The sequence below is a fragment of the Anarhichas minor genome, unplaced genomic scaffold, assembly GCF_050575085.1.
Source record: "Anarhichas minor isolate MPS153535 unplaced genomic scaffold, ASM5057508v1 ptg000026l, whole genome shotgun sequence".
In the NCBI taxonomy this organism is placed as follows: Eukaryota; Metazoa; Chordata; class Actinopteri; order Perciformes; family Anarhichadidae; genus Anarhichas; species Anarhichas minor.
In genome coordinates, this window is record NW_027466472.1 from 5,398,656 (window position 1) to 5,470,512 (window position 71,857).

Consider the following 71,857-nt stretch of genomic DNA (forward strand, 5'->3'; position numbering starts at 1 on the left):
ATACAGAAATCCGTACTCAAGTAATACCACAATGTTCAAAAGTCCTCAACGCAAAATCCTCTCACCAAAAATGAGAAATGAATAAATTAGTGATCCATTAATGCACTGCAGTTGTTTGTTTTTCCTTGTTTTTGTTTTTTTGTGCTGTCGTTTCTCTTTCTGGATGTTTTCATGCGGAGGAGGAGGAGGGATGCTCTTGATTCAGATTTTCAGTGGCACACAATGAAGACATAACCAGCGTTACCAGCTGATGAAAGTCATTTAGATCATAACTCCCTACACCCATGGGCTGTCGTTCCTCTACAATGCAGCTCGTTGTGTTCAAGATATTGCGGCACTGAACACGAACTGTGCGCACCGAGGAGATGAAAAAGCTATTAGATATTTCACGGAGGTAAATGAAAACCCCTGGTACTACAGGGGACTGTGGAGATGATTCCCTCTGACATCGTACTAACTTGTGTTCAGCAGAGCTTTTGCCTTCGCTGGTTATTTGAAGACTGAGTTATCATTTGCAGTAAACTATAGTGTATATCAGCTTTTGCTATTAATTGTTGAAAGAATTCGACTTGTTTTGTTCTTTTCCGATCCGTTTCATCTTGTGCGACAGTCGTGTCGTACATAATTGGTGTTCTTTAAACACCGACTGAAGATAAGGATGGCGGCTTTCACAAATCGTCAAATTGAATTCATCAAAGCATCTTTTTGTGCTTTTTTTTTGGTGGTATTCTTATTTATCACACAGCACAGACGCTCATATAATGGCAGACAGGGAACATCTGTTACGGATATAATTATCTAGGCTTGTTTCCTGATATATTACTATCAGTGTCAGTGCCAAGCAGACAGCAGTAGGTGTGTCGGTTGTGACAACTGTTTCCTTCATGAGATTACTCTTTAATGTCGAGCATTAAAAATACATACACATAAACAACATAAGTAACTGTCACTATACTGCTAATGCAGTTATGAGTTACAGATAGCACAGGCAGGTATTAATAGATTGCTATGTAAATTGTGTCAATAACATTGAATAAATCTTAATAATAAATATACTGTTTATAGCCCAATTGAATCATTTTCTTATTTTGACTCTCTTGTTTTTGTTGTACTCTATTATTGCTCACTATTGGGCATATTACACTCAGCAGATGAAGCTGCCTCACATGTTCTTCATAATGCTTTTATTTACCTATGAGATCACGACAGAATACTACCGAAATAGGGAAACAAATTTAAATAAATGAAGAAACTGATTTTCTTTTATTCAGTCTTCCTTATGGAGTGACATTTATCACAATCAACATGCGTGTCTCATTCGTCCTTGGTCACAGTATATCCTTGTCTGGCCTAGTGATATCATCTGTTTCCTTGTGTGTGTGTGTGTGTGTGTGTGTGTGTGTGTGTCAGTGGTAGGTGATGCCACAGGCCTGAAACCACTCCAAGATACGGTTGAACGGCCAACTTCTGCCCTAGGGCTGTCTCTTCAACTAAAACAGCCATCCTTATATAAAGTCCATTATATATTCCGGCACAGAATATGTAATGGACTTTTTATAAACAGGTTTCATAAAATCCCAGCAAATCTGTCATTCAACCAGAAAGGTGTATTAGCTGCAAGCATTCAGATTAAAAGGCCTAAACTGCACTGCCCTTTAAAATACAGCATATATTTAGAACCATTAACCACATACAATAATCTCCATGCATAGAGAGGCACACAGTCTGTCTTTAATGGGAACACATTCATGTTTTTATTGAGTAAAAGACTGAATACAGCTGGTGTTAACGGTTTCTCCCTGTATGTACATCCAGAACAGTGCAGCAGATCTTTCTCAGTGCGCCTGCATGCTCCACTCCGTCTCTATAGCAACCCGCCTTAGTTACGCAGTCTCCCCTGCTCACCTGTGAGATGCCCGACTGGGCCTTAATCAACCGCTCAGATATGATAAGGCATGTTAGTTCATCAGCAGTTTAGCCATGTGCCTACAGTGTAAAAAAATGACTAGAATACTGTCTGGAACAGATATATTACTAAGATTCATCGTGGTGGGACAAGATGTTTGCACATGTTTATTCTGCAATAAATACTGAGTATATATATATATTTTATAGAACACAATGTCAAATGTACAGGGATATGATTAAAGTGTGAAACCTACAGTGTGCACATACTGTATCTGGATTAAGAAAGAGTAAATATTTTAGAAGTAGAGAGAAAACTGTTTGTGTGTGTGTGTGTGTGTGTGTGTGTGTGTGTGTGTGTGTGTGTGGGCGTAAGTGAGCGCGAAGCTGCTGAACTTAAAGGGGTTGTGCGTGGATTACATATCATGTGTTCTTCTTCTTCTCGTCTTTCTCATATACAAACCATACACCAGAGAATATGTACAACTTCCTTGCCCTGCATGTCTGTATCCAGGAGTTTAAAGCGTCCAGTATCAAAACACATCATATGTCGTATGTCATATTTCAATATATAATATATCGTATAATATTCAGTTTGTATATATTTTTTGTTTTTCTCAAGAGTATAAAACACAGCTGAAGATGGCGATAGAGGATAGGTAGCGCTTATGACGTCAGGATCTCGAGCGAGCTCACGCGACGGTTACATGGAGTCAAAGTCATGGTCGTTGGGCTCGATGACTTCGGGGGTCATGACCCTGCCCATGAAGAGGATGGACCCTGAGGAAAGGGGGGGCAGATAGAAAGTCAGACCACAACACACATACTGCATATCAGAGGCACATTTACGTGCACAGAGACGCACATACCTGTCCTCCGGTTTCTGATGACAAAGAAGAACGGGTGATCAGCCATGACCTGTGGATACAGCACCAGAGTCCTGGTCAGAGCAATCATACCTGAGAGAGAGAGAGAGAGCGAGAGCGAGAGAGAGAGAGAGAGAGAGAGAAGTTATTTTCTGACAGACGGGGGCAGTGTTTAGTGATCCTGATGTTGCCGTAGAGGCCCATTCATACTAAGAAAATGCAATGTGTGGTAATGTTACTGATGAGGGCGATTATGACGAAGAACATAATCTACCTGACCCGACGGCTCCTTCGGCCCCCTCCTCTGTCACATCCAGGTAAGCCTTCTGCACAGCCTTCCCAATGTACAGGTCCTTACCATCTGTTACACACACACACACACACACACACACACACACACACACACACACACACACACACACACACACACACACACACACACACACACACACACACACACACACACACACACACACACACACACACACACACACACACACACACACACACACACACACACACACACACACACAGATCATCACTATATATACCAGAGCATCACATCGTTCAGTCCCACTGGGTGCCGTCCGCTCAGACAGAAAATCCTTACGAGTTGATTGAGAACTTTTCTTACCTACCTACCTTCCAGATATAGACCATGTCCTCTGAGTACATGCTGATCTAGTACAAGATGTTCTAAAGTCCAATACAGCCTGCAGATTGTGTTTCACAATATAATTCTAGCTCCACCTGACCAGTAAGAACAAACTGTTCACCAGCAAGGAGGGTCTGTTCATTAAGAGCTATTTTGCTTTAATCCTATAAAGCTACTCGTATCCTCACTTACCTTTAACATTATTTTAATTAATAGTTTTACTTCAGATAAAATATGTATGTCTCTCTACTGCTCTGCCTCTGCAGCATGTATACGTCTGTCTCTCTCTCTCTCTCTCTGGATCTATTTTTACCGGATGATGTGACAGCTCTGACCTGCCCACTCGGTGCCAGTTACCTTGGTTACCTGAGAAAGTACCTGAGGCAACTTCACCGCAGCCAAGAAGCAGAAATGGAATCAACTTCTCATGCTGAACCCTTCTAGGAGTTTATTTCTCCTTTCAATTGTGCCTCTATGTGTTTTATATAATAATCTATGTGTTTGTGTGTTGTGGCGGTACCGATTCTCCAGATTTAAGCTGATCGGGAAGAAGCCATAATACAGAACTATTTACTGGGAGAAAGAGATCTCACAAGTGTTTTCACAATAATGAAAAAAAGCCTCTTCGATCATAAGGAGCTGTGTATAAAGAAGGTTTCTTGTTCTTTAAGATTCCCTCCAGCTAGGTTTCAGAACGCTCAAAATCTGAGAAGTTAAAATGCCTCGAGAGTTCAGCTCTCCATCTTTCTTAAGCCCTAAAGAAAGAGCGCTGATCATAGTTAGGAGCCAGTCCCCACACCTTGCACAACAGGTGATCTCAATAACCCTTCACTTAACAGCAAGTACCAAAGAATGAAGGACCGCAGTGTGGTTTTTCATACAGTGTGGTGTTACCTGTCATGGCGGAGAGATCAGCGTCGTTGGTGAAGATGTTCTTTATTCCTAGCTCCTGCAGAGTGGTCCTCAGGTCGATCTTCTGCTCCACTTTGAACCTGAACAGAGGTTCAAAGAATCAGATTAATTGGACGGACATAAAATCATATTGAGCATTTTCTTGTATTTTGCCACGGTGGCATTAGTTAAAATATAAAAAGTCGTCATCACACTGCATGCATGCCTACAGTGCTTGTATATCCGTCACTGTGTTTAAAAGGAAAAAGTGAGCGTGTAAGATTTCATAAAATAACATTTCTACATACGCATTGTAACTAGCCAAATGTAAAAATACATGATGTCTTCCTCACATATTTGCAGTGCGGGTAGACAGTTACTCTAATGTTTGTAGTATACCCTAATATAAAAAGAACTGCCATTTTCCGTCATCATTAATAAAGCAATCATAGAGTTCCAATGATGGAGGATGCAATTTAATTGGAGAAAAAAAAAAAATATTGCCGTCGTTATTATGGCCCCTTCCTCTGACTAAATTGAAAACGGCAATTACTGCAGGGACATTCTCTAGGAGCTTTGTATTCTGGGAAATGTAATGTATCAACCACAACAACAAGATGTCATTGTAGTGTAGGTAGTTGATGCACAAGTAACCAAGGCATCTTGAGGTAAATTGGGTACAAAAACAAAAACGTGTGACGCACAGTGATGTCACAAACGGAAGACATTGTGTCACTTCACACCTGGGGAGGTAGACTTCCACCTTCTGCCGTTTGACATTGTTAGCCCACTCCTCCAGCAGTGGCGCTTTGATGATGGGCTCCAGGGAAGCCAGTGGCACCTCCTGCCGAGGCAGAACGATCATCATGGACATGTCCTCCCCCTCATAGGGCATCTCCAACACCTGGTACACGCCGCCAGCTTCCTGTGTGCCATCGCTGAACTCACCTGGTGGGGAGGAAACATGCGCAAATGCAAACGTTAAAAGACACCACAAACACACACACGTATTGGTGCTTCATACAATGGGTTTGTGAACCTCGTTGAAGGAGGAGCAGGGCACATTGATCCACTGTATTGATCCCATCGCGTGTGGTCATTTCCCTGATGCACTAATTAAAAACCACTGACGCTTCAATGAAAGGCTTTAGCTTCACTTGGTGCGGAAATGGATTGTATACATTCTGTGTGTAGAAAGCAGGAAAGGATCTTGTGCCCTTTTTTTACACAATCATGCACTTAACTGTCTTCAGGCATGAAATAAAACCCAGTAAACCAATCTGGGATCTCGGGGGAAAAAAACACATCCTTGCATATACTGTATATATACACACACACACACATGTCCACAGAGAAACACATGTGATTACGCACATGAACATCTGTAAGTGCTGATATCTTCTCACAGATACGCTACAAAGGCTGAGAGAGTGACATCTTCAGTCTTGAGGCGGATCGTTAGGAGACATGTCCCTTGTATCTAATTAAACAAAGCCCATCAAAAAAAAAAAGATCTCATCAAGATGAGCCAACAAACGTTTACTTGAATTAAGAGAGACAGTATTTCTTAGTCAGGATGAGATAATCCTTTTGCACTCAAAACAAGTCCAACTAGATCTTAACTCTAAATATAAGCGTACTTACTTACTTAGGTATTTGCAGTGCGAGATGGAGATTACAGAGCAATTAACCAGACGTTATATCAATTTTGGCACATTATTTCTTTTCTTTTGAAGCTGCTTTAAAAGGGAAAATTACAACAAAAAGACGTATCATCTTTCATCAACCAACATGGAGCATTCTGTGTAGCGGCTGCTAATGCAGAGTGAGGCATCGTTGCAGCAGAGAGCGGGGTGTGGCGTCCCAAAACATTTTACTTAACCAAGATGATTGTGCTTCAAAATGAGAATGCAAAATCAGACTTCTCCCCGAGGACCTGTCCCTGTTCTGCAGCGCGCGCACACACACACACACACACACACACACACACACACACACACACACACACACACACACACACACACACACACACACACAGACAGATCTCCTTGATCCTGGGTGTGTGAGAATGTGTGCACCCTGTGAAAGTAGATGTATGCAAGTGCAATCTCACTACACACATACAGACTGCACCAAAATAACTCAAACGGGCCAACTTTAGTAGCAGTGCAGTAAGAAGCATGATGTAACCGTCTTTGGCAGTACGTCAAACAAAAAAAACAAAAAATGACTAGATGCAGAAAAGACAGACTGGAGTCATTCAGATGTATTATAGCCAACCTGCAGGACTCCAGTACAAACTGGTCTTACACCTCACAGTGCTGGCACAACACCAAATACACCAAAGACTGCCAAGTATAAAAGTGCTCCCAACTCAAAGCAGCCAGATTGTGACTTTCATTATATAACCTTGAAAGTGTTTGAGGGATAGAAAACTTCAACAGCATTTTTAAGACAGCACTTACTCAGACAGTAAACCCAGACAGTGTACAATTCATGTGTTAGCTACATCATAATAACCCCAAATCAACAACGCATTAAAAAACACATTTAAATAATTAATTTAGCCAAAATTGCAAATATTCCTGCATTTCAAATGTGAGGATTTTCTGCTTTTTTAATAGAGTAAACAACAATTAGTTGCAGCCCTATGTAAAAGAATACAATAAGTTATTGTTTCAGTCCTTTGACCCATTGAAAGAATGTTTTTCTTCCATTTAAAACAAAGCTGTGTGTCCCAGCGTGCATGCCGTTTGTAGAAAATTGAATGATCAAATATTAAAAATGGAAAGAAGCAAAAGGTCTTTTCAGCAAGATTTTGGAAATTCACAGTGACTACTCTAAAATGACTCCAAATGATTGAAAATCAGCATAACATTGGACAAAAAGATGTCCTGTCCTAAATCTAATTAGAAGCAGATATTAATAAAAAAAATCCCAGATGACACAAGTGTGTGTGAAGTGGCAGAAAAACCAAAATAAATACAAAAGGAAACAAAAGGAAACGCAGCATTGTTTGTTTTTCCGACTGTCAGAGTAGATTTAGCAAAACCTAATGTATCACTACATAAGTTGCCACAGACTGTCACAGTATCGCTAATATTGTATGACATGAACAAAATAGCCTACAAAATGTACTAAATCAAACAGATGTACCAGGAGGAGTTTGTGCCAGTGAAGATTTCAGCAGCAGAGCTCACTGAGCAGAAAAGAGGAGTCTTTCCTGGGAATAACGCTCAAAATATGAATATTTCAGATCTAAGATTAACATTTTAAATAACCTCAGGAAAAACGAAATTCAAGGGCTTCAGAAAAAGAGCCACAAGTGCAATTCTCTAGACGGACACACACACACACACACACACACACACACACACACACACACACACACACACGCACACACGCACACACACACACACACACACACACACACACACACACACACACAGGAAAACACAGTTCATCCCTACCATAGTAGAAGTCTCCCTGTTGGTACATCATGAGCGTCTGGACTTCAGAGCCGTCGTCTCTGCTGAAGGAGAAGGTTCTGGTGTTCTCTGGCCTGAACTGGTTTCTCCAGGAGCCCCTGAAGTAGACGGCGTTCACCAGGGTCAGGCGGGTCACGCTGTTGAAGTCCTCCGCTGAAAGCAGCTCACGGATCTTACCTGGGAGGAGGGGTGATTAGTGCAGTGCGTCAGGAGCCATATTAGTTTTTATTTGGCCATACGGTGCCTGCAGCTAATGAAGTCGTGCACAAGGATAAAGATGGAGATCTGTGCAACTGAGGGTTGGAAATGTATTCAATAAATTTGGATTTTGTATTATATTTCCCTTTCTTCCTCCCTCCCCCTCCAACTCACTCTCAGTGTGATTTTCCACCCAGTTGTTGATCTGCTCGGCCACTGCCGCCGATTCGCTGAAGTCGACCGTTTCCACATCGGCCCGGAAGTACTTCCGCATCAGGTGCAGAAACTCGGGGTTAAAGGTGACGCCTTCCTGCAGGAAAAGGCTGTTGGCAAATCTGATCACGTAGTGGGTGTCATCGTCCGACAGCGCCGCTGTCAGGTTGTGGAGCAAAGAGAACTCCACGCCTGGAGAACAGAGGGAGGCACACACATTCATAATGTAGCTGTATCTAAAGAGCACAGGGCTGTGGAAAAGATAGAAAAGCGATAGAAATACAAATCTTATCTTATGCATATGAAGTTCAAATATAGGCCCATATTGGGAACATTTAAACCATCTAAACTCGCAGTACTTCTGTCAGAGTGGGAATTGAATCTTCGTGGAATATAGTATGCATCTATCATTTTAATTCACATTTCACAGAGCAGCTTTTTTCATGTCATTCAGCTTTCTGTTTCCGTTTTAAGGGTGAAGGGAACTCATGGTCATTAAAACAACGTATACATTTTGCAATATGAAACAAACCTTGGAAAACAGTAATAGGCGTAAAAACTTATAAGATGGAAATGACAACTGGCTGTTTACTGTTTGAGCACATTACTAACTGCTATCCTATCTGCCACTTGGTTACTTTTCTGAAAATGAAACAGTGCAGTGTCTATTTATGTACGTGTGGGGGCGTGCACATGTACAGCGGGTTTGTGTGTATGTTGAATGAGATAGTTTATTATATAATATTTAAGGGGTGTGCTAGTTATTTAGTATTGCATTTCTTAGAGTTGAGGGGAGATATGACTTTTACAATGGGTCAAGCGCCCAAAAACACTGCATCCTACACTTACCATAAAGCAACTGGCTAGCATCTTCCATTAGAAAGAGTAAAACGAACGAGTAAACTGAGCTCATGTGCCTTTAATCAAATAAGCAACATCAACGTGTCTCTCACCTGGCAGCAGGTGGCTGAATCCCACAGCCTGCCGTATCTCCTCCAGTGAAGCCCCCCTGGCCCCCAGCTCCACCATCCCCAGGGCCACAGCCACGCTCAGCGGGGAGAAAATGATGTTGTCCTGATCCCCCGCCGCCTGCAGCCGGTGGTACAGTCTGACCGAGAACTCTGCTGTAGTGTCCTCCGGAATGTCCGCCGCCCGGCAACCGTAGCGCGACAACAGGATGGCGAGGAGGAGGAACGGTGAGAAAACTTCCAGTATCAACATCGCAGCACAGACCTCGGATAGCTAGAGTCAAGAGGGACGTATTGGAGTGGAAGGAGTTGGATGGAAAGAAACAAGAGGAGAGATTTAATGGGCAGCCAAAAAAGGTGGGGAAGGAAGGGAAACAGATGAGGACGGAGGGAAGACGAGATGAAAGAGAGAAAATGATTTGGGCAGGGATGGAGCCAAAAAGTGGGGAGAGGAGGATTGCAGAGGGGATAGAGAGGGGAAGGCAGAGAGAAGAGGATTGCAGAGAGGAGGCAGGAGGAGAGAGAGAGAGAGAGATACAGGGATAGAAGATTATTGTGTGAGGGAGAAAAGGAGATGAAGGACAAGAGGATTTTGGAAGGGATGGAGAAAAACATGAAAGTAGAGAGAGCAGGGATGTGGGGAGAGAGAGAGAGAGAGAGAGAGAGAGAGAGAGAGAGAGAGAGACAGGAAACATCTGTCAGTCAAACATTCTGCCAGTTTAAACAGTGACCTCAAAAGAGGACCGCATTCATGAAAAAACAATTTCTACTTGTTCGCACAGGTGTACTTACAAATGCAAAGAGGACTCTATATTTGTGATAAAGACCGTGTTAAATACTGGAAATAGTAGATAAATAGATAGTGCTGAAAAATGAAAAGAGAGGGGTAAAAGGAGAGAGATTAAAGAGAAAAAAGAAAATCGTTACGGATTAAAATGAATTCAGATGAAAGGGCAGTGGGTCAGGGAAGAGGTAGAACGGAAAGGACAGAGGGGGAAAAAGGGCAGAAGCAGTTGTGCACAGAAATAACAGAGAGAAGGAGATGGAGAGAGAAAGAGAGAGAGGGAGGAGAGGCTGTGAGATAGTTGATAAACAACAAGAATGTGCGGTAACTACAAGTGTACTGCTGACTGCAGTCACCACTGCTGTTCAGACTACATCTGCTAAATGAGCTCATACATATTTTATGACCATTCTTATCATCTTGAGTTAAATAAGCTTCCTTCCTGCAAAATCGGCTCTCGCTCTCTGTGTGCGTTTGAGCCTTTGAATGTGAATGGGCGAGTTCCTGTCCGCACAGAATGACTGATGAGGAAGCGGCCTTTACCTCCCTCCTGCATCCTCCATCCTCCATCCTTCCCCTCATCTCTCCTTCTCTCTGTCCCTCTCATCCACACGTTATCTATCGTCACCAACTCCCTCCTATACCTCTCACTGCTCTACTTATATACCCTTTTCAGTCTCTTTAACCCTCCCTTGCTTTATACAATACAATGACAAGGAATGTACACACACTGCACCATCTCTCTGGTGCTGCTGTTGCCAGGCAACATTGTTTGCTGCTGCCCAAAGGATAAAAAAAAAAAAAAAAGTCAGAGTCAATAATATGTATAGCCTAGCATAAAGAGAGAGCGAGAGAGAGAGAGAGAGATACTGAGAGATGGCGCTAAGTGTGAACCAAAACATGGACATTTGTTGTGTTGTTTGTCTCCCCGCTGTGCTGTTGTCATTATACAGTTTGTATAAAGGATTCAATTGGGCCGGAATCTGCTGGCTGCTTCTGTATGTGCAGTGTGTGTGTGTGTGTGTGTGTGTGTGTGTGTGTGTGTGTGTGTGTGTGTGGGGGGGACTGTGGTCACAATGTACCTGAGTGTCAACAACAACAATGTGCCGCAGCCACAGAGAGTTAGTGACCCATCCTGTTGTGTACTGTCCTTTCCATTGCTGTGCTGTGGCATGTGACAAACAACGCTCCCCTCCAAAATGAAGCCGGTCCAGTCTGAGGGGATGCAGTAATGTCAAATCCATTAAAAAGGATTAGTCTGGTGATATTCAACGTTTTTCCTCATTGTCAACGAATGAAAAGACCAAAACCCAACAATGAACTGATCCTCGTGTGATCCTGTGTCTATGTAGCCAAAGCGTATTCCTCTGTGTCATAGACCCCAAAAACGAACTATCAAAATACATCCACACATCCAAACCCACGAACACGGGCACTGTAGTTTCTTTTGATTCAATCTCACACAAACCACCCTCCTGTTGTAAATACTACAAATACTACTACGACGGCAGCCAATCTGTGCACTCATATTTTTTCAAAACTACAGTTTTAAACTTTTTAAACTTTTCAAGGAAAAGGCGTTTGGTTTTTGTCATTGCTAGTTCTGGTCTTCTGTGATTTGTTTGCAATAACACAAATATAGACTACTGCCATAGCCTTGTCCTTAAAGCAACACATACCGAGTGAGTGGCCGGAGCCGGACAGCCCTGGCTTCATTTTACAATGACATGCATCTAGGTCGTAAGATTTGAGGTTACATCCCTCGTTCTCCTGCAATAAACACGCATCGCCACACGTCACTTCCACTTTATGTCCTTCCAAAACCGACAGTCAGCCTTTCATCTCGTTTGCGCTCCATCTATACGTCTTCGGACAGACTGCTTTTGACAAGAACGGCATTGACCAAACTGCCAGCTGGATTTGCATCCAGTTGAGTCAGCAAACGGAAATCCATTTATTTTCACTGGGAGAGGAGTCACATGACACTTTGCTGTTCATGTACCCAAAGAGGTGAACAATTTTGCGCCACACTGTATAAATACAATATGGTGGCCTCTGACATAATCCAAAAAAAGATTAGGCTGGTTATCTTCTCATCTTATTGTCCAAACACTGTCTAAATAGTCCCCAACAAATCCACTATTTCAGCTTGTTTGAGTAACGTCTGCTGAAAACTGCAGTGTTTACGAAATGATTACATTTCAAAACAACAACAGCAGCAATACATTTGTGAGTTGTTAAACATGTTACAGCTTCATGTCGGTTGAAATGGAGCTCGGCTTAGAGACAGCGTGGGCCAGTCAAGAAGTGCTGAGACTGATGCATTATTGATGTTGGTTCTTTTCAGGGGATTTGTTGACATATAGAGTAACACCTGCCTAATTGTTCAACGTGTCCTTTCATTGTGTTAAAAAAGAGAATTAGAGTAGGAAAAAATTTGATGAAGTCCTTCGATAGAAATATTTAATTTAATTTGATCATATATTAAGTTAGATATGAGTCATTCCATAGCAGGGCGGCCCATCAACGGTGCAGAAGCTGTGGTTTAAAGCCTTGGGAACAGCCTTGATGCATTAATGATGCAGAACTTGCAACAGATTTTAGCAACAACATTTTTTTTTTATGACACCCGAAGGCACAACCCTGGTGTTTGACAAGCAGTTGATAAACTGTTAGCGACTCACGTGTGTTCACCTGCTCTCACATGTCGTGCGTCACTGAAGACAGAGCGAGAGCGGTCCAGAGAGAGTGTGAGAGGGAGAGGCTGAGGGGAAGGAGGTGGGGGGGGCTGGCAGAGATGTAAATGGAGGTAATGTTCCTGACCTTCCCGAGCTGTGGGAGCTGAACTTCTCTGAGACAGACAGCCCTGCTTTCTGTAAGGAAAGACCCAGCCATGCAGTTAAGCCAGGGAAAGTAGTGTGGAGCATCATTGTGTGTGCAACTGTGTGTGTGTCTGTGTGCGAGTGTGCACGTGTGAGTGGTTAATAACACCATGGGTGGCTGGCTATTACTTGTAACGGTGACACCGTTCTGACCTTTTTGAGTTGTGGCACGTTGTCTGCAAGAGGATCCCACACATTGGCGGTTTGGCCATCGATGACTAAGAGCCCAACTTTGGCTCCAGTCTGCTCAGGGGGGGTTCCCAGCACGCCTCGCAGGTAAGCAGGGAAACCCAACACCCAGCTATAAAACGTTCTCTCGTGACTAAAAGGAAAATCTCTCATGGTTTAAATTGCAAGAGTTTAATCCTGACAACTTGATTAATTCCGTGCAATTAAACTCACTGGCCTTTGAAAAAAGCAGCCTCTAATCTCTCCGTGTAATCCTAATTCTCAGGTAGAATAGATCGTCAGTTGACATTTCCACAATTAAAACGTGACGTCACCCAAATCCACAGCATGCACGTTAATCCTTACTGCCATTTAAACCCAACACCTTGAGACGCCACGCTTCGGAGGCCGGGGGAATTTATTAAACATGGACATCCTCATTCACGCTTCAAATCCACACACACACACACACACACATTGAAGTACACATTTCCACACACACTTCCAAGCCAAGGTTACCAAAGCAACTGCAAGTGATGGACATTTTTCGTTTTGCCAAGCTGACAGAGAGTATTTCTACCCTTTAAACATATCTTCCTCCTTCCATATAGGCAGATAAACTATCTTTCCTTTTTTTTCACACACTACTCAGCATTTCCTTTCTAACCCCTCTCTTTGCAAGAACTTTTCACACCAGCTCCAGTTCTGTCACTCAGTTGCACTCTCTGACATTGTCTGGTACAGGTACACACACACACACACACACACACACACACACACACACACACACACACACACACACACACACACACACACACACACACACACACACACACACACACACACACACACACACACACACACACACACACACACACACACACACACACACACATTCTGCAAAAACAAGGCGAGCTCCTGCTCTTCTTCTTCTTCCCTCTGGAAGGGATCACAATGGAGCTGCAGCAAAGTCCCCAAACAGTATCTTTCCCCCCTTTAACCCACTTCTCTGCTCCAGCTCAAATCTCTGCACACTGGTTCACTTAGGCTCTAAGTACACTTCCAAACTGTCGAAGCTCAAAGGCCCTTTGATAAATTCTGTAGAAAATGCTGGCCTTTCAATCTGGGAACGATCTGCAGAGAATGACGTCTGTGATTATCTCTGTTCACGAAAAAACCTTGAATTTCTGCGATGGACACTCTGGCACGATTTTCACCATGAAGATGTCGAACTTATAAAAGGGCTTTTATTTCAGTTCAGAGAGAATGTAGTCTGATTATCGTTCACGAGTTTCAAGTTTTCCTTGGAGGCGCCAGAGCGGCCGTGTTCTACATATTGTTCTGGTTTTGAACTGAGATGAATGCAAGAAGGCTCATGGACGCTCACACTAAAAATGATTAAACCTACATCATTAATCTCCAATCACACACACACAAGTCTCAGAATGTCTCACTTTTCCCCCAGTTTGATTAGACACCAATCTCCCACCTATTTGCTCACCCGCTGATGTGAAGACTCCCCAGGCGGGGCAGAAGATTTACACACACGTGACGCAGAAATAAAGCCCACCACTGGGTAGAGTCTTTAACTCCATTACAGTGTCGGAGAGAGGAAGCATTAAACCCCTGTGGCCGGCTGGGGACTTCCATTACTGTGTCCAATAAAGTGAATACAATTCATCAATCAAGATGTCCATTCTGCCCTCGCCCCTTATTTGCACCTACTGTAGCAAGTCTATCTCATCTGGAGAGAAAAAATAAGAAGAAGAGTGCAACAGTTTTGTTTGTATTAACCCTGTTGTGTAGCGGTAATAGATGAGACAATCTATTACAGTACCCGCAAAAGGTAGAATCTCAAAATCCTGAAGAATGACCAGAATTTAAATGTTTCATCTATTTATATGCAAATATTAATTATTAAGGGTATTGACAGAAAAAGATCCACCACTGTGCCATTTTAAAGGTAAGTTAACAACCACTTCAACATCATTTTGTAGAGGTTACAATGTGTTACATGAATGTTCATCATTTAATACAAAACCCTCTCAGTATGCAACCACTCCCCCCCCCCCCCCCCCCCCAAAGCAGCAATTACTACCAGCATGTTCACTCAGGTGTTTCATGTCTTTTTTTTATTCATAATTCAAATATAAAATGCAATGTGTCCGGGAATAAACTTCATTGAATTACTTTTTAATTAAACCATAAATCCTAGGATAAAATGTAACTGCAGTTTCATGAGCAAATAAGCCTGAAGATCAAAACAACATTAAACTAGGCCATCTATGTGTCTGCAGACTCAATGTGACTGTCATTTTAAAACTGCCGACTGTCATTTTTTTAGTGTCACCGTGAAAGATGGAGCCTAATTTTGCCGCGTTGCATTAACAAGCCTCTAATTCAACCAGTGATTCCTTTTATTATTTACACTACTGTGACACATGAAAAGGTCTCCGGTGATAAAGGACTATATACCGGGACCGTGTTGTCGACAGTGCAACTTTTGACATTGGTGGAGGTGGCACTTCAGGAATTAAAAGCCGAGGCTAAATAAGCTGACAATAGTTATTCATATACCAGCTATACTGTAAATAATTCACCTCACAGCTAACATTAGTTCAGATTAGTTAAGTTTTAGTGCAAATACCAGCAGGTTTCCGACAGTTTACATTCTATTGGACAGTAAAATCGGAGGGAAACACTGGGTACCATCTTATAAAGTAGACATTATCTCTACTACAACTTAAGGGTGATTTACAGCATGTCATTTTTTTAAGTGTCCAATTCAATGATTTCAATTTCCTCACGCGTAGGAAATTATAATTAAGTGTGAAATGTGTTATTGATTACTGTAATTAACAAAAAGGCAACATGTGATATGTGCTTTAATTAATATACAGGGCCACCGGTGGAAAGAGAAACCCTGATTGATTCAATACTTCAATAACTAAAATTCTACAGTACTTTTATAACAGTATCGCTAAGAGTGTGGGGACTGTTTCATTTCAATCATACCCACAACAATGGCCCAATACATTGGTCTTCTGGTGCTTGCTGTGGGTGTAGCAATAGTTTTATTTTTAGCACCTGTTAAACTTACAGAAACAACCCATTAAAGAAACAAATTCTACCCTCGCAGCTTACACCCATCCCAGTGGCAGACTACATTACCTACAGCCCATCCCCAGCTCAGTGCCGTAGCTCATTCAGCCCCTTGTTAGTAAATGACATAACGTGCTATGGAACCAGCCTGAAGTCCCAGGATGCTCACTGTACACTCCACAGAGGGCAGGCAGAGGTTAACAACCCTTTATTAATCCCCGCTAACAAAGACACCCAGAGGGGGACACACACACACACACACACACACACACACACACACACACACACACACACAGACACACAGACACACACAGAGAGAGAGAGAGAGAGAGAGCGATAAAGAGGCACAAAGACAGTTTAATAGACCGCGAGAGAGAGAAAAGAAAAAAGGACGAGCAGAGACAGAAACCAACAAAAACAAGGAAGACGTGTGTGTAGGACATTTGGTAAAAATAAAAAAGAGATGAAGACGCAAATAAAGACAGATAGACGGAGACAGGAAGTGCACTGAAAAAGCTGAATAGAGGCAGCTCACACGCAGATACCGGCTTTGATTCAGAGCCAGTGATAACTAACGGCCCCCTGCATGGCAACGGCAAGATGGTTGACTGGCTCTGCCAAGACACACTCAACAGTGTCCCTTTTCTTTTCCTATGTCAGAAAAACACACACACACACACATACAATAACAGCTACGGCGCTGTGGGAGTGCTGTTCGGAGGTTTGAGCTGTAATTGGATCGGCCTCTATTTGGGGTCAATGGTAAAAGTGAAAAGACTGGAGGCTTTTTTTTCAAATGGACTAAAGACCAGGGAGACACAGGAGCACAGGAAAGGTCACTACCAACCAGTCCTGTGGGGGAAACGTGTGCATGTGTGTGTGTGTGTGTGTGTGTGTGTGTGTGTGTTAGGAGGGGGGTAGCAGAGGTAAGCAGGGGAGACAAGGCGGGTGATGCTGAATAAGAAGTGATGGCAGAAAGACGGCAGGGCGAAGATAAGGGTGTTTGAATCGCTCACAAACCGCACCGTGATCATTTGGCTCTCATCGGCGGGTGGAGGGGTTAGCTATAGCGAACAGGTGTGGAAATTGAGAAGAGGCCGAGAGAGACAAGAGAGACAATTAGGAGAATAATTCAAATTGATTTGGTATTTGAGCCGCAGAGTTTGAGCGAGAGGAGAAACATGTGGGTATTACCAAATCACTTCAACCGTTTTACTGTCCTCCTCGGAGAGATCTGTCTCTGTCTGTCATCGCACCTCTTCTACACTCAGCCCACTCCTCACCAATCCACTGATCAATTGGTCGGATCGATTCCAGGGTCTGTGTGTGTGTGCATGTGTGTGTGTGTGTGCACCATGAGTTGATGTGAGCTGGAAAGACTGTTAAAGGTTGAAAAGCCTGCTGTGAAATGGCAGTAAATTTCCCTTAAATGTGGACAATCTTGTTTAGAAATTTGCAGAGAAGTTAAATATCCACCATCGGCAAAAAAAAAAAAAAAGCATGTAGCATTTGAAATTAATTATTTTGAAATGTTAACAGGTAATTATTTTTGGATGGTCTCTTTGCTGATGGTATACATCCAATGCTTTTTTCCAATTTGGATGCATTACATTAACCACTTAACAGAGTTTGGTGCATTCATTCAAATGAACGATTAATTTCCATTCTTTACATTTCCTCCCTCTGTAACTCCCTGATGTAACTCCTGACCTCTTTCTCTCTGCGTCTCTCTCTGCTCGCATCCTCCTATCTGGACAGGTGTATGAACTAATCCCTCGTGTCTTTGCTGCAGCAGAATGTACGGAGGGACAAACCGGCTGCCTGAGTGTGGATGTGCAGGTGTGTGTTCATTTAGAAAGTGAAGGGAAAAGCAGAACTAACGCCAAAGAAAAAGATGCTGAATTCACCCACCGTTCTTATGTTTTTGGTCATACGGCAAATGTGATATATCTATATGTATATATGTATATAAGTTAAACTGTCGTGATATTTCTCACACTTTGTGTTTTTCATATGAATTCCATTTCTGGATGGCAAACAAGCAGTTTTTCATGCTGATCACTGCCGGCCTTTAGCTTTCCTGCATTTTGAGTCAATTTAAATTCAGTGTGGGCAATAAATGTATTTCAGGACAAAGAAAGATTATATATTAGATTTTTTTGTCTCACTTCATGCTGCAGCAAATATCAGGTTTCATTCTAGCCTGAGATTATGTATCTATAGTCTACCGCAGTATTTATTGCAAATGTCGTCTTATTGTCACAGCAGAATACGTAACTGACCGACAAACATCAACACTCCTGCGCGCGCGCACGTACACACACACACACACACACACACACACACACACACACACACACACACACACAAGGTTATGCTTGGAAGTGTTCAGACACAGCCAGTTGCTTTTCCCTCCCCTCATTTTGTTTCGCTAGGCTGATTTGAAAGACATTTAATTATTGAAATGCAATTAATGCAGCGCTCGGTGGGAATAGCCAGGACGCACACACACACAAAAGCACAAACACCAAAGCAGGGCATAGGAAACAGCAGGCTTTATAGAGATTTAGTGATGTGGCTCCATATGGAATTAATTCATTGAGATTATGACTGAAGGGATGCTGCCTTTCTGAATGTGGAGCAGAACTACGGGCCTAAATGAGGATTAAGGAGGTCATTATCTTAGTTGCAGAGATAAAGAGATCATAGGTGGATTGAGAGAATGAGACACGAGAGGAAGCAACACTGAATTGTTTAAGCCATTATTGATGTCCCCCCCCCCCCCCCCCCCTTCAGCACACACACACACACACACACATGGTATCACTATGAAAATTAATATGATTTAACCGGAGGTGCAGTGTCGTGTATAAATAGGCTACATCATAATATTCCAGTTTTGAATTACCAAAGATTTTGTTTCTACAAGCTGAATCTGCCGGTTCTGCTAGCAACATATTTTCACCAAAACCACCATGAACACAAACATACACAGACCTGCATGAAGGAATAACAAGTGGTGAGTGCGTGCGTGTGTGTGTGTGCGTGTGTGTGTGGGGTGCGGATAGGGTAGGACCAGGCTACTATCTGCCTCGTTAATTCACACACTCACTCACTGCGCCTTTGCCCGTATTTCAAGGACAAGAACAACACTGCAATGCCTGAGCTTGTTTTCAGTGAGAACAACAACAAGAACAACAAAAACAAGCATTGCAATCAAAGACCACCGAGAAAAATGAAATAGCATTGGGTGGTTAACACACGGGTAACGGCTTTAATCAATATAGGCTTGAAGAAATATGTGTGGCTCCAATGTGCGTTTCCACCCGCGCCCTTATTAAAAGCCTACACATGTTGATTATAGCATCATAATCCCTTTACACCATACCATAAAAATCCCTATTACACCAATACATTCCTACACCTTTTAAAGAAAAAACAATTCAATAGACACACTCAGAAATCTTAGTTGTATCTTGCAAAAGCGGAGCAGTTAAGGTTTGTTATCCTATAGTTTCATTCAGATAAATCAGTGCAGGTTTTGCGATTGAACCGGTTGTAGGTTATTGCATAAAACGGCTCTTACCGATAAACGGTGTTAGGTATGATGGATGGATGTGTGCGGTCTCTCTCTCTGCTGCTCTTCTCCAGCGCCGCAGCTCGCTGCTTGTTCATTTGCCACAGACTCCGCCCCCCTCCACGCCGATTGGTCAAATGACCGTCTACCAAAGAGTATCGATGTGAGACGAAATAAGTCAATTTTCGGCTTCCGTCTTTGCTTAAGAACAGTAGCCTACATTTACTTTACCTTTATAGTCTATATAAAAATGGGTTCGAACCTAATCACGGCGGCTTTGTGTTGAACATATAATGTGTCACATATTCGTAGTAATTTTATTCAACTGTGTGTATGTTTTATTTCACCTGTCTCAATTGTTATGCCCTCCAGCTTTATAACAACCCGAAACTAGCCCCCTACAACAGTTAGCATAGTTCATTTTTGTTTGTTTAAATGCACAGATATGTATGCTGTAAAAGGGGCATTAAACTTTAATGGATATTCTTAAAAATCCGTTGCAATTCAATTCAATTTTCTTGATGCTGGTGTTTAGGAGTATCTTCATCTGTTATCCACAACAGTGTGACAGAGAACTATCTTGTCCTACGGTGCAACAGTTAATTTCGTGCCGCGCTAACCTAAATTAGTTTGCTCTCAATCAACTTTAAATATGTATTCTGCACAGCTCTACTACTTATATTTGTGTGCTTTATACACACGGATAAGCGCTAACAATGTTCGTGCTTAGCTCTGTCAAACGAAAGCGTCACAAAATACACCACCTGTCCTGTACCTTTTTGGGATTTGAAGTCTGTTTTAGTGGCCGTTGCGACGACGAAGCATGAAGGAGACTTACCGAAAGAACTACAACCAGCCCTCTCCTGCGATACCAACGGGCGGCTCGCGACACCGCCCACAACGGACTCCTGCCTCCAGCTTTGTGAGGCAGAAAACTTCCTGAATATAAGACACAAACCACAACAAGAGGGCTTATTGGAGCAAACAACATTAACACCTGTCTAGTGTTGTTATATGACTAATAGTTCCGCCGTTTTATCACCAGACACGTAGCTTAGCGATATAGTGCTAGTTAGCTTACGGCGGAGTTGATCACCTGCTTCTAAACTGCTAATCTCACGTTAGCGCTAACACTACCTGTAGGTGTTGTACGCTTTATAACATCATCCACCTCCTTGTTATTTGCACTTCTCTTCTCTTCACTTCACTGGGAACAATCTCCCCACCGGTAAGTGTCGTGCTATACCTGTGTGAACCCTCCAGCACCACCAGCGATATGTTTTTTTTTAACAAACTTGTTGGGATAATGTTACAGTAGTTATGGCGCTATAGCATCGCCTCGCATCGCTGTCAGTTAACCTGCCAACACAGAGGTGGTGTTATTAATAATGAAGATGGAAAAAATGGTGTCTGTGTCAGTTGCAATATAAAATAACTAACTTCCGTAATGAGCTAGACATGCAAAGTTGTGGTTGTGAACTTTTATGCCTTTTTGCTTGCTGTGGCTACTCTGTGTTTTTTTTTTTTTTTAAATGCGTCATTCTAATGGTTTGCACCAATGACTCTGCAGTGTGTCTAATAGACGTTTGTCCTGACAGGTAAAGCAAAGCACAGGTGTAGCTAATAACATTAGCTAATTAATACTTGTGTTCCATTTTAGGTGAGCCGTAATGCACAATACCAGAAACCTGTTGAAGGCACACCTAAGAAATAATGCAGGGTAGTCGTTATGATCATTTGTTACACTTGTGGTTGATAAGTTGAAATGCCCACCTGGGTAAAGTTTTATGAGATACATATAGAGATGCTACAGTTAAGCGCTACCATCTATGGAAGAAATACTTGGGCTAAAACACACCTTTACACATTAATACTTAACCCCTAATTGAACAATTATGGTTCAACCCAACCTTTAACTGTGTGTTAGGACTTACCAACGATTGCACTAATTGACTTAACACATGTATCACCTGTCATTCCTTATTTAAAATCTGTCCAAGAAGGACAATTTAGTTTTCATCTGCACAGGAAATAACCTTCCAAATGTTATTCCTAAATTTTTTTGATAACCTTAAAAAAATGGTAAACATATGTTTGTATATTGTAGTATATTTTGTTCATGCTACACATGCAGTTAGATCTAAACTTATCCGCATGTTGGGCCAAGAAAAGCCCAGTCTAATTATGCAAAACAGAGTTAACATTGTATCTGTTTTTAATCAGTTTTAATCAGTTTTTAATCTGTTTAATTTGAAGAGTAATTTAGCCCCTCATGGAAATCTTGTCTTTGCTGACCTCCAGTGGTTTCACTTCTCACCTTTGCTGCAGTGATTCACAGGTGTACTCCAGGGCCCTGTGACATCACTGTTGGGTGTGGTTACAGATGCAGCTGAACACACCTTTGACCACACCCACCACTGATACTAGGCTAAAGCCTATGTACGCACTGTAACCACAGCTGTTCAGGTTGTTACACATTGGAACGGTTATTTTCGCATTTCCATCAGCAAAAGTTGTGGATGGTGGCACCAGTAGTAGAGTTTAAACACTGCAGACAGGTGATTGGTCAGAGTAAATCATCACTAGCGCAACACAAAGCAGCTGTTTTTTAAATAGTCAAGCTACCGTCAATAGCGGCCGCAATTTATAATTAACTCACTTAATTAACCGGGATTTTAAAAAAACAACGTCAGCTCACAAAACTACGCCGTACACTACATCTTACAATTGATGAGTGTAATAGTGGGTATTACCAAGGGGGAAAATAAAGCCACTGATAAACTTAAGAGCCCTCTTAGTTGCGGACTATAAAGTCCCTGTCAGGTCCTCGCGTGGTGACTCACTGGACTCGTGAAAAGACGAGGCCCTCACATGAAGACGGAGTATTAAAGTGAGTGTCCCTGCCCTGCGTTAAACGATGTTCTATGATGAGGAGGATGAAAAATGGCGTCATATTATAGATGCCGTAAAAAGTGGCGCACGACCAACACTGGCTGAGGAAGAACTGGTCCTGGAGGTGTCAGATAGAGACATTGAAAGAAGGTATCAAGAGATGTGCTCCTCTTATTTCTCACCTTATGACAAGATTGAGGTCGAAAAATCCCTGAACACGTATGCCAAGCTTCTATATTTATCACAGCAATATTTTTATTGCAGCAATAATATTGGAGAGGGTGTTCCTTATTGAGGTATGACTCATGCCAGTTTTGTCACCATTAGACCCGGTGGAACAGTATAAAGCACACACACACCTCAGTAATGTGGCTGTTATGTGACCACCATGTCTGTGACTGAAAGGCTTTCTGGGAAGTGGCATACAGCTTTTATGGCACGCAAGGGGAAATAATAAAGCTGCTGCATTGTTGGAATTATTATAATGTGTTTTATGAATTTATTCCATCTTTGACGAACCACATTTTCTGTCCCGTCTTTGCAAAGCGAGCACATTTAAAGACACCGAATTAAAGTGGTTGTAGCAATGTTTACCTTTCTTTTAATCCTCCACCATCTATCTCTCCTCCCTTCTTCACCTGTCCTGCCTTCTTCTTCTTCCTCCTCCTCTTCTTCTTCAGGTCCTTGTCTGCTCCCATTCTGTCAGGCTCCTGTGAGTGATCGAATGAGGCGAAACTGGCATCAGTGGACAAGCACGCAAACAAAGAGCCATTGATTGGTCAAGGATGCCCATGGAGGACATGAAGAATGAAGCCGACGCTGCCTCGGTAGTCTCTATGGCTCTCTACACGGTGATGTATCCCGTCTTTAACCAGGTGAGCAATTCAAGAGTTTCAGTTGAGGTAACACAAAAAAAAGAAATGTGGATATGTGTTAAATATTCAGGTCAAGTAGACGAGGTCTTAAAGTGCGTCTAATGAAAATGCTGACGCGGTGTTACTGTTAATGTAATTCTGTGCGAGGTTCAAAAGTTCACGCTGTGGACATTTTTTAGTTTTGATTAAAATATCTCAACAACTATTTGATGGATTGCGGTGAAATTTGGTGCAGATATTCATGTTCACTAAAGGATGGAATGTAAAAACGTCCTTTCATCCAGGGCCATAATAAGGTCCACATGTAGTTGTAGCTAATAGTTTGTTTTATGACAAAATAGTGCGACTCAGCAAATGTTAGCACGCAAACATGCTAAACAAAGATGGTCAACATTATACCTGCTGAACCTCAGCATTGTCATTGTTAGCATGTTGATTAGCATTGAGTTAAAAGCTGTGCTTATGTACAGCCTCACAGGGCGGCTAACGTGGCTCTAACAAGTCGGTAAGCAAGCCTCGCTCTCAATTCATTCTGAAAAATGTACAAATATTAACGATACAAATCCAAAATTTATATTCCATGAAACACACAGAGGTTTCAATAACACAGGAGTGTCGAGATGTGCAAGTGATCCATCAAAAGAGAAAGAAAAACAATAGGCCGACTTGAAACGAAAATCATTCATCAAACAAGTTACTTCCCACATTTTACTGAAAACAAATTAAAACTCACATCTATGCTCTTTGTGTATCGGCCAACAAACGCACACATTCTAAAATCATCTATTTCATATTGTACCACAGAGGACAGGAGTATTGTGTTTGAACCTTTTATTTAAACCTCGTGGAATCATTGGCGGCATGCCCTCATTCTCAGTGGTGTTGAGAGAACAATTAAAACAGAATAAATACACACGAGGAAACGGCGACAGAACGGTTACATTCAAGTGCAGAGGGGTTTGTTTTCCGTAGCTTTTGATTGGCCTATAATATGTTGGAATAATGTTCCAAGTGTGTGCAGCACGATGCACTAAAAAACAAACACTATAACTTTGCTGAGGCCCTGGTGGCCTGTGAGTCTGTGATGCTGACCATGCAATCCTAGCACGACTCCCCATTCTTCTCTCCTTTCATTTGTTGTCTGGCCACACTCCAATAGAGACATGAAATACACAAAAACAAGTTCAAACTGCACTGAACACACACACACACACACACACACACACGTGTTTTTATTAGAGAACAGGTAATGTGAGGCTCTGTAATTTGTAAAGACATTTCATTATTTTGAGCTGTATAATTTATAATTCTGTGGCTTTGAGGGGAGATCAGGTAGTTTGAGGTTCAAAGCAAATCAGTCTGACAGTAATTGCCAGGGATTTTTTAAATTTTTTTTTTATACTCTCTTTAATGTTGTTCTTTTATCAGATTCTCAAGTCGATATTTCATCGTTCCTTTATGTAATTCCCCCCTCAGTTCAGTGCTGGGTAGTTCTGAAAAAAGTTTACCGAAAATGTAATTATTTCCCATGTCCTTAAAAGTTTGGTGATTGCTAAAAAGTAGTAGTACACAGTGTGCAAAGTGACAGAGAGAAGATAGATAGATAGATAGATAGATAGATGTATACTTTATTCATTCAGAAGTTAAAGTCTGAAGTAGTGACGAGCTCTGCGATACCATAATATCAGCTCAGAGGACTCCAGCTCTACAGATGGATGGACTGAGACACAATAACACGGGGTCCTCCTCGGATATTGCAGGATTCTTTAGCTTGTATGTGCTTTCTGCACAATTACACTTCAGGACAGAAGAGAGGCCATGATAAGAGGGAAGCTGTGTGTGTGTGTGTGTGTGTTATGGCTTATGTTTGTGTGTTTGTGTTTACAACTTGCAGTTGGAGAAAGTGAACTTGTCAGCAGCACAGATCCTGAGAGCAGCCGTTATAAAGGTAACAAAGTTTTATTTTGTTTTCTTGTAATAACTGAGCTCATATTTATCATAAATAGAGTCGTTATCTGTCATCTGCGGATTATATGACGAAGGCTGACTGTGATTACTGTCAGTTCAGCTGCATGTTGTTTGTGTTTCAAGGCAGAGAAGGAGAACCCCGGTCTGACCCAGGACATTGTTATGAAAATACTGGAGAAGAAGAACATAAAAATCGACTATAACGAGTCTCTGCTTCGCATGGCTGCAGACGATGTGGAAGGTAGGATGCCCGGTGAACAGCGCATACAAAGAGAGGAGGGGGGAGTTCCCACAGCGGGTCAATAATTAGAAAGGCATATTAAACTGGTCAACATGAACTTCCTGCCAGGACACGCACATCAGTGCCACTTCAGCAAGTGGCATGATCACCGACCTGGCTTCACTTGGGTTTCTGTTGTGCCCGTCCTCCATTCTACCAATCATCCACCAGGGGGAGCTGTTTCTCCACAAATCAGCCGCTCTCTCCCTTTTCTCGAGCGGTCCTTCCTTTCTGTCTGTAATTGAATTCCTTGTGCGGCGTACAGTGATTGATGGTAGTAATGAATACACACACTTTAGATGAATTTTAAATGTACCTCCTGCATGGTACAGCCCAATCCTTTCTCCAGTTAAGACACTAAACGCCTTCACCTTAAAGCGCGTGCACACGTTCACACGTTCACACATTCACACTCCATCCTGTATTTAATCGTATGCATTTGCAGTGTCGACCACCATTATTGATTGCTTAATCTCAGTGTTTCCTGAAGCTGATTGCACGCGCGTGTGAGTTTGTGATCTGTACTTTTTCTCTCCCTCCTGGTGTTTGCAGAGTTCATGATTGACAGGCGGGAGCCAGAGTTCCAGGAGCTGAACGAGAGAGCCCGAGCTCTGAAGCACATCCTCAGCACCATACCGGATGAGATCAATGACCGAGTAGGCTTCCTACAGAGTATCAAGTAAGACAGCTCAGTGTGTGTGTGTGTGTGTGTGTGTGTGTGTGTGTGTGTGTGTGTGTGTGTGCGATATACACCAGGTTTAACTCCATATGAAAGTTTTCACTCATAACTTCCTGTGTTAATTGTAAACACTGCCAGGAAATGTCTCCAGATGACTTTTGCCAACTATTCCAACGTGATAAAAATCTTTTTCGTTCACTGTTAATTGTTTGGTGCCAAGACAAAAAGATTTGATACAGTGTGCGTCTTTGTGATGAACACCCTCGTTGCATAAAAACCAACAGATTGTTTTTTGTGAGGCACATTTTGGACGAGGCACAATTGAATACAAAGTCAAAGAGAAGACACGAGTGGGTGCGAATAGATGCAAATTCATTCTATGCAGCAAAATGGAACAAAGACGAGTTGAACATCTTTTCAATAGTTCCTTGGGGAGTTATGAGATCCAAACAAACAAACGATCACATGCACACTCCACACACTTGACGTCAGTGCAGACGCTGCTAGCTAGAGCTAACGTATGAATAAACACGGGGAAATGGAGTTCATTTGGGACCTTGGGAACAGCTGCGTTTCAAAATAATGTTGCATGAACCAAATTTTAAAAAAATCAAATAGTTGATCTTATTTCTAGACATTTCTTTGTATGTTATGGATTAGTAATGACTAAATTCTAAGGTCCCTGCATGCCATTTTATTTCTTTGTTCATCGCGCTGTATAAACACACACACACACACACACACAGACTAAAGAGAGAAAGTGAAAGTCGTTTCATTTTCCTGGCCCACTTTGTCATTATTTTTGATCGAATTCAATACTCTTAGTGAGTCACTGCTTAAGTTACTTACCCAGCGGAGGGCTTAGAAAATGACGTCAATTCTAAAGGAACGCTGAAAAGTTATGAAACTGCAGATTTCGAGTGCACGCCAGGAGAAGAAGGTGAAAGCGTGCTCGTGAAAGAAAGGGAAGACAGTGTGCAGGATCAAGGAGCTGTGGTTATCAGGGTATCGCTGCCTGACAGATTGTGAGATATTGTTTTTCCTGCTCTTATTTGTGTGTGTGTGTGTGTGTGTGTGTCATCCTCAGAGACATCGCCAGTGCCATCAAGGAGCTGCTAGACACCGTTAATACCGTCTTCAGGAAATACCAGCATCGGAATAGACGGGTGAGTAGATGCATGAAGAAGAAGAAAAGCATTCACACACAAATGTAGTATCTGTGAAATAAGTGGAGCTGAAAGGCTGTCTGTTTTTATTGGTTAGGCGCTGGAACAGCAGAAGAAAGAGTTTGTGAAATACTCTAAGAGCTTCAGTGTCACTCTCAAAACCTACTTCAGAGATGGAAAGTATGACACGTTTCTACTTTATTCTCAGTTTTAGGAGTTTTTTTCTGTCAGTTTTTCTTCCTTTTCCGTCCTCTCACTCACTCATTTTATTTTTCACATGCACACACACAGCTACCAACACATTTAATAGCTGCACCCGCACATGCCAGCACACACACACACACACACACTCTCTGCCACCACCGTATAAATGGTTGTCGTTTGATCACAGGCCCGCTTCTATCAAATCCACCATTGCTGAATAATTCCCTTGACCCATTTCCTGTGGATTCACGCTGGCTTGTATTCTCTGAAGCCTGACATTCTCCATTCCAGTCACATCAAAGTGTTCCTCGGATCAATCCTAATATTGTTGCCATGGTTTCTTTGCCGTATGATTGACTCGTATGTCCTTGTGTCTCTGTCACGCTTGTTTCCAGAGTGATAAACGTGTTTGTCAGCGCCAACCGGCTCACCCACCAAACCAACATGATACTGCAGGCCTTCAAGACTGTGGTGTAGCAGCCCGAGAGGGGACACGCGCACACACACACACACACACACACACACACACACGCACACAGATGTTTTTATTAGAGAACAGGTGATGTGAGGCTCTGTAATTTGTAAAGACATTTTATTATTTTGGGCTGTATAATTTATAATTCTGTGGCTTTGAGGGGAGATCAGGTAGTTTGAGGTTCAAAGCAAATCAGTCTGACAGTAATTGCCAGTTTTTTTTTTATATCTCTTTTATGTTCTTTTATCAGATTCTCAAGCAGATATTCCTTGGTTCCGTTATATATCCCCCCGTCAGTTCAGTGCTGTGTGGTTATGGAAAAAGTTTAGGAAAATGGGATTATTATTATTATTATTAAAAGTGCAATGGAAATAAGCAGTATTCCAAACATCCCACATTTTTGCACTTTTACTCATTTTATTCAAATTTTTGTAGTGTAAAACATAATCATGATCTATACGGTGGTATTATGTACTTATCTTATGCTTCTATCAGCTTACTTCATTTTCGTCCACTATATATATTTTGAAGGATAGGTGATAGAGGTGAAAAGTCTTAGGATAATGACCCGATCCTACACTAATTTGGAAGAACTATACTATGTACTGGGGATGTGTATGTCAGTTTTTTGCTGCATCAGCTGTTTTTTCTTCTTCTTGGGACCTTTTAAAGAACATCTTCTTGTGACACGAGGTGTGAGCGGTTCAATCGCATTGATTTTAAAGGATTTTTACAGAACTGACGTGTTTGAAGGTTTTTCACGAGGAAAAAGCTCGATCAATTCTTTTGTGAATTTCCTTTTTTTGTCCTTCATTTATACAAAACGAAATGTTCTTGAAACAATGTATTGTTGCTGGTGGAATTGTCTTTTCCTCCTTTTGTAAATGTGACATGCATGGCACCGACACATCTCCAGTAAAGCTACTCCGCCATTTGATCAGAGATTTATTTTCAGCATCTATTCAACATCAGTCACGGAAACAACTCCTTTTGTTTTGTACCAAGATCTCATAAAGGGAAGCGCTGCAAACCTAGAGCTCCAAAACCGGTTGGTTCGTAGAGTCCATAGTCAGAAGTAGTTAAAAGTCATTTCAGCAGAAGTAGACAAGTTAGGTACAACAGAGGAAGTTGCAGAACTTTAATAATTGCTGTCAGACTGACAAAGTGTAACACTTAAACTGGGAACACCCAATCCTAAACTGATGGTTAGTGATTTATTCATTTTCATCCAGATTTCAAAGAAGCAGCAGATCTTGAGTAATTGAATCTTTCCTTTTTGAAACAAATGTAATAGACAATGAATGTATCATTTCTGTTTCTGACTCTTATTCTTCCACGGCCATAGCAAAATAACTTCAACCAAATGTAAATAAAAATGTCTCAAGAACTCTTCAACGAGAGTCACAAAGAGTGTGTTGAAAAAGCATTTTCTTCGTTTTATTGGAAACTGAAGAGTTCTGTCATTTGAGGAAGACTTTGTAAAGTAGGTCTGTGTTCACATTTGCATTGTTGTATGAAAGTGCTTCATTTCCGCTCAGTTGCCCTTGCGCTCTCTTTCTTCGCGTGCACCTCTTTTCCTCCCAGTACTAGGATCCGCACCAATCCCCCCCCCCCCCCCCCCCCCCATTCCAGCACTTCATTCTTCTCCCGGTATAATAGTGGATTTTCCACGGTGGATTTGTGGAGGGCTATTTTGGGCTCTGTACTGGCTCTTACATGCACCACTGTAATCCAATTGTGATAGTGTTAATTTTTTAAAGCTTTATTATTGAAATTGCTGAGACCTAATTTTCTCATCCTGTCACCGGTTGACGACCGCTGTAATCAGCTAATTCGAGTTATTCCGGGCCATTAAGTGACTCGCGGGGCTCGGCCGTGGTCACTGAAGCAGCGGGGAGGGAAACGATAGTATCTCTGCTGGATGTATAGCTTTTGTGTGCGCTCACGCTTGCAGTCATACAGGCAATCTATTTGTCTCAGTTTGAAAAAAAAAAAATCCTTGGAAAAAATTTTTTTTTTTCCTCTTTTGTTGTGTGTGTGTGTGTGTGTGTGTGTGTTTGTACAGCTACGAGTGACCCACAGGAAGTCCTCTCAAAGGCATTTGAATGGCACTATAAAGCTTCGGTGGTGTGTGTGGTTTATTTGTGTTCAGGTCCGGGTTCACATCGGTACTTTTCTACTTGTTTCAATGCATGAACACTTTTATGAGTGGCAGTGGAATACTAATGTTCATGTGAATTATGTTGCTGTAGCAATGGTGTGTGTGTGTATCTGGGTTGTACTATTACACAAAGATGATCTTCTCTCCAGTGCCTAATCTGTGAATAGAAGTAAGGCACACACACACACACACAACACATTGTGTTACATGCAGGCAACAGGGCGTGGACTCACAAACGCCGCTCTTTTTGACTACTTGGTTGCCAGGAAACTTAGCCCGAGTCTTTGAGAGTGAGGGATAATAAAAGAAAAGAATTGTGTGTGTGTGTGTGTGTGTGTGGGGCCTCTGCCACTGTCTGGGCTATTAGGGGTGGGGGGCAGTTGGTTAACTCTCTCTGGGTGTGTGTGTCTGTGCCGCAGCCAGGGCTGTTAGCACTGATTGCGTCTCTAAGACAAACCTCTGGACACGAAGAATCTCCTCCGGACCAGACCCAGCTCAAGGCCCAGATGAACCAACCGGAGGCTGAGGATCTGTTTGAAATGTCACACATTTAATAATGGCGTTCCAGCACCTCACAGCATGGGGACTGGGCACTGAGAGGAGGAAATTGGTCGTCTTGGTAAGTTTGAATTTGCTATTAACTGAGAAACTATATGGACTTCATGATTAACAACCTGCTTGACTGAAGTGTGTCTACACACTGGAAAGGTAACGGCTAACTTGACAGTGATGTTGCCAGGCCGAGAGCCTGTGTCATTTTGCAGTTCCAGCCTGGTGTTGAGATGGCTTTTCTGGACAGTTTGACTGCGGCGTGTGATTCTCTGAACAACTTTAATAAACCCCCAGATAGAAACCCAGCAGTGACACAGTTCCGAGAGAGTTGACTGCACCTGAAGGGGCCATTTAGGAAGAAGAGAGGCATCTCTGGTAAGTGGGTTTTGTTTGCCAACAGACATAACGGCACAATACTATATTTTTTATTTGAGTTACCTTGTGAAATTTACACAATTGAGAGCGGTTCCGTAAATGACAGTGCGCAGCATTTATATGTTGGATATGTTTTACATTCGTTCAGACAGCAGTAATATCTGTTCATTTCATAGACCTGTGTTACCTCTTAAAAGGCCGATACGTCTTTTCCTTTGTTACATCTGTTGCAGTCTAATACTTGTCAGTGTAAATGAAGATGTGAATAAGCTCATAATTATATCAAGATCGCACTGTAGTTAATCAGCACTATTTAAAAAAAAAAAAAGATGCAGCAAAGCCTTGTTTTTTTTGCTTTGATTTGCACACCCTGTCATCTAAATCTCAGCTCAGCTTCAGTTTGATGCCGCTTCCAATGAATTTGTCTCATAAACGTTTATGTCGGGCTGGAAATGAAACGGAGTGTTTGCTGTCTTCTCCCCTCTGTAGTGTTTTTATGAAACTTTCTCATCATCTCAGATTTCTCTCATAGACCTCCAACTGGCTTTTAATCACCACACAGGCTCATTTAACAAATTCTACCTTTTTTATTCAGGCTGCTCACCTACCTGACTCCGGTATTTTATCACCTGACATAACACAGACTCGACACGCTTCTGCAACCTGCCGCCTCCTCCAACCATTCCCAAGACATCGCACGGGGGACCTATTCACCCACCTTTGAAAGCCACTGAACGGGCGGGGGCATTCTGTTGAAACGTGTGGATAGAGCCAACAAAAGAAGTCTGCTGCTGCTGTGACTCTACCGTATGATTACGGTGACATGACAACCTGCTGTGAAACAGATATACGTAGATGGTTACTAAGGGATTACTGGAGCTGGGAACATCGTGTTTTGTCATGTAACACCTAGAAATGTGGGGAATCTATTATTTGACTGCGAGTCTTCAGCACGGACTGGCATACACGCACGCGCTTCACCTTCCTGACCTTGTGCTCGTATGTTGGTGAATGATTGACAGGTCTGAGCTGTAGCCATGGGGACGAGGATGGAGGTGTCGCAGCTTGAGAGCAGGATGGACACCGAGGACTACAGGAAGCTGCAGGGCCTCTTCCTGGTGAGGGTTTTTTCTTTGTCAGTTTATCAATATTACAACACGGTTTATTCTGTATTCTTTGTTTACCAGTAGTATCCCATAGCACCACACCTCCAGGCCTCAGAAGAAATGCCTTAAAGATCAGAGAAGAGTCTGCAGCACTATGTGTTTGAATGCTGTCTATCTGTGAGCTGACGTTGTGCAACGCCTCCCGTCTCCTACAGGACCCCTCGGGTTCACCTCGCTCCTTGTCCAGGACTGAATTCGTCAATCTGGCTTGGTCATCAGTTGGCCGGGGCTCCGAGGAGGAATACGGCCTCCTGTTTGACGGCGTGGTTGTCACTCAGGAGCACCGCGGCCTCCTTCTGGACATCGACGCTGTGAAGGAAGAGGGACGTGTCGACTGGGGAGGCCTGTGCTCGTTTCTGCTACTGGAGCTTTCTGATAAAGTGAAGAACACGAGCACCAGTCGTGTGCCGCGCTGGAAGCCGCCACGCACGTTGACCTGTCCACACCGAGACCCGGTTCAAAAGGTAAAAGGACCTCCTTTGGAGGCTTAAGAGAAGAAGAGTTCATTATGAGGGTTGGAACATGTTGCCCATTTGAACCATTATGATCTATTGCAGCATGTTATCTGAAAAACATTCTGACATTGACTGATTGGAGAGCCCACAACTATGCTGACTGGGTGGAATTCCACATTATTAAACATTGTGCGAGGAAAAGTTCGAAAGTATTAGGGTCTTGCTCATCAGAATGGCCCACCTCTTTTGAGATAAATGGCTCTGGACTCTTTTAAGTTTAACATCTATCAATTAATATGTAAATGAAGCTGCCGGTATAAAGTGCCTACCGCTGTGGAGAAAGTGATGGCTCACCACTTTAATCTTTCAATCCTCAGAATGTCAAACTGTCAGGATGTTGTGTAAGTTGTTTTCAAAATGGCTGGAAGGTTTTGACCCCTTTAGCTTCGATCAGTCTTAAAGAGGCAGACAGACTAATGGGGCTTAGAAGACTAATTGCAGTATGAAACAATGTCAGTAAAGGGTGGCAGAACTTAAGCAGGGCAGTGAAAAATATACAAAAACTTCTCTATAATGGTCTCTATAATGTAAGCTAAACGGGAATCTCCCATTAACAGTAGAATTTGAGCATTTTTACCAGGATAAAGCAATATTTATTACAGCTTCAGTGACACAAAAATGGGAGCAGGTTTTTAACTCTCACTAAAACAATCTCCCTAATGGGACAGGCTAGCTTAAAAATAATGGGCGGGACTTTAGCTCGTCATCACAAAGGCAGTCACACGGAATGAGACTGAATGAGAATTTGCAGTAAATGTCAGTTTTAAGAAAAATCCAAAAATAAATGCAAGCAATACACAGCAGGTAAAATGCCAGTGGTCCATGAGAAAATAATTCGCCAGATGCTCATCGTAGCAGTGACTCACCAGCTGTTGATAAATAGGTAATTAGAATAATTAGAGATAAATGCATGACACGCCAATCTGAGAGGTTCTATGAAGTCGGCGGTTGGCTGTGAGAAAGTGAAACAGTCTGCAGTAATTACATTGATACTACATCTAAGCCCTGACCTCTCTTCTATAAGTGTTAATAAACCTCTTCTTTCATTAACGATATTCAATGTCTCTTTCTCTTCGTACAGTTAGCTCCAGCCTTTTCTTTTTCTGCTGCTCTCGTTTTTTTTTTTCTTCTTCTTCTTGTGGCCGAGCCAATAAAATGGCGTCATTCATTAATCCTTTTTGTTTTATTAGTTTCTACTCGCATGCTTCCAATAAGAGGAAGATTTAGGGCGGCGCTCATGTTTGATGAAGTTTTTCTAGTGCAGTTTTATGGCTAAAGATCCGCAACTTTCCACCGAGCTATTTTAATCTTAAAGGCTGTAGCCTCCATTTGACTAATTAATGTCACAATAAAATGTTACAAGCTGCGTCACAAAGAGCACTAAAGCTGCTCTGAAGGTCAATTTTGCAAAAGTGTTACACCAGCATAAAGTCTTTCTGTTTGCTTCGCCCCCAATCCAATTTGTCCAGGTTAAATGTAGTTTTGTGATGTCCTCTGGTCTCCCCAGCTGTTGCACCTGCAGAGTTCAGGTCAGTATCTGACCGTGAGTAAAGGAGGAACTGTGTGTCTGCGGGACACAGACGATATGTCCCTCCTGCACACACATCGACTGGAAAACAGCACGGTCTCACCCAAAGACCTCTGGGTCACCGACGTGGTGCTGCTGCACAATGTGCACAAGGTGACTTTCACTTCTACAAAGTCCCACAGCGAGGCTTCGTCAGTCAGTCTAATTATTGATTTGGTGTCCTGGTTGTGTTGCCACATTTTGGGTCCGTAGCATAGTTTACACACACGAAAAAAATGTTATGGTAGGAATCAGTTATATGAATTATTGATACGTAGTCTGAGTTATTGGGGCAGATATTGTACTGCGCAGAGGTAAACAAGTGTTTCACTCAATCAATTAATTATTGATCAGAGGTTTTGGTTAATGGCATTGCAGACATGAATCCGTTGCATAATGTTTAGAAAATAAACGTTAATTTTTCAGTAATAAGACAGTCAATTATTGAACAGCACACTTTCCGCGAGCAATTCTTTAATCAACAGATTTGTGGGTGACGGATATAATTCTGTTGTATAACACATGAGAATGCTCCAGTTATGCATCAATTATCAGTCAGGGAAATTGTTACATTGTTTTTATTTCATACTGATGAAAAGAACTGTATGCGTCTCTGTTTCTAATTCATTTTTCACTCTGATAGCAGATAGCTGTGTCGTTCACAAGTAAGGAGGTGTGTTTTTATGACATTCTGTCAAAACAGGACTTTGGGTGCAAGTATAAACTACAGGTAACCGATCCATAGTATACACATATGTATTTATATATATATATATATACATTGTATATTGATATATTGTACACATCACTTCTTTTCTAGGGTTTGAAGTTTACCCCCTGGTGTCTAGACTATTGGGTGGATCCCTCTAACCCGGACCAGGCCGTCCTCACCATAGGAGACATCGGAGGACGGGTAATACACAGAATAATAGAAAGAGGAAGACATTTTCAGGAGTCTTCATTTTTCTGCATCGTGTGTGCGTGTGCGTGTGTGCGTGTGCGTGTGTGTGTGTGTTATCCCAGGTCAGTGCTTTGTATTTTACCTCGGCTCAGATCTCTCTGTTTGAGAGACTCAGTCTGAGGACGGACTCCGATTCCGCAGACGTCATCCTGTGGGACGAGCTGGTCAAAGGGAAGCATCGCTCCTGTTACACTGTGACACACCGAGGGCACACGCCTGCCTGGGTTAGAAAAGGTAGGAGGTACAAACACACGCACTCTCCTAAAACTTTCTGTTTATATGTGCTTTTATGAGACGAAAACATCTCTTTCAGTCTCTCTTTGATGAAAGCCCAATGAACTTGTACAAATGCATACAAGCATGCCTTTAATGTAGCTTTGTCATTGTTTCCCTGCCTCTTCATTGTCCTTTCTCAACCCCAATTTCTGTGTTCACACATCTACTTTTTCATATTGTATGCCCGTGTAGGGGCCAACAGAAAGAGCCTACAATCGTAGATAAAATACCATAAAGTTGGTATTTCTAAATGAGTTTCGTGTTGGCTAATGGGACTCTGAATCCTGCTGTTTTATTCTTCCTATAGTTTACTGCATTCATCTGGGGCCTCAGGTCAAAAAGAGTGTTATTAGTCAGACAGAATGAAAACAAGGATACAAAACCAGTGGCTCAGATGACAAAGAACACACTCCGGGTGTCAGGGATACCTGATGCTCACAAACACACACTTTCACCTTGACACCCGGGATGAGAACCATCCGTTACTCTTTCAGTACACTACAATAACGGCTTAAGCAATACCATGGAAAGGCTTGGGTGTGTCACACACACACACACACACACACACAAACACACACGTGCAGTGATTTCTGAGTCATCCACTTTATAGTCTTGCATAGCCAGACGTTAGACTATTGGCATAAAGTATCGGGCATGAGGTCTGGCCTCCTGAGACTCCCTCCGTCAGCTCAGCCTGGGTAACAAAGAGGTCGCTTAGTTGTATCCCGATTGCATCACTCGCATCGAGTCCCTCTGAAGTGTCGTTGGGCTGTTTGATAATGATTCATCCGGGGCAGCGCTCTGAGACTGGAGATCCTGATAAAGGAGGAAAACAAGAATAAAGTACATATAAATAAGCACGACAAATGAGAAAACAAAGGGAAATAAAAAAGAAAGGAAACAGCGGAGTTAGTGCCAAAACATTAAAAGCGCTGCTTAATTGAAATTTCGCAGGCTGCGTGTGCTCATGCATGCGAATCAACAAGAGGGGGTGCATACTAACGTTTGCTGTGTGTGTGTGTGTGTGTGTGTGTGTATAAGTGTGTGGCGTTTTAAGAGTGTTAGAAAGGACCTCTGGGGTGATGGTTCCTTTCCTTTGAAGTTGCCCACCCTGCAGTATGAGTGGGCTGTGTAATATTAGACATGGCTGGTTATCCAGACCTCCAAACCTTCGGGCTCATGGGCCACCAGAGAGAGGAAGGAGGGAGGAGTGGGGGGGGGGGGGGAGAGGAGAGGAGAGGAGAGGGGGAGGGGGGGGGGGGGGAGAGAGGAGAGGAGAGGAGAGGAGGAGTGGGGTAAGGGAAGCTGTTGGAACAGAGAGGGAAAAGTGAGAGGAAATTAGGAGGAAATTGGGATGGACACAGATCAGCAAGGACAAGGAAGGAGAGCTGTAGGAAGTTTGTGTCCGCGAAGGAGAAAAGCATTAACACATCCACATGATGTTGTGATCAAAGCAATTAAAAAAGGACTTTAAGGATAAACGTCCCAAAATGTGATTTGTTGCAGAACACAAAGGGATATACAGTGACTCCTGCCGTTCCTCCTTCAATTCTAAACTCACAGCAATGAAAGTGCAACACTGGCTCAAGCAGATGTTATGTATGTGTATGTGTGTGTGTGCATCACAAATAGCTTGATTTATGATCCGTCTGTGTCAGTGAGAGAGATGGCCTCATTAATCAATGATGAGTCATGCAACGCTGTCTGAAAATCCACTGATCTTTTAATGGAGAAAAAGACGCTGTGTATGAAACGTAATCAGACGTAATTATTTGCCCTAGCAATGCGGCCGATCTCTGACCTGCGACTGTCACATGCCATCTCTTCAACCCCGCACATGTTTGTGCAGTATGTGAAAGCCAAGAAGCCTCTAATGGAGACGCGCGGCATCCACTTTAGCCGTTCTCAATCAAAGTGTTAATTGAGACAGATGGTGATGCAATATCCATTACATTTTCTGTAATACCAGTGAGCAAATCAAACCGGCCTAATTCTATGCTGAGCTGAGCGCCTGTGGATTGCTTTACTATACAGCAGGGTTGCGGTCAATGCACATTTAGCGCAGCCATTTCAGTGAGTGGCTGTCCTTCAGATTTTGACATCAGAAGGATGAAGCAACTAATGAACAGTGTGTCATCACCAAAATATTTTTTACCGTGAATTAGCTGGAGAACTAATTTATTCCCTCTGCTGCATTATCGCTCCGCACAGAGGGGGGCTGCTTGGAAGCCAGTGGTCTTCATTTTATTTCTTCTCTGAAAGTGAGTTTGTACAGAGAAAGTTGAGATCAAATCTGTGCGGATAAACATTTGAATGAATTAACTCTATTGTCCTCTGTCATATCGAGACTCTCTTGCACGCGCACACACTCCCCTATAGTCGGGGGATGTGGACATTTCTCTAAGACACATCGTAAAAAACAAGTTGATCAGGTGATGATGCAAGTAAAAATCATGCTGATGCATTATTAACAATAGATTTCCAATTACATTGACGACCAGAATACGGCAACCACAAAAAAAAAAGACACTAATTGATTTAATTGCCTTTTCTGTCATAATTTGCTTCCACTTCTCCCGCAGTGCGTTACCTGGACTCGCTGGATGCCTTCGTGTCCTGTAGCACCAGAGCGCAGAGCAGCGTGGTGATCGGCTGGAGGGAAAAGGAAAGCAGGAGTCTACGAGTCGCTTCTTTCTTTACAAAGAGGGGTGTGTGGGACATGGACCACCACCGTGGACTCAATCTGATAGGTGGGAACCAAAGCGTACTCAGAATTATAACACGTGTCTATGTTGTGAGAGCATTATTAATAGTATAAGAGTTCATTCTCAACTTCAGTATGGTTTCCTGTAATTAATTGCAGTTAGCGCCTCTGCTAATTTGAGACCTTCTGATTGGCTGTAGCCACAGCAGGTGTGGATCATCAGGTCTTGCTGTGGAACCCGTATGTGACCTCAAAGCCGGTTTGTCGGCTCATCGGGCACACCGGCCCCGTCACCGCAGTTTGCTTCATGCAGACCCAGCAACAGTTGCTCAGCTACTCCAAAGACAAGGTAGGAGTGTGTGTCTCTGTGTGCAGCGCTCTGCTAGAAGAAGATAATGTGGTGATAAAGAGCCCCATCATTGGTGTATTAATTGTGATACCTTGCTATAATTACTGCAGAAGAAGGAGGCTGTGGTGCAGATGATTGGTAGCCTGTTTCACAGCGCTGACGTCTCTAAAAAGGAAGACCACATCTCCTTTACGCTCTTCTTCTCTCTGATGCAAAGAGGATGTTGGTGCTTGTGCTGCACTTCCTCTCCCCCCTTGTAGCACTGTGCATGTTTGCCTCCTCTTTGGCTTTTCTGGAGATAATGAATATTTTAGAACTGATTTATGTTCCATCTGCCTTTTTGCTCAAACACCATCTGCCATCGCAAGAAGCTTTACCTCTGGACGACCTCCTGGAAAAGCGACAGTCCTCTTGTTTTGTGCTGTAAAAGCAATATGGCAGAGTCATTGTGATTTCTGACTAAGTGTCACATTGTGAACAGGCTGATCGAGTAATCATATTTCTTCGCAATTAGTATATTTGTTCTGTAATTATGATAATGTCTTGTGCTAATAACTGTTTTATTTATAGTAGGAGTTATGACGTTCTTCTGTGCATGTGGCGATTCATATAGCGTCTACCACTACAGCTCATCTGTTCGTATACTCTTTCCAGGTCCTGTGTCTATGGGATGTATCTCGTCAGCTGTGTGTTCACCGCCTGGCCGGTGTCTTCCCAGAGACGCAGGAGGACACACAGACACTCCTGTTTGTCCACGAGGAGCGTCAGGTCCTCGTGCTTTCCTTCAACAGCCTGCTTCTCCTGCTGGAGACCACGGAGGAAGAGAAGAGGACCAGCAGCCACGAGCAGCCTGTGACCTGTGTGCTGTATAATAGTCTGTTCAGACAGGTGTGCAGTTTGAAATGGACCCCTGAGACTTTACTTCTTTGATTTAGATCTCTTTGTTTCCCTCTGTTTCTGGTGATCTTTATCCAGAGACATATGGCAAGCAGAAGGAAGGCTGTATAGATGTTCTAAGTTGGATGTTCTCAACTCATTGTCCATTTAGTGGATGTTCTGGAACTTTTGATCATATCATATTCTCTTCATTTAGCATGTTTTGATAACATTTGGTTAGAGGATGAGCAGAGAAATAATGCTTTCTACCTTTTTTTTTTTTAATTACGTGTCATTATTACAAATGATTGTATGTTTTTTTCCTTTTACCCCTCTCCATGACAGCTTAACAGCTGACATTAGTTTCCCCACACAAATAAAGAAGAAGCAGCTAATGTATCCAATATGAACGTCTCTCATTTTAAAGAGTGCAGTCACTCTTGCTTTTATTCCCACTTGACAGCAGCATTAGTCACATGTTTTCCTCAGTGGTGGCTTAGCACTAAAATAAAGTCTAACGAAGCGTGGCGAATTGTTTGGCTTCGTGAGAGCCATCAAAGAATACATCAGCGGAACAGCATAAGAAAGGATCAAACTCTTTCTGATGATTGATATCCTCTCGCTCTCTCTCTCTCCCGCTCTCTGCAGGTAGTCAGCAGCGACTCGGCCTCCTCTGTGATCTGCTGGCTGGCTCAAACGGGCCAAAAGGTCAAGCAGTTTCACCGTTGCCACGGCAACAAGGAGATCTCCAGCATGGCCCTGGATGCTACGCAGACCAGGCTGTTCACTGCGGGCCTGGACGGAGAAGTCAAAGTAGGTGGACAAACACACACACACACACACACACACACACACACACACAGACACACACACACACACACGCTTGTTCAGCTGTGAACTATATAGCTGTGGGCCAATCCTCCTTATAAAGAATGCAAACTCTGAAAGGTAAATGTGGCAGGGAATAGAGTCTGATGTGAAGAAGTGAAGAGGAAGGTGAAGTAGCTGACAGTTAGAAATCACAAGAATTTCACATTTTTAAATACTCATAGAACCAGACTCAGGCTGTCTGAGGGGCAGGTACCAAAAAATGAATATAAAGAGCGCCAGCTGCATGTGGTCGGGCACCAGCGTACAGAAGGTTTTCTAGCATGTAGGGCATCCTATGGCGCTTTATCCCGTCTTATCTCCCACAGAGACATACGCCACAGTGTATTATATTGCGGCGATCGTCAATATAACATCATTCTGGTGATTTGTTTTACAAAATCCCCCGGAATAAATATGTTGGGATACTCTTGTGTGTCTTTTGTTAGCTTATGTACAGTTGTTTTACTAACACTGGTTGTAAAATATATCCTTGGTGATGTAGCCAAAGCTAATACTGACGCTAGCTTTAGCTAACATGGCTGTAGCTAGCCAGAGGAGTTGCCCCCTGCTGGCCATTTGAAAGAATGCAAAGATTAAGGCACCAGTCTGTGTTTTTTCCACCGGCATGCCACTACTGTTATGATTGCCATATGATGGCGAGGAACTTTTTCCACTGTCGGCAACCTTCATATCGCCTGTGATGACAATGTTTGTGTTGTATGTTTTGTATTGATCACGCCAGATGTAGTTTTACAATAAATTCCAACGTTTACATGACTCTGCACTGAGGGCAAGCTCCTACATCTGCCAAGAGGGGGCACTGTGGACCTTTGGAAACTAATTTCCATTCACAACATTTACCACTTACCAGCCACTAATCTTTTATTTCTATCTTTAAACAAACACAACATTTACGGTAGTGCGTATTGTAAAATCTGAATATTTGCATCAAATTTACATATGTATCAGAGGGCTGTACTGGTGTGTCAGTCTTATTTCGGCAACTGTAAAGCCAGAAGAGTGGCTCACCACCTCCCATTAGGAAGTGATACGAGTCAGTGGGAAATGAGTGACGTGATGTTGACACCATGCATAATGAGTATTTGTTCACATTTTTGCGATTTAGAAAAAAGTTCGAGCCCGATGTGTCCGTACCCTCTCTAATTACGTGTGTGCACATGCAAGCGTGTGTGTCTATTAATATGCATTTCAAACAAGTGGTGCTCTGTGGCCGTATTTGCACTCCACATTCAAGCACTGCATAATAACTCCAAGCTAAGTGCAGTTGTTCTCAACAGATTAGTAAAATAATTATGCACATTATAATCAATATAATCAACCACATCAGCTCCCTGACCCCATGAGCCGTGGTGAGGATGCAGCTATGTGCATCCTGTGCATGTGCAAGCAGCGTCAGGTATACACTCACAGTGAAACAGCGATACAAAGCCATCCTCAGCAGAAGAGGCAGGCACCCCTTGGGCCAATTAGCAACAAGATGCATCATCTCTCCAATTTTCATCAACACTGAAACCCGTGGAGTAGCAGTTAGGGCCATTCAGAATTTTAAATTTTGACCTTTTAATTACAGCGTTCCCATTGGGCCAATCAGTGTCTCTTTGTTAAATGCCACAACACAGATCCAAACTGCGTCACCGTGCAAAATTGGACAAACTGTGTGAAATGTTACCTGAGCTGTCATGTTTGATGGAAGTACAAACAATACAACAGTGCCTTGATAGTTTGTATCCTCCCGTGGGGCAGCCAAATAGTAATTCTCCTTTAACAACATCTTGACTTCACTTTCTGTTACTATTTCTGCTCCTTCTTTCTTTACCAGACAAGACAATATTGACAATGTTAGGTGCTACAAAGGGGTGTAATATGTACAGTTTTGTCTCGTGTCAAAACGTCCTGTTAAATGAAGGTGACATGTTGACTCGGGTTCTCTGTTTGCATTTAGGTGTGCTTCGAAATGAAGCACGTTTAGTGTTGTTCTAGGGCTTTGAGTGTGTTTTGTGCTGCAGGTGTGGGACTTCAGTGGCCGCTGCCTCCACAGAATGAACGCCGGCCTGGGTCGGGCTGTGGAGATCTCGCAGGTCCTGCTGCTGAAGAGGAGTATACTGGTGATGGGCTGGGAAAGGTGTGTGTATTCAAGTGGGACTATTGTGGTTTGCTTACTTACAATATGCACATTGTGCTTCGCTCGTTGAAAGGTTGAATACACAGACTGTGCAATACTGGAAAACTAAAACTGTGCGCAAATTTAGGCCCCGGAGGGGAGTCGCATGAGTTTTGATGCGGTAACATCGCAGACTGTGTGTGTTTGCACGTTGTGTATGAAAGAGACTGCAACTGACTGTATGTGAGAAACTGTGTGTGTGTGTGTGTGTGTGTGTGTGTGTTTCTGTCCTCTCCTGCATCCTCTGTCTGCCAATGACTCGGAGCCAACCAGACATCTGGACTCTAACGAGTATCGCTGGCCCACCTTGTGTGTGTGCGTGTGTTTCTTTTTATACCCGCATCACATCTGCTCTTCATCTTCATCATCATCATTTCACACCCAGTGAGCTGAACTCGTCAGTGAGCTATCATCAAGTTATACGACTCCCTCTGTTTCTCTTTCTTCTCCGCACACACACACACACACACACACACACACACCGTCTTGCTCTCAGGGGTGTGTGTCACAGCGGTAAAGACAGCATAGACGACAGATCAGCAGCAGTAAAATAAAATACTGCAGTTAACTTCCTGTTTCTTCACAGCCGCCTAGACCACAGTTTAATAGTTCCGTGATGCATGGCATCTAATTCAAAGTCTGCTTGCCGTCTGCTGCTCATACGATCTCATGCAGGTTGAAATATCCAAATCCCACCGATACACATTCCTCAGTTTGAAACGACTGTGCATCATTTGTTTTCATGTCATGTACACTTACAACAATATAAATCAATAAAAGTGCCCGCATGACATATAACAAAATTACAGGTGTACTAAAAAATACAGCAGTTTCTTATGCATGGTGTCTGCTGTAGCAGTGTGTAAAGGAACAGCTTCCATTTCCATAACAAACACTGCCCTGATGCATAGCATGTGTAAAGCAAAGTTTGAATCTGTTGCAGGGAAAATAGGATTTATATCGGATTATCCTTACAAATGGTCCCAATGAAGCATGACAAAATAAAATGTATTAAAGTGTAACTTCGGAATATTTCAACTTATGTTCTTCTACTCATGTTTCTGTGTCTAAAAGACTAATGGGGAAAGCAATTTTTGAAATTGGTCCAGTATTAAGGGATGTCGCTGTAACCGGCAACCGCGAAACGAGCTGCGGGGGCAAGTGAGCGTTACGTTCGCTGGAAGTGCTTGTTTTCGCCACTGTGAGGCTCAGATTGTTATAAGTGTGCGACAGCATCATGGGAAGAACCCGACAGAGAGAGGGCTTTCTTTACCTTTCGCTTGATCCCATCCGTCTGTTTGTTATTGTGTCCAAGGAGAAGTCTCTTTCTGAAGTCTCTGACTCAAATATCTAACTTGGGCTCAGGGCGGCGACCTAATTCAAGGACCTCATCTGTTGAATCATCTAACTATACAACCATCACACTGAAAATCCTTTAGATAACACTGTGGGTGTTGATGAACCGGGTTGTGCATCAACAGATATTGCAAAGGAGGTCTATGAGGTTTGTATATGTAACGCACCTTTACACCTTCCACACTTCTCACCACCGCCTTCTCTCTGTGTCTCTGTAGGATGTTAACAGTGTTCCGTCTGCACTCCTTCTCGCAGTCTTTTGTTGAACCGTCGGAGTGGAAAGGAGGTGTTCAGCATCGCAGTGATGTGCTCTGTGCCGCATTCCAGCCGCCGCAGACTCTGGTCACAGGTGTGTGTGTGTGTGTGTGTGTATGATGAACAGGTTTGATATTGAGTGTCCATGTGTGCTCCTGTAATTGTCTGTGTTCTCTTTCCTAAAGAAAAAAAACACACTTTCATGACTGGAATTATGAGTGAGTGTCTGTGTAGAGGAAAGAGTAAGATGGAAAGAGTCGGGGGACAAAAACAAATGCTTGGAAACTGATATGAATCTTCGAAAAGCAAAAACCTGAAAAATAACTGGGAGCAGTTATCTGCTGATTAAAATAAGTGGTGTTGTTTTCAAAGGACTCGTGCTCCACACGTCACACTCCGCTGGAAATAGCTCTGTGTTTTTATGTGTGTCTGCGTATGCAGAAAGGGAATTCAAAATCAAAAGTACGACTGTGCTTGTATGTTTGCCTGTACATATAAATGCACACTACAAATCAAAATGGAACACTTCAGCATGTGTGGTTAAATGTCAAAAGAATTATCATATTATAGCTACAATCAAATTAGACGATGTAACAGGTATGAGTGATTTGAAAATGTTCTAGAGACTTCTTGTCTGGTTTTTTTATAGATCTGCCGGCCCCTTTTAAGTCAGAGTTCTGCCCTGTTGTCCTTTGTCAGCCACACTGCTGAAAGATACAGTATTTCATTTCATAGATCAATATTTTATTCCTCAGGGGAGCAACAGCTTCCTTTTCCTCTATTCTGAGCTGACATTTGCCTTCACCACAGGCCAAAACCTTTACATGTCAGACCCCCATTAATTGGCAAGTTCCGTCTTAATTACGTTTTTAATTAGAGCTGTATTAAAGGCAGGTGAAGTGTAAAGATCAGGCAGTATATATGATTTAAAAAAAAAAACACGTACTCACTCAGTGCTAACACCCGTCTAATTTCCAATAAAAAGTTATAAATGCTTCTCATTTCACTTATTGATTCGTTTCTCTCTGTGCGGGAGAGATGTCTGGTATTGTTTTCTTTGTTTGTAGTAGGATTGATCAGCAAACCTACTACCTCACTGAAGGTATTCCTTGTCGGGGGGGGGGGGGGGGGAAGAAGATAAAATCATACATAGCAGAAAATTATCCAGAATTACCATCAAACTGATTTGGCAACTGATGAGTGCAATGGTTCAGTGGTACCAAATGCAAATGACTCACACATGTGAAATCGGTAGTAGTCCTAAAATCACGCCAGTGCTTATTCAAATGCAGAAACACTTGGCCCCTCTGGCTCTTTTTCCCAATCACTCCATTTATTACTCTACTTCTGTGAGTTCATACAAACTTTGGAATTTGTCTCCAATGTTTGTGCGCATGAGTTTTATATACATATTTTATTTTTTTGTACGTTTTGTGGATCGTGGAATTCAACCCTGTGGCACTTCGTCCCGTTTGCCAAGCTGTCACACTCGAGACTGACAACCTCCATTAACCGAAGAAAACAAAAAACAAACTTGCACGTTACATAAAAAGACATAAACACTGACCCGGTCGCAGAGACAGGATACTTTAAAAAACCAGCACGGCACCTCAGCACTCCACACTTTCTTAGACGTTTCTGTCTGAAGGATTGAACTGCCAATGCTCCATTCACTGGTCCACTTCTATAACCGTCAAACTACAAACACTCTGCTCCTAATTTGCCCCAGTATGCTCTTCAGTATATGAAGCTGTATCACTTTGCCTCACGCACCGACATTACAGTTTCAGTTTACCAGTCTGTGCGAGTAGAGCGCGGACATAAACTGCAGACCTTCTCTGGGCCTGTGGGACACGTCAACCCCAGAGATAGAGAGCGATACGGGGAGGGATGGAGGTGGAAAGGTAGATAAGAGTGCAGGCAGAAATGGTTTGGAAGGGTACGAATAGGAGCCGGAACGGAACCACAGTTCAGGAGCTACTTTGACAAAGAAATTGGGGAGTGAACTCTGAAAAAGTTTTCCAAGTTCACTCCCCAATTTCTTTGTCGGTGTGCGGCGCCTCTCTCTGCCTGCTTCCTCTCTTCATCCCAGTCTCTAACTGACACTCCCTGTTAATTTCTGTTTATTTTTTCACCTCATCTCCCAAGTTTGCCTGCTGCATTTCTCCCCCCGAACACACACACACACACACACACAGCCCCGCGCTGTACCCTCCACCTCCAATTTAATCCAAATGCCCAATTTAAATTACGTTTATTAGAGCTCTCTCAGTGGGAATGAGGAGAAATGAGACACAGTACTGTCAGTCTTTCAAGTATAAGTGTGTGTGTGTGTGTGTGTTGTGAAGCTGCAGAGGTGGGGGTTTGTATATGCTAGAGAGACGGTATAAAATGATGTATGTTTGAAGTTGTGTTTATTTGCGTTTGTCTCTGAAATGTGACAGTGTGGTTGCATTTTCAGGCTTAAGCCGAATCGCTGAATCCTTTTGTTAATAGTTGATGCAAGAACTTGACAAAACAGAAGCTGTGATTGAATATTTTTAATGTATCTATCTGCGATTTATTTCTGTAACTCTGATTAATACAGATGATAACGTCAGAAATAGTATTTTTTTTATTACGAGCAGAACTCACTCTGGCTGATAGATTGTTTCCTAAAGTGAGACAGAAGATTAAACCGGTGTCTTATTCATGAAGACTTTGTAGGCAGGTTTTGTAATTGTGTTCTGCTGTAAGAGGCACAAGTTTATCCAGATCAACTAATCTCTTGTCCAAAAACAATCATAAAATGATGTAAATCATTCATAAATTCCTCCTATGTTTAGATGTCGTGTTTCCACACACTCGTGTACTCTCACACTAAAGTGAAAGGTAGATATGAAACTACCCCTGTGTTATATTCTACTTTAACCGTCTCCAGTAATTCTTTCTTCACCAAATCCGTCGAGCACAAAGACGGCGTCTGAAAGCGATGAAGCATTAGTTTCACTTGCCAGCACATTTCTTCAGGGTTGCAGTGACTAATGCAGTTTTCACATCAAAGCATGTGTGCTGCCAAATTATATGTTCGCTATGTGCCAAGTGAAAGCAATGGTGGCATCAAGGCCGCCAGTGACAAAAGTCAATTTAAAGTTTTGTTGGACACACGCATGCTTTGGATGCTCAGGCTCAAGTGTGTGTGTGTGTGTGTGTGTGTGTGTGTGTGTGTGTGTGTGTGTGTGTGTGTTTGTGCGTGTACAGGCATCTGTTTGTTTGTGTCTTAAGTTGAATCAAGTTGCAGCAGGAGCATTTGGCTGATGTGGGACTGAAGCCTCCTCATCCATATTCAGAGTCTTCGCTAGGTTCCGCTTGGCTTCTCTCTCAAACACACGTGCACACAAACACACACACACACGCGCACACACACACAGCAGGGTACATGTACACAGGGGTCCTGTGTACCTCCCTCAGTCACAACCTCCCCCCTCTTCACTCTTGCTTCTTCCCTCGGATCCCTTAATCCTCCATGGCTGAACACCTTCCAAGCGACCGAGGACCAACTCTTCTGAACTTTGACGGACAGCCAAAAATGTTTTAGAAGTGGAAATGTGAGTGCAGAAATCAGAACACTGAATGACGGCAATGACATCTTTTTCAAACAGAGGATCGCTATGATTTATATGTACCGTATATTTCAAATTTCTGTCTTGACAAGTTGGTGAGATAAAGGGGACGTTGTATTAAGCTTTTTGAGGCCCCAGAGGGAGCTGCGTGAAGTCTGATAAACGTCCTCAAGTGATGTCACTCGAGTCGGTTCGGTCTGAAGAAGTTTGAAAATGAATAACCCTGTGATGTGTAGTTATGAGTTTAACAGAACTCTGTAGCCTGCTTCCTATCTCTGCTTCAGGCTAGCGGCTACAGTAGCCACCACTGGCATAACAATCTCCTAATGAACTTGGCATTCGAGCTGCATTGTGGGTAATGTAGGCGGCAGGTTTTGACAAGGACAGAGAATGCACGGAATAAAAAGATTTTCTGCTGCATCAATTTTGATCCTTTTTGGACAAGGATGCTAAAAGAGTTCTCTTTTAAAGAAACGGAGGTTTGTGTGCTCTTTAACGTATACTTTCTCTTCTTTTTTTCATTGCCCGTGAATGAACATCCCGGTGCTTACAGGCCTATGTGCTGGACCACTTTGAAAGTTAATAAGGGTGATGTTAATCCAGCTCTATGTTAAAGCTTAATAATGTGTATGATGCTGATATCTATACCTTCTCACCCCCTTTCTCACTCTATCTCTGTCATACACACACACACACACACACACACACACACACACACACACAGAGCCTGATAAAAGTCCCTTGAAATACAGATGCCGGCCCTGGGCTGCGTGAATAATGCAGGCGACCACGCTCTCATAAACTTTATCCCTCCTATTGCTCACACGTACACACCTCCCGTATCTAGCACGCTCCTCACATATCTCATTAACTCCCGCTGTTCAACTGTCGAACCACCTGATGAGATTCCTGCCTCATATAATAAACCCACGCAGCCCTTTCTAATACTTGTATAATGTAGATTATTTGAAAAGCACTTTCTCTTGAGGTGAATGTTGAGTGGTGGAACAGATGGTAGCTGGGGACGGATGTTGGGCTTCATCATCTTTAAAGTGTTTTTAGCGGCTGGCTTGCGTGATTCAGCAGCACGAGGAAAGTAAAAGGGCGTGTGATGACAGAGTGTTTGTGTTAATTATTTGTATTGCTTTGAAAATGCGCAATTTTCTTTCTGTTTCACATGAAAGCCTGGCAGTTTTTGCAGCGTTTTGGGGATACAAAAATGCCAAAAAGCAATGTGCGAGTTTATCATAAGCACTTTGTTTCATCTCTTATGTTTGCAGGAAGCTACGATGGAGAGATTATAGTGTGGAACAACGGCACAGAAAAAGCTTTGAGGAGACTGAGACCACTTGCTGAACTCGGAGAAGGCAAGAAGTCTCACTTTCACACACAGATGCCAGTAAATTCGACAAACACTTTGTTTTGCAATCGTAGAGTAAATATGTCTTCTGCCTGTGATCTGTTATTTTTCCCATTATTCTTTCAATACTTTGCTCAACTCTGATGTTCTAGGTCATGTCCCCGACTCTCATCTCGGTGTGAATGGCAAAGAAGACGCAGATAACTCCATTGCAATCACTAGATTGTTATTCATACCGGGACGCACGTCTGCAGCTATAGCGACAGGTAAAGTATCTTTATCGTCCTTAGAGTGTGGGTAATTTGTTGAAATGGGTTCTGTAAGATGTGGGACATGGTGTAATGTTTGAGTAACAATGTTAGGAAATTGCCTCAGGAGCTATCCCAAGATAAAAGCAATGAATTCCTTTTATACCCAAATAAATTCTTTATCTTCACTTGAGTCACATTGTTGCTCAAATGAACATGTTATTGTGCACTAAAAATGTTTCCAGTTTTATTATATCCATAAAACCTCAGGTGATGATTCTGCCTTTTTCTTCAAAGGCCAAAGCCTCTTTAAATATATATATATATATATATATATATATATATATATATATATATATATATATATATATATATATAGTTTGAGTTGTTATGTGAGAGCCTTAAATTTGAGGAGTTATAGTTGATGCAAACACAGTGAAGTTACTTCAGAGAGTTGAAAGAGTTCTACAATGAAAAGCCTTTCTTATACTCTGCATATACGGTCTTGTTTTTGTTGCAATACACAGATGCACGCTGGTGTTTCCACATCACAAAGACAGTAAGGCTTCGGGTATGTTGTGCCAAAGTTACTGCACATTAGCTACTCATCAATGATCGATGTGGCGAGTTTTACTTCAAGTTTTCACATTTTTAACTTCTTTTCATATGCAGTAACTCAAGCTCTGAACTTTAACTTTATCTACTTGCTTGGGTTTTTATACCAGATTTATTCGCCACATGCTTCCTGTTGTTGCTGCTGCTTCTGCTCGCTGAAGCTGTTTAGCTGCTGGGTAAAAAACAAACAAACACAATTAGCCTCTGGCCCTTGGTCTTTATGCCTGCTGCTCATGCTGACTGAGGCTACGGTTGGTGTTGTTGAGCCCTCGCGTAGCAGTACAGAGCCGTTGTCAATAGAACAGAATGTCTATGAGCTTCTATCATTCTGGATCCAACTTATTTTCCATCTGAAACCTACTTTTTATTCCCACATTTTCTGCAGGTGGTGCAGACTTGGTGTCCTGTGGAGGTTCAGGTGTGGTCCGACTCTGGAACACCGTCCACAGCCGTCTGGTGGGACAGTTCACCGCTCACAACAGGGACTTGGGGTCCATCGTTATGACTGTCAGCCTCTGTGGAAAGTATTTAGTCACAGCTGATAGGGAGGGAACCCTCAAGACTTGGGACATACAGGTAGGTGTGTGTGTCACACACGTATGTATAATATATATTATAAATCAGCTGCATGGACCACACTGACACATGCCACCATGAGGTTTTCGTATATACTGAAAAACAAGAGAGAGAGAGATGGAGGCTGGTGAACACAGAGCCAGAGGGAGGGTCAGAGATCGAGAGACAGACTGTCGTAGACAATGAAGAAAGAGTTAACCTCCACATTTCTGTTAGATCAGGCATGTTGTTCACTCTTCAGAATGACAGCACCGTCTGTCATTCTGAAGCCTCAGTAGCTTGCTAGAGTACAAGCAGAACAGTCAATCATTCCACTGATACGGCAGAAGGAGGTAATGTCCTCGTCCTCTTTGGTGTTCTGTTTGAAACTTGAGAAGCAGTTTGAATGAATGGGAGGAGTGTTGTTTGCAATTTGTATCCTCCTTTTAATAGACTTTAAATGTGTGTAAAAAAAGACACTTTCTGGCAAATTCCCTCCACTAGAAACAAAAATCCGTAATTCCAGCCGTGATTAGAAATTCACTTCAGCTCACACTTCACATGCTTAACACATGTTTGGTAGCTGAAGAGTTTCTGATACCTCAGAGAGGCCCTTTGACTTTTTGACTCTTGATTATGGAGACTTGGATCGCGTCAGCGGTATAAGGCGTAGCTGCATCACTGTCATGCTCATAATCGCAGTAAAAGAACACCCTCTCGGGTATTATTGCCACAATATTCAGAGCTCAAATCTCTGTCACAGTTTATAAGAGGGGATGAATTCAGATGGGCGCGTCTCATTTGGCTTCCACTTTAATTTATCGAGATGTATGTATATATGTAGCAGAGTTGAAGAAGTTGGACAAGCTCAGTGCTCTGGTAGAAATCCTGTCCCTTGGCAAGTTTGGAGCATGCTGCGCAGTCGGCTGGATGACTAACAGACGCAGGACTTCACAGTTCAGTACCAGGTCGAACGTCCTAACGTGTTGCTGAACACTGTTGTTTTTCATATTACCCATCATGCAAAGATGTAACCAAAGGTCACGTTTCAATTTTTCACCTTTTTCACTCAAACCCTCCTCTCAACAGACTGTCCAAACTAGAATACTGAAGACGCTAGCTAGTTACACCAAATAAAATCTCCCAGGGACTTTTTTTTTAAAATTCAGCTGCTTTTGGCAACTTCTATCTGTAATCAAGCACCCATTGTTTCAAAAATCATAATGCATTACATTCTGCTATGGGCCGTGAGAAAAGGGAAAGCTTGACAGGCACAGCAACAGTACCTGAGGGGGTTAGAGTTTAGCGGCCTTACAGTTATATGAATTGATTGCATGTTTTTGTACTTCCAGCCACAACACAGCTTCAGTAACCCACTGCTCCGCTCCTCTGTCCCTGCAGCAGTATTGTCTTGAGCCAGATGACGGAATAACCAAAGAACCTCCAGAACTGCTGCGTAGTTTCCGCCCACACCTTGATCGCGTGACTCACCTGGAGATGTGTCCCCATGGCGACAGACTCCTCGTTCTCTCAGCATCGTCCGACCGCAGCGTGGTCCTCAGCTACCTGCCCGGAGAAATCGTCGGCCTGTTCGGACAGGTACGCGGACACGCACGCAGGTCATTTCAGTGCACTGCAGCAGCAGCAGTAGCTCGAAACGCATACCCTAACCTGCATGTGTGCAAATAAAATAGTTTTGGATGGCAGAGATATTGCTCAGCACCACCCTGTCAAGGTAGCCGCCTCAGATCCTCCCAGTTCAAACGTACAGCGGCGCAGGCTGGCTCTGATAAAGACTTTACCTCCCACTCTGCAGCCTGCTGGTGGGTGGTAGCATCCAGTTGACGAAATGGATGTGAAACCCAGCATCAAGCCACAGTTAGGTGTGTGTGTGCATGCGTGTGCGCGTGTGTTAAAGGAGGCCCATATTAAGTTAGCCCGGGGCGGTGTCTGCTTGCCGTTGCTTCATTTCAGTTTGCCTCAGGCTCACACACACACACATGCACACAAACGCGCACACACACACACACACACACAGACAATCGCACAAATACACCACAATTTAAAGAAGAACATGCATGGATTAAATCAAACATTCATGTCCACCTGCATATGTAAACTTTTTGCAATACAAAGGAATAAGCATGTTATTAATCTCGTGCTGCGACATAAACTGAGCTGGTAGCTTGCTAGAAAGTAGCTTGTTTAACTCGAGTTTGTGTTAACTTTTAGTGTTGTTCTTAAGATAGTGCTGTTAGATTCATGTCTGTGTAACTTTTATCAGCGGTGAATGAAGACCACATCCATATTCAGCAGATCGAGTTATCAAAGGACACACTGTTAATTATGAATATGTTTTGGAGCAGGGAGAACACACAGAGACAGTGACTCGCATTAAAAGGCTTCCCACTGCAGTTTGATGAGAGTTCCTTTGGCAGAGGGCTGCATGTTTAAGTCCTTAAATCCACATGACCCCAGCTAATCCGCGGATTCAGAGTGGCACTCTCGCGGTCGCAAGGTCACCCTGCCCTGAAACCAAAATGTGCTTGCTGTTTAGCTGTCTTCACCGCTGTCAATCATCCGTAGGAGGAGCAGTGGTGCTTGGAGAGACCCGGACATCTGCACCCACAGCGGGAACCAGAGAGGAACCAGCGAGACCAGGGAGGGCAGGGAGGGAAGAGGTCACCTCCAGCTCCCAGTGAGACACTCCCTGACCCAGGACCCGACACCTCTGCAGAGGGTGGAGAGGTCGGGATAAAAGACCAGGGTGAGGATTTTGGGAGTGATGCAGGAGTGGACAGAAAAAAACATTTATCCAGGTCAAGGGTTGAGTCTGTCTAAAGTGTCGTTGTTGTACAACTTCAGCCTCATTTTCACTGCTCTGTTTCACTGGTCTGGTAAAGATGAACAATGCTTTTGAATTGTCCTGGAGGTATTGAAGATCCATGATTTTGAGTGGGATCCCGGAGGAACAACCGAAACATTTTATCTTTTACGTTTTTCTTGATACCATTTTCAGTTGTACTAAAGAGAACTATAAGCCATTGTCTACCATGTTTTCAAAAGAACTTGAGTCAGAAAAACACCGCTAAATTGCAGCTTTTTCCCCCCATTTTATTTCGATGCCTCAGGACAGTGTGGTGTGTAATAGTGAGTAGTCACGGCTGCCTTTCACAACCACAAAGAGCGAAATGTCATTTGTGATGCTCCCTATTCTATGTTTTGTACTCTGCTGCTCAGAGAACAGAAAGAGATTGCATTCAACATTCTTTTTTTTTTCGGGGGTAGCTAGAGAGTGCCTTATGGCTTGAAAGTGGTTGTGCTGCTGTAATATAAAAGTCAGTAAAAGTTGGCAGTCCTCGCTGGAGTTCTCAAAGTCAGGCCACCCGTTCATTGCCAACGGAGTAGCTTCAGGCTGGTCCATACATTTGACATCGAGGTGTTTATTTTCTGGCCCCAAATACCGATGGGGCTGTTCTGGTGTTAATGTGAAGTTAGAAATGTCTGATTATAATCATTAAACTACACACACACACTTTATCATTTGATACATTTATTGTCCAAATGTGATGTGATGGGATCATTCAGTGTGTTTATGTGTCTTTGTACTTCTCAAAAGTAATAAAAGTATTCAGATTATCTGATGATATGAGTTCTTTGCAGTGTGAAAGGAAAGATTGTGGTGACTGTGTGCATGCAACACATCAGACTTGACGCCGCCTGTTCAGCAGGTTTAGACTGTTGCTCGAATGCCTAAAGACTTGAGGAACTACTTTGAGCACGAGTGTTTGGTCTTGATGTTTGGGAACAGTGTGGTAAAGATCACCTGAGCTTTAAACTCAGAGAATTTATTTGCCAAATATTTAGAAACTGCGGCAAGAATAAGTGTCTACACGTATTGTACGTTAAGCGCTGTGTGCACGCGGATTTGCAGACGTGGCTGCCACAGATACTGATAAAAGCAAATCATTCGAATTAGGAAGTAATATAATGAATACACTTTTATTATTTATACGTCTCAGAATTTTAGAAAGATGATCAATATGTCTTGAAATACTCTAAACGAGGAGATCTTAGAAATCTACACTTGAGATCATATTTTGCGAGCTGAATCCAATTGTTTACGGGATATTAACCCTTTCCACCTTCGTTTCACTGTCGCACGTCTTGTTTCAGATATCCTGTCCCTACAGGGATTACATAACGGTGATCAAGCGTGTCCATGAGTATTTGGTATGCGATATGAGTTTACAGTTAATTCAATTCCTTCCATGAATTGAGGAATTACATCTGTGGCATTATTTAAGTATCACTTATTGACTTCTAGCTTCCTCACAGGATATTGTGTTTGTAAGCCCTTCTGGAGTTACAAATACTGCAACCAACAACGCGCTGAGCGTACACATTTTTACATTTTCATACTTTGCTAATTAGAACAAAGTACAACTGTGGCTGATGGTAATACCATTAACTTTGCAGGTAAAGGGTCTTGGGTTTGTTGAGATACTTCCGTCTGGACCAAAGAGGTGGGCAGACAGACCGACATTGTGGTATAGAGCCACACCACTATGGGAAAAGTATCCGTCCAAGACTAAATTAAATTCCGGTGTAATATTTAACTGTAATGAGATGTAAAAATCAAAGTTATATCATAAAGAGGGGCTGTAGGCAAGGAGGAAAAAGAAAAGTGCTTATGATTATAACCTAAGCCGCACATATTCATTACATGACCATAAAAATGTAAGCAATCAAAGGAACAATGTGATTTTAATCTACAGTGTAATAGTTTTCATCAGGGTAATGAACGTGGTAGATGTGGAGAAAAGAGTGTATTTAAATGTCTAAGTAAGCCCAAGGGGCAGGTCAAATGACAATGGACTCCACTTTTTAAAAGAGTTGCGAACTTTTGAAATGCTTGAAAAGTGTGAACTGGAGGGAAGGTGCCCACCAGGAGTCTACAGTAGGAATCAATACGTGTGTGTGTGTGTGTGTGTGTGTGTGTGTGTGTGTGTGTGTGTGTGTGTGTGTGTGTGTGTGTGTGTGTGTGTGTGTGTGTGTGTGTGTGTGTGTGTGTGTGTGTGTGTGTGTGTGTGTGTGTGTGTGTGTGTGTGTGTGTGTGTGTGTGTGTGTGTGTGTGTGTGTGTGTGTGTGTGTGTGTGTGTGTGTGTGTGTGTGTGAGATGGAGTGTACTGTATTGAGCACATCAGAAAGGTTTGTGTGGTTGATTTGGTGGAAGGGCCAATTGGCAAGTCTACACTGGGCCACCAGCCAGCTACTGGGCATGAGGTGAGGAGAGGGAATGGCCTCACTCCATCACCAGCTGAGTGCGTGCGTGCGTGTGTGCGTCTGAATAGCCTCAGTGCAGCCATTTACCGGTGAGTGAGAGCATCAGGTCTGTTCCGCTCACTCCATCACTGTGTGTGTGTGTGTGTGTGTGAGCAATAGAGGAGTCCTAGATATTGATGGGTCTGGGCGCTCAGTCTAATCTCTGCGGCAACACAAAGTACTTTGGTATCCACAGGAGAAATAAGACACGCTGCCCTCTGACACACACACATACTCGCAGAGCAAAGTGCAGGATTTAACCTTTGTGTTTTTTACATAGCCATAAAGATCACTTGAAATTATAACAAACTAGATTAAAAGAGTGAATATTGGGAAGAAGTCTAACAACCAAACGAGACTGTGAAATGTAGACGTCTTTTAAATTAAGCAGCAACTTCACACACACACACTCAATGTGGAGGCGGAAAAGCAATTACAAGCAGGCAGGTTGATTTTGATTTTAATTGGAGCTCTTGCTGTGAGCTCCACCTGTTATCGTCGACAGCCAACAAACATAAATGTGGAGTCGTCGGTCCTGCAAAACTCCTTCGCTCAGTTTTATAGAAATTCCTGCGGCCCAAACACCCGTTCCTCCTCCAAGTTCTTGTAATTAATTGGCTGAACAGTTTTAGTGCGAGGAGCTGATTGGCAGTAGTTAGTAAAATGTGTTTTATTACGATTATGATTTTTGCAGAAGTTTTTACCAACGCCTTGAAGAAGCTTAACATGGAATCAGATTTCCACTCACATCCAGCGTTATTGTTTTGATTTCACTGCAGTGTATCACGCTTTACTCCGTATTCACGTCTACTTCCCTTTCATAGTGCCAGTTCCAGCCTCTGGGCTAATCCTAATTTTCATAGAAATCGTCTAATACACTTGAGCTTCATGTGCACTTACAAATGAAAGCATTTGTCAGCATAGTTAGCATAAAAGATTCAGATGTGATTTTCATCTGAAAATCCTGTATAATGGTCTTAGAGACATTTTAAAGGGTTAACGGCTGTGAGTGTGAACAAGCAACAGTTATGTAAAGATGTATTTATTCGGCATGACTAAGATTGATGGCTGTGCCGGTCAATCGGTTTCATCACTTTGATCCAGACTGAAATATCTCAACAACTATTGGATGGATTGTCATTAACTTTGGTACAGACGTTCATGTTCCATTATCTGCCAAAATTCAGTAAAATATGTGATCAGCACATCTGCATTTATGCTTTTCTAGTCACCGATCTCTGATAAGGTTACATTGTAAACAACTGGTCCGTGTTCAAATTGACAGGAGGAGAGCTAACGTTAGCAGCACCGCTAACGGTCAACGAACGAAGGTTCCGTTCGGTTACATTATGATGCGTTCAGGCTCTGTTCAGTGAAAATGAGTACATTTTAACGTTATCGCCATGTGTTCACATGTAATCTCGTAAAATGTAGTTTTGGTAACATAAAATAGATATTAGAGATGAATTATGAGCTGTTTACATACTAGCTCTAAGCAGCTTATATTACATCATTAAAACTACTAATGACAATATTTGTTCAATCAATAAAAATACAATCTTTTATTTCCTTATCATTTGAATTGTGTGTTTTTGTGAGGTGTGAAGTAAAGTAAAAGGACAATAATATGGATCATCAATGATCGTCAATTAGCATCGGTGGCAAAAAAACGTGATCGAGGATCTCTAAAAGTTATATTTGCTCCCCTTTTATTTATTTCTTTTGTGCTGATCCGATCTGTGATACAATCCGAACCGTGAGTGTTATGATCTGGGACTTTATGGGACTAGTTGCACCACTAGTCCCACTGTGAAGCGACCACTAGTCCCTTCACACACACATGCCTGCTGATAAATCACTGCATGTAATAGTGTTAAAGTCTAGCCGGCCTGCTTCTTTTTATGTGTGATGTGCACATTTTCATACATGATCAATTTAGTCATTAGTTTCTTCTCCCTCATCCTTGTCATTATCCTCCCTCCCTCGAAACCCAAAACATCTCCGACTGATGATGGATTCTAATGACTGAGCTTGCGGTCATTATCATTAATGTAAGCTCTACAGCACACACACACACACACACACACACACACACACACACACACACACACACCACAGATAGTCAGAAATTGAAAACAACCCAGACACAAACATGGTCGGGCACTTAAATATGATGCAGTACATTACAGCCACCTCCTCTCCTCTTTATCTGCAATTCAAAATAGGTCCAGCGTGCAATGTGTGCCCAAAAAGGCCCAATTAATGTAATTCACTGTCTGTGAATTATGGGACCACAGAGCACAACTGTTCTGTGCTGAAAGAGTGGAGTTATATTGCTAGGAAGCGGGCCGATGATGCTAGCCTGCCGCTGCATGCCCCTGAGCCTGTTGCAGTATTAGCATTTCAAATTGAGTTACACGCTAAACAAGCAAAGCAGTGCGCGAGTGCTAACTCATCTGTTTATAGCAGGGTTTGTTCTCTTTATGAGCGTGTTTGGGTATAGATTTTTTTTGCGTGAGTGTGTGTGTTTATCCGCCTCTGATTCTTTGTTTTAGTAATATGAAAACAAATTACATTCCTCTGAATGTGTGTGTTTGTGTGTATTAGAGAGAGAGGGTGTGAAGGTGTCTGCGTACGTGTACTCGTATTTTCTCCTGTCCCCTTTCCCGGGAAACACTCATCATGTAAATCAGTGAGCTATTAGGAGCTGGCTCCCTTTCCTCTGCTTTCTTATGAAGATGAATAAGAACCAAGCCAGTGATAAAGGAGAGAGGAGAAGAAATGAGATGAACTCTGTAATTAAAGTGCACTGCTGTACGGTGACTCTTGGTGCAGTTATCTGTGTGTATGTGTGTGTGTGTGTGTGTGTGTGTGTGTGTGTGTGTGTGTGTGTGTGTGTGTGTGTGTGTGTGTGTGTGTGTGTGTGTGTGTGTGTGTGTGTGTGTGTGTGTGTGCGCTCACATCATTTGCATGCTCAGCTCAGTAGTGTCAGTGAGCTTAGTTTTTTGAGGTGACATGATTCAAGTTGTGGGATTCACATGACACATTGCTATACCGTGTGCATGAATCTCCATGATCATTTGCATGAGTCTATATATCAAAAAAGCATTCACATAATTTATGATACCATTAGGTTGCAATTCCACAGCTCACGTACACATTGCCTCCGGAGAATTAGGTTCATTTATTGGCGATTTCAACTTATAATTGAGGTTATGGTTATTGCAAATATACGGTATATTGTGTGTGCATGCAGCATGTATATGTTTATGCATGTTCCACACATTAATTGGCCTGAAGCACCCAGGCTTGTAATAGAGTCATATCTGTTTGAATGGTGCATAAATCTCTGTTGATATGCTCTATTTTTTTAACATAGCTTCATTTGTATGTATGAGTGTGGTGGCAGGTGAATTAGTCCAAGTGTGTATGCACATTGCAACTCGGGCTGCCTTATTGCAGCATAATTACCATAAATCAAATTTACATTTGTCATGCAATTTAGTACTCATCTTGGTATTGCCTGGTTAATTTCAGCATCCACCGCAAATAAGATTTATTGTCATACAGATTAATAACTGGATCACACACACACACACACACACACATACACATACACACACATACCTCCCACGCATGTCTCAAGGGAGCTATCATAATACCACGACAGTGTGTGAACATTTGACACTTTATATACAGTATTTCCCCCCACAGCGTTCGCTCTCGCAACCCCACACTCTTTTACTCGTCGTCTCTTGTGTGCGTACCAGCCAATTTACTAAGAGCGAGTGTTATGACTCAGATATGTAGATTGTTGGGGATGCACTGCGAGAACTCGTCCACAGGACAGTTGTCACCAAGACACCTCCACACTGACATTGTTCCCATTTGTTTGGTTATGAAATGCTTCAGGCATGTGTCCCGGATTTTTGAAATTTTACGACCAACTCTAGAGACTCTAATTACCGCTAATGCATCGTGTACGTACATCATGGACTTCTTAGTATCTAAATCTTCCTGTACTCTCACTGATCACAGAATATTTGACTTTAACTCACACCTTGAGGCAGGGTAAAGACACTTCTGTCACAGTAAAACATCTTTGCACACTTTCTGATCATTGTTGGCACAGACAGTTTTGCCGGCCTGTCAGTGATAGAAAACCAACACTCATTGTTTGTTTTTGCACTGCAGAGACCAGAGAGAAGAACCGATAGATCAAACAGTATTTCTCCAACCAAAACTTTCATTTACCAAGCATTAACAACGGTCATTTCCGTTATGTTTCACAGCTCTCTTTTTTATTGACTCTCTTACTCTAATTCCGTCCATAATCATAACACAAGTCCATGTTGTAATAAAGGAAAACCAAGAGACAGTGACACTGATAATGTATAACTTCACTTGTTCCTTATAAGCCGGGAAGAAGGGGAAACCGTTTGGAGATAGTTTGTAAAAAAATAAATCAGTATATACTGTAAAGTAAAAAAAAATGATTTTATATGATAAGAAAAAATGATGATAGCGATAATGTAGTGTAATATGTAAAGCCCTTCCAAGAGTTTTTTCAATGTTTTCACTCTCACGAATATCCAAAAGGGCAAAAATTGACAGCTGAAATGCCTCTGCTGCTCTTTTGTAGTGCTTTCAGTGTAACGTCATCGTCTGTCCTCAAAATATTGGTTGAACTAAAAGTTGCACAAACTCATCCGTCTAATAACTGTAGAGAAGTTTTGTTGTTTTCACTGATTTTAATTGGCTCCAGAACTTGAGGAAACAATAACGTTCATTAATTAAAGAAAGTATAGCCAATATGGCTGTTAATTAAGAAGTGTTGATGGGGAAAAAAGAAATCCAGCAACAGATGCAAACTGTGAAATTATACAGTAAGACAAAGCAAAACCAATTTGAATACATCTGTTGGGGAAAGATAAATAACACAGAAGAGCTGAATCTCAGTCGTCAATCGGCCAATGGAAATGAAGACGATGGTGCAGAAGTGGTGGCAGCTGACCGCGACGTGCTGTGGTCACTTTTATAACTCCAAATATATTGCCATATTTTCGTATGCAGAAGCATCCTGGCAAATTCGAAATAGTTATAGGCGCAGCCTTTTCTCGCATTTTAATTGAACTCATATTTTTTCACATTTTATAATCATTATAATTATTATAAATATATATTTTGTACTTTCCCACAGTGGCTGCCATTTTGGTAATGCAGACTTTGCTGGTCCTGAGGTGGAAAACACAACAACGTTGAACGACGTTCATCTGAAAATTACAAAACACAACATTTGTTATTTTGTTTGCTCCACAGGGCCACTGTAGCTGACACCATGAGATGTCAGTAGTAACCCAGGGCGTGTAGGCTTGTAAGGATTGTGGGATCTGTAATTGATTGAAAACAACTGTATTGTTTTCTTTATTTGTGGATTTTCTGTAACTTGTTGTTTGCTTACCTTCATCAGTAAACCTGTATATCTGCTCACTATTCTAATTCCTGCTTGTCTTCTTATACTTGTTTTTGTGTTTCTCAAAGCAGGGGATTTAACACGGATGTTGTCTGAATGAGTTTTTAATTGTATTATGGCTACAGCCGCACTTGTAAAGACGGAAATGACCAGATATTATATTTTTTTATGGGATGCAGGGAGAGAGAGAGAGAGGGGGGAATGGTGAGGAGAGGCTATTCAACCCATTCCAGCATTTTATATACAGGAACTACAGCCTTATGAATGGCGATCACTCAAATCAGGCTTATGTGCTGTGTTATTGTCACCCTGAGAGGAAGGTGTGTGTGTGTGTGTGTGTGTGTGTGTGTGTGTGTGTGTGTGTGTGTGTGTGTGTGTGTGTGTGTGTGTGTGTGTGTGTGTGTGTGTGTGTGTGTGTGTGTGTGTGTGTGTGTGTGTGTGTGTGTGTGTGTGTGTGTGTGTGTGTGTGTGTGTGTGTGTGTGTGTGTGTGTGTGTGTGCGCGTGCGTGCGTGCGTGCGTGCGTGCGTGCGTTCAAGCACCGGGTCGGAACAGTAAATTAAAACAGGACAGCGTCTACAGGACCCAAAACAAAAGATTTTGATGCAAAGAAACCATCAGTGTGCTATGAAACTGTACATCACATCCAGTGTGCGCGTGTGTGCATGACTACATTTATATAGCCACTTGAGTGTTTTACGTGTGTGTGTGTGTGTGCGCGTGTATCTGGAGTAAATCAGTGCAGGAGGGTCGTTTGACTTGCAGCAGGAAGATGCATGCTATCAGAATGCTAAGCAGCAGTTTTTACCAGTCTTAATATTGAGAAGGGTGTAAGGCAATAAATTGACACTGTGTGCTGCTTCCCTGGGGTAGGATGCTGCTGATCAGCAGGTGCACACACTTTGGTTGTAAATACAGATGCCCTCCCGAGTCAAAACAGGTTTCTTTTACGCTTTATCTACCCTAGTCTGCCAAAGGGCAGAGGAAGAGGATGTATGTAAAATGCGGGGAAGCGTGGTGAGGACTGAGAAAAAGGACTGGGGGTAATGGGAAAAAAAATAGTAATGGAAAGAAACAAGTAAAGGAAAAGCCTGGGAAAGAGGACACAAGAGGGCAAAGATGAGAGCAGTAGAGAGCAGATGAAAAGAAGAGAGGACAGAATCAGTAGATGGAGAAAGAAGGAGGATGAGAGGTCGACTGGCGGACAGAAAGAGGGGAAATGGAGAGGTGAAGGAGATGTGAGAGTGTAGAGGTTAGCCAGAAAGGAGCAAAAGAGAAATCGTAGATAAACGGCAAAAGAGATGAAGGGTGAGGTGAGGAAAGGATGGAGAGACAGGTAGTGAGATGAGTAGAGAAGAGTAAAGGTGAAGAGAGATGCTTCATGTCCACCAGATGTTCATTAGCAAGCAGCCTGACACACACTTCAGTCACACTGTTTTAATAACCACCACACTAATCTAGTGTGAGTTGTGTGAGAGTTGTCTTTTTTGTACCCTTCTCCATCAGTCATGTGGTATGTCTTTCCCCAGATTTTCATCTTTATTTCTGTCTCCACTCCACAGGAGACGGTGTTGAGCGTTTTACGACTTGCAGAAATATTTTTCAAACACACTTCAGTTACAAAAACTCAACAGTTAGAAAGCCTGGAAGCTCGGGTTTTGATGTTGATGCCTATCCTCAGATCAGTGAAACATCTAGTGTATAAAGGTAAGGTGTAGCACGCACGTAAAACAGAAGCTCTGGCATCCATATTCTGTGCACAGTCCCGCTCCAAGTAGGCACTTAAACATCCAACGGTAAAGATCCCGTGCCATCTATAGGCAATTCAGAATAGAGAATGTGGCATAAATATTCATATATTATTACTATTCTGGTGCCATACTGCTCAGTTCTCCTTAAGGCCACAGTGAGCTCTTCAAAGCAAATGGATTTCTGAGCACTTTAACATATATTATAAAGCCCTGCATTTTAAAAAGCCTGTATTGTGTGTGTGTGTGTGTGTGCGTGCCCTTGCATAGTCCACATTGTCTTTCTGAATGCTAAAAACCCTTTGACTGAATGACTTTAGTGTGGAAATCTATGGAATAGCTCACCTGAAATTGGAGAAATTGACTGCTCCAGGCGGGTGGCTTAACTCCTTCCATTTGCTATAGGCTCTCCCAGCACGGCCGCTCACTCGTGTGTTGGCTCAGAACGTGGTGTGACGGTTTGGCCCTGTGGTCACATCCCCATAGCTGATATCCCCTAATAATCTCCCTCCTCTTTCCATTCAGCCGCTAACTGGGAGCATGTGTGAGCCATGAGAGCATTATAGGGTGCGTGTGTGTTTAGAGGTAGAGATGAGAGCATGTTGTGTGACAGAAGATAAGACAAACACAAATACGCAATATTCACAGATTTTAGCTGGGATTCAAACATTTTTTTTGTGACTGAAATATTGAAGTCCTCCGCCTGCCTGCAGCGTATATCTTTTCCAACCTCTCCTCACCTCCGGTTCAAGCTTTTTAAAATTCTGGACAAGCTCTCAAATCTCTCCCTTCATATCTCTCTCACTTTCTTTCTTTCTTATCTCCTTCCTCCTGTCCCCTTACACCCCTCCACGTCCTCTTTCTCTCCCCCATATCCTGTCTATCATTTCTGCCTTCCTCGGTCTAAGTAATCTCCCTCTCTACTGCGTCTCACTCGTTCCCCCTCATCTTCCGTCCATCCTTTCAATCTACTCTCTGGCTGTAGCTTGTTTCATTCTCTCTGTTCCTATAGTCCCCTCTCCCTTCTCCTCTCCCCCTGTCCATGCATCTGTAGCCCCCCCCCCCCCCCCCCCCCTCCCTCTCTCGCTCTCCCTCCCCCGCTCTGTGTGTGTGTGTGTCTCTCTCCAATGGTCCCTCTCTCGCTGTCTGTTCTTCCATGAAATTAAAGCGCTCTAAGCTGCTGTTTAATCAGAGCCTGTTTGGAAAAGTGCTGCGATGACAGAAACTGTCCATCCCAAGTGCTGTCTATGTATGCATGTATGCCATACTGTGTGTGTGTGTGTGTGTATGTATGTTTGTGTTCATGACTTCAATTATGTATGATAAAGAGATAGTAAATAGCTTCATGTTGCTAAAGTTCTCCGTGTGTTTTTGCACATGTGTGGTGAAAGATGTGAGTAGATGACCATTAATCCATAGATAATCAGTATTAGCAGGTGGTGTGGCCTGATGCAGTGATGATTAACTAAATATCTGGATTGTTTGCTGGTGGGGGCTGGATAAATTAAAACAGATCAACAAAGCTAATTAAATACCATTTGCCACCACTGAACAGTAGTTAATTCCTCAGTGTTTATTATGGTGGAACTGGGAAAGGGAAGGCAGGATTGTAGCCTGTGAGCTGGTGAAAGAGACGACTTAACTGACTGTTATGCATTATTTCCCCATGTCTCTTCCTAATGACACTGATCTTTTTTGGTGCTAAAATGAATAGTTTGACATTTGGAGAAATACTCCACACTTTCTTCCCGAGAGTTGGATGTGAAGATTAAAACCACTCTCATGTTTTTGCATTGAGCTAAGACCTGGCGGTGATTAGCTTAGCTAATTGTTGTGTTTGTGTTCGTATTAAATATGATACAATGTGTTAATAAGTTTACTTGTTTACTTTAGAAGCACTGGTAATTGGATTTTCGAACTTTGGACAGAACCAGACTAATTCCCCCTGATTCCATTCTTTATGCTAAGCTAGGCTAAGCGCTATAAGAGTGGCATTGGTCTGCTCCTCTAACCAGCTGGCTAGAAAGCAAATACATACATATATGACTAATGTTAATGCTAAACTAGTGCTCTTTTGAAATTGAATTGTTTAATAGGTTTGTGTGTGTATGTGAATGTCTCCCTCTGTCTACATTATATATTGTAGTTTATTTACAAGATCTCATATTTACAAAAACCCTCAACCCTTCCAGCTCTTATCATTGGTCCAAAAACTAAATCAGAGGGGTGAACATTATTCAAACTGCTTCATCCACACAAAACACAAACTGACAGGTACAAACAGTCATATCAGATGTAATTAAACGAACACAGGCATTAGTCAGAAGCTGTTGCTGTGTACATACTGCAGAGCTCACGCGGGCGTTGCACACCGGTGAACACGCAGACACAGTCATTGAGGCATAGGCCTAGACACCACAGAAGAAACAGACATGATTGATTTGAACTGGTTACTTGCTCCTATACATGCGCGCATGTTATGATCTTGTAAAATTACAGACACGCATGCTGCCCTTTAGGTTTTGTAAGTTATAAATGTGTTTGTGACAAACAAGTGGGAAACAAATGACATGTCACTTGAGATATATTGTGCAGATCACATCCCTTGAAGTATCCTAGCACTTCTTGAGTATGGTGACCACTCCCCCCCCCCCTCCCCAACCTGTATGTAGAGAGTGATTGCTTTAGAGGCAACAGTCATTCTTCAGGCCGTAGCTGACATCACTGTGGCGCGATCAATCCATGACATGTACCACATATAAGCTCTAGATGGCAGTAGTGGTGCAGCCCACTGACAGACTTATGTCACCGTGAGGGTGTGCTTATATGCAGGTGGTGTGCGTGTACCTGCAAAAATCTGTTTGTGTTTGTGTGTGAGAGAGCGAGAGAGAGAGGCAAGAGTGATCAAGCATTCAAAAAAAAAATCCCAGCAGTGAAAGGTATCAGAGTTTTATTTTACCTGTTCTCCCACGCACAGTGTTTTACAGACATTGGAGGGAAAATTGTCTGTTCTAAATCTTGTTCGTGCCACCATTTGTCTCTATAATCCACGGCAGAACAATAGGCTGATGTGATCAAACAGTATCAGCTTGTTCCCTGGTTATTAAATGTCATGTCTGACCCAGATTCCTTTGCAGCGGTTACTGTCACACTCACTACCTTTCCTAGAGTGGGATATAATAGCATGGGGTAAAATATATAAAAAAAAAAAAAAAAAAAAAAGGAACGACACAATTTTATTTCGACGCAGCTTTAACAAGGCAAGTCAGTGCTGCTGTCAAACCTTCCACCCGAGCCAAAATTAGCAATTCATCCTCGTCCAGTGGAGGATTGTGGTGTACTGTATCATCCTTCATGTCTTTGCACATCTTTCTCTGTTTGTATTCAAATGCTTTTTGATTGTCTGTAACAGTTATTACCTGTCTGTCCTGCTTTTTATTTCTTTCTTTCTTGCCTTTCATCAACCAGCCGTAAACCCCGCTAACTGTCACATGCTCATCCGAGCTGTGATCGATGTGTGTGATCTCCATGTGTGTACTCTGTCTGTGTGAGTGTCTTTGGGTGTGCCACAGAAAGCCATCAGCATAAGCTACCTTGATGAAGAGCCACTCACGTGCCCCCCACCCTCTTCCTCCCTCATCTCTCACGCTCATCCATCTCTCCCTCTCCCTTCTTCCCTCCCATACTCAACCTCTCAATTTCTCACTTGGCCTTTGTGTCCAGCCCTCTGGCCTCTCCCCCCTCCTCCAGGGCTCTCATTACCTCTCCTTTTCTGTGACATCCAATGTCTGGCTGGCCATCAGTTCCCGACACCTCGATGTTCTCATCTCTGCGTCGCTCTCTCTCTCTCTCTCTCTCTCTCTCTCTCTCTCTCTCTCTCTCTCTCTCTCTCTCTCTCTCTCTCTCTCTTTTCTTTCCCTCACACTGCAGCTGTCTTTATTGCTCACCCCCTCTCCCTCCACTTTTGTTCTTCCTCTCTTATTTCCTATCTTTCATTCCATAGAGTCACCTCACCATCTGTTGGTTCAAGCTCTGTTTCAAAGACTCTTTTATTTTCCCCTCCATCTCTGCTGCTGTCTCTGTAGTCTGTGGATTCTGCTTTATGTTTTATTCCTTTCTCTGGCTCTCATACAGTGTCAACGTTAATCAAATTAGGATTTTTAAAGGTCTCCAACACATTAGTCAATCTACAGCAAATGTCATATGTAAGTGTCAATAACTTCCACATGCACACACACACACGTACAGTATATCCGCCTACGGTCTACACACCAGCTCATTACACACCCGGCGGGACCTTCAGCTGGAAATCAAAGGAGAATGAAGACATAATTAGGTGAGACATCATACTGGACTCTTTTCATGATGTCAAGGACATGGACAAGTGCATGTTCTTCCACTGTGGCCCAAAAGTAATGGCACTGAAACTCATTCTCTGCTCTGGTCTCTGTACCCCCTCATCATATCGCTCAGATCTGTCCACTGAGTACCTCTCTTCACAGTCGTGGCCTGAGAGTTTTTTTTTTTTTTTTTCCTCCAGTGATGAGAACCTCAGCGAGAAGGAATCTCATTATTTTGAGTGGATCTGCTGTTGAAATGTTCCACACAGCAGTGAGAGTAAGTTCTGGTTGTGGCCTTTGAAATAACTATCGCCAGAAGTTTACAGTTATTTGTGTGGTTTTAACAAAGCAGCTCTGCAATGGTTGTGGGCTCAGCAGCAATACCAGCCATTAGCAGAGTTTCATCATTATCATAAGTCATGTTGAAAATTGGTTTACAAAATCAAAATGAAAATTAGAAAGCCTTGTTGGCTGTAGTCTTTTCTGTTTTGCTAGAAAATAAAACTCCTAAAACGGCTACTGTTTCTTACTGCACATGGTCCATCGCTGCCTTCTTATTGGTTTGTTTTCTCACTGATGTCTTCAGTAGAAAGTAGCTGCAATGAAAACTACGAGTGAGGTCTGTTGATTATCCAGAATATCTGCGAAACTGTCTCTGATGTTACATCTTTTTTAAATGAGCCAGGCTAATACAATTCTATTCACATTCATTGGCCACTTCCACAGCAGCAGTTATTCTAAATTGTCATAGCATAAAAAGCACTGGTGGAAGTTACTGTTATCGACGGCTTTGTTCCATTTTAAGTATTGCAGTTAAGCAAGCGAGAACGCACAACACTTGGACCCTGGTACCGACGCATCAAAATGAAATTCAGCCGTCGTTAATGTTGTTGATTACACCTGTTCTTTTCCCACTGTGACCTGTCCAAATGTCTACTGTGAAAAAGGACTACTGAACTGGGGTGGAGGCAGAAATCTCTGACATCGACTCTTTTTTTTTTCTTAAATTTGGATATCATTCCATGATTGGGAATGTATCGTAGCTGAAATAGATGCATTACTATTGATTGCTAAATCTCTTTACGCAGTGATCTTTATTTTCTCTCTTCCTTGCCACAGCTCAGCTCCATCCGGTGCCACATTAAAACACCTGCGACTATTGGTTCTATTCTTTGTGTTGATATTTCCTGCATCTAAGTCTGCATGTCTGTCTTTCTCCTATTCGTTTTCTTCTTGTTGTTTTGGTTGGAGTAATGATTTGACTTGCCAGTATCATCATGCAGCCTGTCTTCACTGCAGGTTAGTTGAGTTGACTTCAATTACTACATCACGTATTCCTTTGGATTTGGGGAACTTTAGTTTGATTTGGTGCGATAATTTCAGGTCAGGATCCAAATAGTAGAAGGCTAAACGATTTCCCAACCTTTAATTTTCAGTGAGGGGCAGCTAATGGGCTCAGTGGTTAAAGCTGGTAGCTGGCAGTCAAAGCAAGAAGGTCCTGGATCAATGGCCTGCTGTTTATCTGTCAAAGCCCCCCCCACCCCCCCCCCCCCCTCTCCCCTCTTTTTGTTGCTTTCCCTGGTTTCCCCCCAAAGACATGCAGATCAGGTGAGGTAGAAGATTGAATTTGCCTGTATAAATGAATTTGCCTGGTCTTAATCCTATATGATGGACAGGTGAACTGCTTTCCTACCATTTGTGCATGCAGGGATAGTCTTCACCCCCCTGAGAGTCTGAGTAGGAATAAGTAGGCATAGAGGATGAATGTGTAAAAGTGCCCGGTCAAGGTTATTTAACAATTTCTCCATCATTTGGTCAATATACTCCCAGGATTATCTACAACCCGCCTATGGGAGTCACAGAAATGCTGTTGATTCTGGCTGGCTGACGACTTTCTCTCTCTTTCCCTGTTGCTACCACTAAAAGCTTTTCCAACCATTGCCAAACAGTCGATATATATCCAGCATTAGGCCACGGAGGAAGGTTTAACCCAGCAGATGACATTCAGTACAGCGCCATAATCATTGCCTCCTAATGAATTAAATAGCCCTGACATTTCACAGCACAACGCTTGTCCTTTTCCCGCAACTGCTCTGCTGTTGTACCCCTCCTTTCATGCATTCTGTCGCTCTCTTGTTCCTGTTCTTTCCATTGCATTGCTTTTTCATGTGGACACTTGCTATGCCCCCCCCCCCCCCTTCTCCCACCTCCTCCCTTTCTTTCTGTATCTCTCACTCCCTTTCTTACTCCTTCCCTCTCTTCTTCTTACTCGTGCACTCATCGGTATGCAACAGCACGCTCAGCTGTCTATGCGGGCTGAGAGAGAGAGAGAGAGAGAAGTGGGGGAGGAGGGGGTGGGTCACTGTTTAGCAGCAGAGACAGAATCCAGCTGGAGGGTCACGACCCTAAATGACCATCCACACTCACACACACGCAGGCACGCTCAATAAGTCATACACTCGCACTTCCCTGATGGCAGGAGCAATAGGTCATATGCCAACAATGTAGGAAGAGAGAGAGAGAGACAGAGAGAGAGAGAGAACGAGAGAGGAGAGAGAGACAGAGGTTTAGAGGTGGAGGTGTGTTCACTGCTTGCTGAGCCTTAATTGTCCTGTGGTTTGTATACGACGGCAAAGAAGAAAAGGTACATAAAAAGTAGCAGTGGAATGAGCATGGTCGGCAGTAGAGGAGACTGCTTTTGAAATAGCGTAAGAACGTTTGTTTTGTCCTGGAATACAGATGAGTGCTGGATGGATGATTGCCTGGCTGCACTGTTTTGGGACCGACAGAGATGGATTCATATAAGCAGCTTATGGGTCTGTTCGATTTCCGTCTGTTCGGCGCATAGCCGTGCATGCAAGGCCATCACTAAGACATTTGATTGTAAATAATGGAATGATTATTCACTATAAATATTTGTTTTCGATGTAGTTCCCAAAGGTGTCTTGGGGAGGTGTACTTTTAAGAAATTATGAATGTATAGGTCTTTGTATTAATTGAAAAACAAATATTTCCAGAGGGGAAATTTATATTGTCTAATAATAGCAATAACAGCCTTTTATATAATCAAAGAGTTACTATAGATATTCACTGCTGGTGTGTTTTTTGTGGACTGGTCAAGGAAGTATATTTACACTGGAGTTTGTTTATATTCTGACAGAGACACTATGGTCTGTTTTATGTATGTGAATATTTGTAGCCTATTGTAAGGACACAGACAGTGTAAGTAGTCAGATTTAGTCAAACTAAACTACTGAAACACAGTCTTTTTATTTGTCCTGTTTACTGTTGAAGAATTAAGATTTATCTGCAATTGTGTATAGACAATTTCCGTTTATGTAATACACAGACACATGGTGGCTCTGCTTTTCTGTACACAAACAAGCACTCTTATGGACTCACACATTTATTCTCTCACGTTGGTCTTGTCAAATTCATTCACATATTTATCTTACGGGTCGAATGGAAAATAATTTCTCTTCTGATCTCTAAATCCTTGTCATCATGAGAGTCGACTGTTGGAAAAAACAACAAGAGGTTCAAAGCTCTAATCAGAGCTATAACATGCTGCTGTGAGGATTTTAATCAGAGGGGAGTTCCCGCTGCCCATGATTACTGAGGCAATAGGGGACTTGATGACTTTGAATCCGATGTTTATTCCCTGAACAAACAAAGGCATGTACAATAATTATTATTTTCTTAATAATTGAAGATGAACCAACAAATTCATGCAGGGAAAAGTTCACAACAACAAACCAACAAGCACATGCCTGAATCAAAACTATCTGCGGTAAATTTATACACTGTAGTGTAAACATAGACCGTAAGGGTGGGGGTAAACCAAACCACGTGCGGAACTATCGCGAGATTGGAGTTGGTTTCCATAGGGACGACAGCCCAACAAAGACAAACTCCTTACCTGGACTGGAGACTAGAGTATATCCGGCCGGCGAAAACTTGAAATATTGAAATAGAAATCGTGAATTATAATGTAAGTAATGTATTTCTCAATTTCATTACAGTAAAGCTGAATTAAAAAAAGTTAACGTTGAGTTGTGCCATCACACGGAGGTGAACCAGGGAGCTCACGGGAGCGTGAGGTAAGTTGGATAAAGCTAGCGTTATGTTATTTAGTTACGTAATGTGCGTAACGTAACACAGCGACAACGGCACTAGTTAGCTTCGTGTCTAG

At 42.5% G+C, this 71,857-nt stretch overlaps 3 protein-coding genes across 4 annotated transcripts; 2 read left to right on the forward strand and 1 right to left on the reverse strand.

The window, feature by feature from the left end:
• Positions 1 to 1,711: 1,711 nt before the first annotated feature.
• Positions 1,712 to 20,669, reverse strand: serpini1 (serpin peptidase inhibitor, clade I (neuroserpin), member 1). Of its 2 annotated transcripts, none has more exons than XM_076100155.1 (10): positions 20,536 to 20,669; positions 19,707 to 19,842; positions 9,170 to 9,458; positions 8,178 to 8,408; positions 7,788 to 7,982; positions 5,061 to 5,265; positions 4,321 to 4,418; positions 3,046 to 3,132; positions 2,775 to 2,864; positions 1,712 to 2,685 (listed from the first exon to the last, which is right to left on the reverse strand). In XM_076100155.1, the coding sequence occupies exons 3-10, from the start codon at positions 9,435 to 9,437 to the stop codon at positions 2,609 to 2,611; spliced, it is 1,251 nt and encodes a 416-aa protein (XP_075956270.1). In that variant the 5' UTR covers positions 9,438 to 9,458; positions 19,707 to 19,842; positions 20,536 to 20,669; the 3' UTR covers positions 1,712 to 2,608. The 2 variants fall into 2 exon arrangements, with proteins under 2 accessions (XP_075956270.1, XP_075956269.1); XM_076100154.1 differs by having other exon boundaries at positions 20,473 to 20,624.
• On the forward strand, positions 20,586 to 29,662 carry pdcd10a (programmed cell death 10a). Its single transcript, XM_076100156.1, has 8 exons — positions 20,586 to 20,925; positions 23,270 to 23,464; positions 25,359 to 25,412; positions 25,556 to 25,673; positions 26,265 to 26,391; positions 27,479 to 27,557; positions 27,655 to 27,737; positions 28,157 to 29,662. Exons 2-8 carry the CDS (start codon positions 23,375 to 23,377, stop codon positions 28,236 to 28,238), a joined length of 633 nt encoding a protein of 210 aa, XP_075956271.1. The 5' UTR covers positions 20,586 to 20,925; positions 23,270 to 23,374; the 3' UTR covers positions 28,239 to 29,662.
• A 916-nt stretch (positions 29,663 to 30,578) lies between these two features.
• On the forward strand, positions 30,579 to 54,410 carry LOC142959307 (cilia- and flagella-associated protein 337-like). The gene is made up of 17 exons (XM_076100551.1): positions 30,579 to 32,442; positions 32,646 to 32,954; positions 34,513 to 34,686; positions 35,219 to 35,302; positions 35,393 to 35,485; positions 35,596 to 35,767; positions 38,392 to 38,559; positions 38,714 to 38,862; positions 39,517 to 39,750; positions 40,387 to 40,551; positions 42,636 to 42,751; positions 44,365 to 44,495; positions 49,284 to 49,370; positions 49,516 to 49,629; positions 50,612 to 50,802; positions 52,183 to 52,380; positions 53,368 to 54,410. The coding sequence occupies exons 1-17, from the start codon at positions 32,362 to 32,364 to the stop codon at positions 53,620 to 53,622; spliced, it is 2,721 nt and encodes a 906-aa protein (XP_075956666.1). The 5' UTR covers positions 30,579 to 32,361; the 3' UTR covers positions 53,623 to 54,410.
• The last annotated feature ends 17,447 nt before the right edge of the window (positions 54,411 to 71,857 follow it).

What these genes read in the sequence shown, in the direction of transcription:
- serpini1 (XM_076100155.1), bottom strand. Translation starts at nt 9,437, where the DNA reads ATGTTGATACTGGAAGTTTTCTCACCGTTCCTCCTCCTCGCCATCCTG. An exon ending in ATTCAGCCACCTGCTGCCAG is followed by an intron (nt 8,409 to 9,169) that starts GTGAGAGACACG and finishes TCTGTTCTCCAG; the next exon opens with GCGTGGAGTTCTCTTTGCTC. An exon ending in ACAGGGAGACTTCTACTATG is followed by an intron (nt 5,266 to 7,787) that starts GTAGGGATGAAC and finishes CCTCCCCACCAG; the next exon opens with GTGAGTTCAGCGATGGCACA.
- pdcd10a (XM_076100156.1), top strand. Translation starts at nt 23,375, where the DNA reads ATGCCCATGGAGGACATGAAGAATGAAGCCGACGCTGCCTCGGTAGTC. An exon ending in ACCAGCATCGGAATAGACGG is followed by an intron (nt 27,558 to 27,654) that starts GTGAGTAGATGC and finishes TTTATTGGTTAG; the next exon opens with GCGCTGGAACAGCAGAAGAA. An exon ending in ACCTACTTCAGAGATGGAAA is followed by an intron (nt 27,738 to 28,156) that starts GTATGACACGTT and finishes GCTTGTTTCCAG; the next exon opens with AGTGATAAACGTGTTTGTCA.
- LOC142959307 (XM_076100551.1), top strand. Translation starts at nt 32,362, where the DNA reads ATGGGGACGAGGATGGAGGTGTCGCAGCTTGAGAGCAGGATGGACACC. An exon ending in ATAATAGTCTGTTCAGACAG is followed by an intron (nt 39,751 to 40,386) that starts GTGTGCAGTTTG and finishes CGCTCTCTGCAG; the next exon opens with GTAGTCAGCAGCGACTCGGC. An exon ending in GCCTGGACGGAGAAGTCAAA is followed by an intron (nt 40,552 to 42,635) that starts GTAGGTGGACAA and finishes TTTGTGCTGCAG; the next exon opens with GTGTGGGACTTCAGTGGCCG.